The sequence below is a fragment of the Vipera ursinii genome (assembly GCF_947247035.1).
Source record: "Vipera ursinii genome assembly, chromosome: 1".
NCBI lineage: Eukaryota > Metazoa > Chordata > Lepidosauria > Squamata > Viperidae > Vipera > Vipera ursinii.
Genome location: NC_139512.1, coordinates 223556386 through 223621105, shown reverse-complemented (window position 1 = coordinate 223621105; position 64720 = coordinate 223556386). Strand labels below are relative to the sequence as shown.

Genomic DNA, 64720 nt, shown 5'->3' with positions numbered 1-64720 from the left:
AAAGTTATTACAAGAGTCAAACTTCTGCAAAAAGAAAGGCTTTTTTGAGGGATCCTATGAAAGATTTGCAAGAAACAACCAAGCTGTCCTCCTTTACTGAAATCTCTGTGTCCTTACTGCATTGAAAATTTCAGAAAAGAAGAAAATTGAGGGAAGATGGGTTTAAATGTAACACATGATATTTAAAACTATTTACTAACTTGAAATACCGGTACATTTTAAAGTAATTATCTGTATAATATTCAATTACTTTTGGACTTCTTGTTCCAGAGCTTGATAGGGTCACTGAGAATGACCTTTCTAGCAGATTTATAGCAGTAGGCAGGCTGATAAAGCAGTACATTATTCCAGTAATGTCACACGAAGCAAAAACTTTCTATCACATTTACCCCACAACTCTCTTTTAGCAAAGGCCCTTTTTGATATTAATTACATATTCATCTTAACAGTTTCTACCCATTTTATTGGCTGCTGTAGTTAGCCTCAAAGAAATTAGTGATACATAGACTCCTAACGCGGTAGTATTTGCTTGTTTACTAATCAGATCTTGAGATGCGTAAGGGACAGCATAAAATAGCAAAGCAACAATTTAACCATTGCGATTGCAGTTTGAGATTCTGAACAAATTACGACAATCTAAGCAAAAATCAATACTCTTAATTCAAAAGCAATCTAGGCGCACCCAAATAGTGTTAAGTATAAACAGCATCGTGCAGCTATTCTGTCTTTTCCTAAACATGTATTTTCCTATAAAGAAAAAAAAGACAAAGCAGTGAGAAAACTCAAAAAGATTTATACATTGAAAAAAAAGTGTTGTTTTGACCTTTTCTGTGAGTTGAAAAATCTCAGAAAAGCCTTGTTTGAAAGCATCCAAAATCTCTTATTCTTTTCCAATAAATAAGCTTACATACTGTGAATCACGGGCAGTCGGCTATTGTATGGACCTTGGAAGACTGGACAAAAAGAGGCTGCAAGGGAACAGCCAAGACAGCAAGGGGGGGGGGCAAAGACCCTCCCCTAGTTTCTCAGGTTGCAAAGGAGATGGGTGGAAAAGATTCTACTTTCAGACTTGCAAGATTCTGTCAATCTGGCTTTACATGACATTAAAGTAGAATCAGCTTATCTGCTTGTGATTTCCTATCTCGTTTATCCGTGAGGGCCGACACCTGCAGAACTACAACAGAAAATTTTGTTGCAAAAACCTCTTAATTATAAATATAATTAGAGTTGAGATATTCACCAACTTGAGTCTTCACGTGTGAAGACACGCTCACCTTTGAATCATGTTCCAAGTCATTGCCTTGGCAAAAGCGTGAGCGTGATTTGTCATTGCTTATTTAAGAGTAGTTTTAGAATTTCTTACCTAGGATAAACCTAGGATCTTGGGTGATCTCCCATCCAGATACTAAGCAGGATGGTTGCTGCTTGGGATGGTTTTTGTTTTTTTGTTTTGAATAGTATTACACAAGATCAGCAAGGTCCCCTCACATCAGTTAAGTACTATCACAAGTAGGCAGTGCCATGTCTATGATTAAACTATATAATGGTTTAATAAACCTCTATAGTTGCTGTTTTATTGCAGTTTTCAGAACAAGAGCTTATTCCAGAATACAGATGTGTGAATAAGTGACTGGTATGCTGTTGCATATACATATACACACGCATGCATAGATGAGTGCATTCTTTAGTTTACTCAGGTGATGCCAATTTTTGTTTTTAGATCTGAAGCAAAATATGAAACGTTGCTGCATGTTTAGAAATTAACAGGACAGGAGCCATGATTAACCTTACTGTAAGTTTTATTTCAATTGGTATACTCTCTAGACATAACTACTCCAATGTGTTCTTCCTAAACTTCATAAAATAATTTATTGGAAAAGGTCAGTACATAAGTTTCATACTGGAACCTTGGAGTATGTGTTGTGGTTGTAATGCTCTTTAAAAAAATTGGGTGAACTATTTTCAGAGAAATGGTTGCAACCACTTCACACAATTGTGAGTGTTCTTTTTAAAAGCTGCCTCTCATTGCAAAACATAAATAAATAGAGGCATGTGGCATATTCAGGATGAAGCATACAGGGAAAATTCACTTAAGAAAACAATGGCTATGTAAATATGTAATAGTGAAACAATGTTGGTAAACAATACTTCTTTGTTTTCTGTTTTCCGTGAATAATCATAAAACATATTTAAACAAAGACACTCAAAATGTTCTTCAATATCTTTATTTGCAGATACACACTATTGCTCAAAAACCTTGTTTTTCTTTTCTTTCCCCACCTTTTCTCTGTAGAGAATTCTGTTTAAAAAATAAACGGCAGACTCACAACAATAATTTGGCAACAAAGCAAATGATAGCGACAAACTAAAGGAAAAGAAATCAGGCTTTACTTCCCATTAGGAAGTAAACTATTGTCTCAGAAGATCTATGGGTTGACTTCCTTCAAAATGAAGAAGGCCCATAAAAACATACAGCAGATTCTATTATTTTTGTACTAGGATTAATTGACTGGTAAATGAAAACATCTTTGATTTTTTTTTAAATGTAAAAACTGTTTAGGCTCTCTGGCATTATCAAACAGGGCATCTTTTTGTAAATTAGAGTTCCTTCTGTCTCCAGCTGTACCTTGGATTCTCGCCAGGGTCAGCATTAGGTGGTATATAACCATTTCCTTGCACATTTCTTTTTATGAGTGTGCCTTTGAGTTTTAAAAAGGTGACAGACATTGTTCTACTAAGTCAGAAAAAAGACTAATAAACATTCCCTTTTCCTGAGTGGCCAATCAGATGCTTACAGGGATTTTTAAACATGATACTCTGCTTCATTAAACCCAGCTGCTCAACCAAACAGTCCTCAATATTTCCACTATTACAGTTCAGGAGATGATTATAAGCTTATTTAATATTCATTATATCTATTTATAAACTTTTTTTAAAAAATTCCATTTATATCCTGCCCTTCTCCGAAGACTCAGGGCGGCTTACAAGCTTAGCAGTAGCCTTCATTCTATGTATATGCCTGCTTATTAGGGCTTTCACACACACCTCCAAGCGGCATTATTACAAAGTCAGCTTAATTGCCCCCAACAATCTGGGTCCTCATTTTACCTACCTCAGAAGGATGGAAGGCTGAGTCAACCTTGAGCCTGGTGGGATGCGAACCTGCACTAATTGCAGGCAGCTGGTGTTACTTAAGGAGGCATTAGCCCACTGCTCCACCAAGGCTTTGCCCATCTCAAAATTGCAACTTTGAGGAGGAGCATTAGAAACCATCATCATCAGTAATACAATAATGTCATTTCACCCAAGGGCAATCTAACTCAATCTATACAACCAGAGGAATGTCGGGGGTGGGGTGAGGACTGCTTTGACAAGCTCATATCCAACCCGCACACCCCATGCCAGGGGAGCTTCCGAGTCTTTAAGAACTTACAAAATGCCAAGCAGAGTTGGAGCCAAATAAATCTCAGTGGATACGATATTCCAAAGGGAAATCGCTGTGGCCAAAATATCTTACTTTTTGTATCTCACTAATTGGCAGTGCTTAATAGATTGGATCTGGAACATCCCCAGTGTATCTGTCAAAGCTCGTCCTGAAGCGAGCGGAACAACAGCTTGGCAGGAACGAGAGACGACCCACAAAGGGTTGAATGTGTTTTTATTCGTCTTCACAGCAACCCGAAGCAGGAAAAAAGTCAGCATTGGTGGCTCCCTGCTTCCAACGCTGCTTTTATAACAGCCCACCAACATAACAATCACCACACCCAAGAAACCACCACGCCTGATAGCACCACACCCAGGGGCTAATTTCCGCCCACCTCCCTCTACAAATCTCCCATTCCTCCCCACCCATGCCTTTCCTTGGCTTGGCGCCCGGCATCTCCTGACACACCTTCCTCCTCGGCGCCCAGGTACGTCTGCTTCATTCCGCTTCCCCCCCTGAATACCCCCCTTCCCCCACCAGGCTCTGTGTCCCCCATGACCCCCCCCATCCACACCTCACCCACTCAATCCCACCCCAACCCAGCCGGAAGGTCCCTGCCATCCACCAGGCACTCGGTTGGCCCAAATGTCCTTCCCCATCATTCGTTGGTGTGGGGGCTCTCAAGGCGGCGTCCGCCTGCCAGCTGGTGGAAAGAGCTCCTAGGGTGGCGTCCGCTGGCTCCGCCACCTGCCAGCGGCCCCGGGCAATCACTCCAGTGCTGCATACAGCCGCACCAGTCGCTCCAGGCCTCCTGTCGGCCACCCTGTTCACCGGCCCTTGTGCAGTGTCGGATGGGAGCTCCGCCGGCAGCAGCGTGGTTGGTCGAGGTAGGCAGGCCGGCCGGTGGGCCCAGGGAACGTGCGGTGGCTGTGCTGGGCTGTCGGGCTTCTGGTGAGTAGTTCGGGAAGGGCGCGTGGGTGGGGGAGGGCCCCGCAGCCTTGGCGCGCCATTCCCCGCTGAATGTCGGGCCTGCAGGGCTCGACACTATCAATTGTAGTGAGCCAGGCAAAAACAATTAGTAAAAGTGGCCCCACATTTAACCAGGCTACATGCCATGCTGGGTTTTATAGTTAGCATCCACACTCGGATTGTACCCAGATGTCCACTGGAATCAGCATCCCTGAGCTGGTCCAGAGAATATCATGACTGCTGGTATTGAACGCTACTGAGAGATCAAGGAAATCAAAGAGGAAGAATCCAACATGCCATGCCACTCCCACTTGCCCAGATTTTTCCACTAGTCCAATCAGTGCTGTTTGGTCCCACATTCTGTCCTGAAGCTTATCTGAAAAGGGTCTGAAAATCCTCCAAGACTTTGCAATGCAACCAATATGAATCAGCATGGCGAAACACAAACATGGTGCCACTACGAGACTACATTTTTGATCTCTTGTTATTTTATGTAAAAGGGACACGTTAACACAATGAAGAAGAGTGAGGGGGGGGGGAAAGATACCCTGAGTCACTTCATCAGTGAGGTGGGCAGCATATAAATTTAATAAATGAAAATAATAATAAAAAAGCTTTGTTGCATTTTCTTTAGCAGGCTTGGTGTCACTGCCACTTTCTGTCTCCTGGATAACCCATCCCACCTTCACAAGTTAGGGCGAAAAAACCCATTCTCATTCATTATACACAAGAGTAGAAGGCTGCAGGTTTAATCTGTCTATCACAGCAGGGAGAAAATGGATTATCCATTGGTGTCCTCTCTCCAGATCCATTTTTGGAATTTCTGATAAACCCAAAATGTAGGGAGAAATGTTAGTTCTCGGTGATGCATTCTTTTTCCATGTTATTTCATTAAAATAAGAATTAAAAAGATAAACTCTGCTTGTCTTAGTTCCTTTCACCAAAACCTCCAATCCGTGAACAGCAAGCCAAATATTCTGACGGTATTCCTCTAACGTTCATTGCAGCTCTCAGAGTTGATTTTCAAACCAAAAAAACCCTAGCTCCTCAGGCTCTCCTCAGTTAAGGGATAATGGTGTGATATGCTTGCTTTCATCTTGATTTTAAATTGTATTTAACCAAGTATCTGTATTGCAAGGAATTAATTTCAAGCAGGAATAAACAGAAATGCGACGCCAACAGTCAGACAAGCCAAGACTGACCTAAAATGGGAAAGATCAAGAGGCTGGGAAGTTTTCTTGACAAAAAGTCTTCCAGGATGCAGAAGTGTGGGGAGGGGCTACCCAACTGCTGAGGCAGTCTTTACCAAATAAGCCCCTGAAGTTTTAGAAACCACTTGATCCGAGAAACAGTGCTTAAACCACTTACCTTTGCTGAAATTGACACACACATACTCTCATAACATTATATAAACTTGTGCTTTATGGAAAGCCATAAAAGCTTGTCTCTTTGGTTGGAGCGCTCTGCAATAGTGATTTCATGCCATTAGCTCAAAATTTTCACCCTTTTCTTCAAGGGCACAGCTTATGCTGCAGTGACCAGACTTGTCACTTTAAAATATATACATGCAAGGCACTCAGTTCAAGCAAATAGAGTAGTTTTTGTTAAGGCTGCCAAGCTGAGAATGCCTAAAGATTACAATTTATATAAAATAAGCCATGATGTATGTAGTTGGATGATTGGAATTGTCAGTTTTGGTTCTTGACCAAGTTTGGTATTCCTTTCCCTCTAAGATCAATCTAAACCAAAAGTATGTACGTATGCATGTGTGGATATATTTAATATAGCTGCCCATCTCACAGATGTCGGTATGGGTAGCACACACATACAAATAAACTACCCAAACAAAACCATGAAAAACAAAGTAGAAGTAACCCATCTCTTAAGCCTGGCAAACATTTGTAACTGGGTATAAGGAACAGGAGGGACACAGTGGCTCAGTGGGTTAGGATGCTGAGTGTGTCGATCAGAAGGTCGGCAGTTTGGCGGGTCGAATCCCGAGTGCCGCATAACAGAGTGAGTGCCTGTTACTCGTCCCAGCTTCTGCCAACCTAGCAGTTCGAAAGCATGTAAAAATGCAAGTAGAAAAATAGGGACCACTACGGTGGGAAGGTAACAGCGTTCCGTGCACCTTTGGCATCTAGTCATGCCAGCCACATGACCACGGAGACGTCCTCGGACAAGCGCTGGCTCTTCGGCTTTGAAACGGAGATGAGCACCGGCCCCTAGAGTCGGAAACGACTACCACGCATGTGCGGGGGAACCTTTACCTTTACCTATAAGGAACAGGATTAGAAAAAGGAAGTTGCCTGTCTTCATTCAGGCAACTCTAAATTGTACAACTGAAGCCCCACGTTTGAACAACATGGATCAAATCTTAATGTATGCTCATATTTCAACATCCTCAGTTGTGGGAGGAATTGGGGAGAACTCCCATTAATAATAAGGGCTCCTAGGACCGTTCAGACCATAGCCCTGTTGCATCAAATGCATTCATCTTCATCAGCAGAATTTATTGTCTGTTGCACCTGTGACCATGCACTTATGAAAAGAAGAAACAAAAGAGTTGATGTATCACCACCATCTAAGTTCCATAGATCCTGGGTTTTTGCAATGAGAGAACTTTGAAGGGTTTTGCAGAAAGCACTCTCAGATTTTGTCTTAACCAACTGGCAAGCTCATTGCACAACCATGTGATGATGTAGAAATGTAAGAAAGGATGCAACGTGAAAACTATCGCCCATGTTTTTCACTGGAATCCGAATTAGTAGCAACTGATATTCCAGCAAAAGATCCTCATCAGATGAAACTCAACATGGTGTGAATTTTTGCCTACGTAATGCAACCTCTCTCCTCACGCCACTTTAAACCTCCTTCAGAGCATCCTCACCTCAACCCTGAGGAAGGGCCACATATGGCTTCAAGCGAAAAGCTATTCTACTGTCATTTCACTTACCGTATTTTCTGGCATATAAGATGACTTTTTAACCCATGAAAATCATCTCAAAAGTTGGGGGGTCGTCTTATACGCCCAGTCGTCTTATACGCCGGAAAATAGTACATAAATCAATCGAGCGCCCCCGTTCTTGCAAAGCAACTTCAAGCCTCCTTAGTCCAGTCCCCCCTCCGTGACTTCCTTCCCACCCCCCCCAAGAGCCTCTCAGCCCCTTCCCCTTGCAAACGCCAGGAAAAGCCCCTTTCGGCTCCGGCTTGGCTGCAAGTCAGCGAGCCTGGGAAGGCATGCCCTCCCCTCTCACTGTGGAGGAAGCAGGACAGGCTGGCGTCTGGCGGGAGCCGACAGGGCAGTCCTGCGCACGCGCGCGCTCCCCGGCTCCTAAGGAGTCCTCGGGGAGCCATGGCAGGCGCCTCACGCTCTTCCCTCTTGAAGCAGCATTGGCGGAGCCGTCCGGCGGGAGCCGGCAGGGCAGTCCTGCACACGCGCGCACTCCCCGGCTGCTTCCTCCACAGTGAGAGGGGAGGACGTGCCTTCCCGGGCTCGCTGATTTTCTGGCGTATAAGACGAAAAATCTTGAAAATCATCTCAAAAGTTGGGGGGTCGTCTTTTTTTTTTTTAAATTCCATTTATATCCCGCCCTTCTCCGAAGACTCAGGGCGGCTTACAAGCTTAGCAGTAGCCTTCATTCTATGTATATGCCTGCTTATTAGGGCTTTCACACACACCCCAAGCGGCATTATTACAAAGTCAGCTTAATTGCCCCCAACAATCTGGGTCCTCATTTTACCTACCTCAGAAGGATGGAAGGCTGAGTCAACCTTGAGCCTGGTGGGATGCGAACCTGCACTAATTGCAGGCAGCTGGTGTTACTTAAGGAGGCATTAGCCCACTGCTCCACCAAGGCTTGTCTTATACGCCCAGTTGTCTTATACGCCGGAAAATACGGTATTCTGATAGATTTGGCTAGATTCTTTTCACTGTCTTTTGGGAAAGTTCATTAAAAACTTGGTCCTACCTCAAGTATGGGCTTATTTCTATTTTTTGAAAACTCTCCTGAGGAAATGTGAATTTTGTGCAAAATTATATAAAAGATATTATAACTTGCATGCAGATATATATAGTAAGTCTCCCAATGCTTTAAAAAAGACATCTGATGGGGATAATCTAAGTAAAGAGCAAATTACAACTTACCCTAAAGATAGTTTACCCTAACAGACTTACTCTTCTGATTTTATTTAAATTCTCAGTGTGCGGTTTTGGGGGAGAGGGCAGGGGCCATGGTTGTGTATATAAATGAGGGCACAAGTGCTTGGGAGAAGCTCCATTTATGATCTCTCCAGCCTTGATCCAACTTTAGATGAGCTAATGGAGATGATGAGAAGGAGAAAGAGTGACCATGTGGGTGATTATTGGTTCCTTCCAGAATCAAAAATAACATATATTTTTCTTAAGAGAAAGAAGAGCAACATTTATTCAATCTCTGGGAAACCATTCTTTCTTGAAATTTGATACAAGCATGCTGTTGGCTGCTATCCCATAGGGCTACTATAGCAATATATTAATATGAATTGCTAGGAAAATACTGGAAGTTAATTATACCTGATCATAAAAACTAGTGGTAGGCTTTCTCCATAGCTTATAGCTACATATATCAATACAAATATAGGTGTAGCATTCGAATCCATGTTTATAAGTAGGAGTATGTAATGTGTTAACATAAAGAACTCCACATTCTAGTTAGAAGATAAAATGATTTATTTGGGTAGAAACTTGGATTTAATGCATATGGTGGTACATAACATAAATCCTGTGTTTTATCTATGTATTGTCTTACACGGAAATGGTGATTTAAGAGTTTCTGAACACTGGAAGTTCTTGCAAATTTGCCTTTCGCTTCTCCTACCAATTCCATTCCCAGAGTAGCGTGGAGAGCATTCAGATTATCTTCCACTTCTGAGAAGCTAGCCAAGATGTTCATAGCAAAACTTCAACAGCGCTGCTTCAAATGAAGTCCCATTCTCTCTCAAAGCCCAGCCGCATCTATTTTGCTCAAAGCAGTTAAGACTTGAGGAGACATCAGTGAGAAGACTGGGAAAACACATAAACCTCTCGCTCAACACAATTCATTGGATTGCATCTAGAAAACAGTATCTTGGCTCAGCAGCCAGGATACCAACAGCTCACATTATTTAGGACACAGAGAGATGGGACAGAATATAACATAACATATTTTAAGAAAATAAATACTGCACTGAATGTATTTACAATATGGAATTACTGGCTTTCCTGCACAACTGATATACAGGACATTTTGCCCATGCGTAATGCTCACAATCAACATGATATATACATAAAAACCCTAAGAGTATCCTCTGAATATTTACAGGATATACCAACTGGGTATATTTAGAGTTGGACAAGTAAGAAGAAACTCATCAGTTTCTTCACTTCAGTAATAAGTGAACTCCAAACATCTCACTGAAACGAAAACATTAACGTGTTGCTGGATATCAGCCAGATAGCCCAATTCCAATTATTACTTTCACAGAAACCTATCTCCTTCTGGTATATCTTCCCTTACTAAGTGAATTGTCTTTCTCTTTTCTTCCTCCTCAGAAATTGAAGGTTTTAATGGAAGTTCCAGCAATGTTCTATTTGACCTGATTACACCCAGATTTTAACTTGAAACGTAACAGGAAATATATTGCACCCACACAAAAACCCCATTCACGTACTGCATGTTGCTGCAAAACGTTTAGAAAAAAACACCTCAGCCCTGCCTGCCCTGGATTGCAGTTAAAATTTGAAGAGGTCTATGAAGTGCTGAGGAGATACTGGTGTGAAGCACCCGGTGGGATCATTGGCTGTGCAGGGATGACCCGTGTCCTAAGAAAAGGAAAAACACTGTTATTCTTGCTATGGACTAGAAAATTGCTGGCCACCAAATGGGACTTTGTACAGGAAGCAGCACTGAGACAAAGGAACATCTGGGTCAACGTCTCTTGCTTCTATTTTTAAATCAGAACTGAGGCTGGATCAAAACACCTCTTATGCTCTGTCTAAGGCCCCACCAACAATTCTGGAGTTCAGGAATGCAGAGTTTGTAACTCAAGTCACAACTTACCCCCAAACGGACTTGCCAAAAGTTTTTCTTTCAGTATGAAACAAGAGGGAGAGATTATTAATGCACTGGTATTTATTCTTAGCCTGTCGGCTACAGTAAATATTTACTTGAAATATATTATTATTTTATATATAGTATATATATTATAAATATATATTATTTTGCATGTATTTAAGTAAAATCACATGGGTTCTTTGTTTAGTCTCACTCACTCTGAAAATCGCAGCTTCCAATGTACTGTTCAAAGGCCAAGCATAATTGTTGGCTGAAAAAAAGTTGATTTCATCTCTCCCAGAAACATTTTGGGATATAGAGGTAGTCCTCAACTTACAACCATTTGTTTAAAGACAGAAATTACAATGGCCTCAGAAAAAGTGACTCACAACCTGTCCTTGAAGTTAACAACCATCAACTACTCCTGTGGTCATGTGATCACAATTCAGGCATTTACCCCTAGTTGCAGCGTCCTGCGAGCAAAGCGTCCTTCCAGCAAACAAAGTCAATTGGGGAAGCCAGATTTATTTATTTACTTATTTATATCCCACCTTTATTGTTTTTATAAACAATTCACAGCGGTGAACATACCTAATGCTCCTTTTTCCTCCTATTTTCCTCACCACAAAAACCTGGGAGGTGAGTTGGACTGAGAGAGAGTGACTGGCCCAAAGTCACCCAGCTGGCTTTCATACCTAAAACCGGAGTTGAACTCACAGTCTCCTGCTTTCCAACCTGGTGCTTTAACCACTAGACCAGGGGTGTCAAACTCAATTTCATTGAGGGCCGCATCAGCATTGCGGTTGCCCTCAGGGGGCCGGGTGGGTGTGGCCTGGGTGGGCGTGGCCTACTGGGTGGGTGTGGCTAAAGTGCGTATGGCCTACTGGGTGGGCATGGCCAGTTGTACATTGTTCGCATCAAGGGTGCCTATGGGGGCCTGGGCAGGAGTGGGACAGATCTGAGAATCTCTCGCAGAAGGAGGGTCTCTGGGCCAGGACCAAGGCAGTGGGGGCCGTTCCCTCACTGTTTCCAGGATGGCCTTGCGGGCCGCATGAAACCACTTCACGGGCCGGATCTGGCCCCCGGGCCTTGTGTTTGACATGTCTGCACTAGACCAATCTCGGATTCGCTTAAGGATCATGTGAATTGCTTAACAATTCTACTAAAAATTATCATAAAATTAAATCCAGTCACCTGATGACCTGCTGAATGACTACATCACTTAGCAGCTGAAATTCCGATCCCAAGTCTTAAACAGAGGACTACCCCGTACTTTAGCTCTATTCAATCTGGTACTCTCAAACGACACTGTAGATTTTAAAATCTACAAATATGTCCACAATGACAAAAGATTCTGGAACGCTCAGTCTCAGCACCCTTGGGAGTGTTCCAGATAAGGAAACCAGCTGCAGATTAGGGAAAGTCATATCTGGGATTGTCTATATCCGTTAACAGCAAATCTTGGGTTCCAGACTAGGTTATTTCACAGCTACACCTGGAAATGCTAAAATCTGCTCTTGGTGCCAAAGCAGGTGCTTTACTATTCTTCCCAAAGGATTCCTGTATATTTTGTAGCACATTTTTTCCTTCGGGCAGATGAAGCCAAGAGTTAGGTGTATGTTTGCATACAATTTCTGGTGACTCCAGTTCTTTCGGAGAAGTTTCTAAGACTTGGTGCAGCTTTCCCTAACTTGGCACTCTTCCAGGACGCTGGGACTACAATTCAACAGACTCCTGGCCACGCTAGCTTGGAATTGTCAGGCTCAAAGCCATTGCCTCTAAGGGCCCCAAGTTGAAGAATAATGCCAGGGCATTTTCACTTGGCTTAAGAGCTTTCAAAAAGGCTCATCGTATAAAATGCATCTGTGATACTGGGCTCATATAACATGATCAATAATTAGATAATTTGCTTATGTTTTAGGTTTGTGGAACAAACCTAGCCATTTGTATGTAAAGTATGAATTATGCCTTAAACAAAATTTGGAAGCTTAATTACCTTAGTTACTTTGAAATGGAGTACTATGCTACATAGGAAAACCTTAGAATTTCTACTTGCAATGCTGTCTTCAAATGAAGCACTTAAAAATTAAAAAAAAATAGTCTCCCACTGAAAGATTGTTGCTTTCCATTTCCTTAACTACCGCAGAGCAATATATTTCCCACAGTGCTTAGATTTTCAAAGCCCTTTATTCATTCAGAACAAATGCTTATAGCTACCAGGTTATTTTTTTTAAAAAAAGTCATCTTGTGATGCATATCTCTGCACAGATCTGTTTTGATAAATGGCTGAGGCTCATGGCAGTTTTTAATTCTTGCCCTCCTTGTTTTTTTTTTTCATTTTTTACAACCCTGCTATTGTTTTACAATAGTCGACTCTAGCAAGTAATGCAACTTTGCAAGGAGAATAAAAACCAACAGGATATGTGTTTCTACAATTCCAATGAAAGAAAATTGTTCCTTAGGTTTCCAGTTAATTAAGTATTGGATCTCCTGCTCAAGCAAGGGGTTGGACCTGAAGACCTCTTTATTCTATCTTCTCAGTTGAAGGCATGGTGGCTTCATAGTCCAGATGTCATTTACACTCACAAAAAACAACAACAACAAAACAACAAAAACCCAGACGCCATTTGTTTTTCTTTGTTCCTTTTCCCCCCAAATTATTAGGAATAGGAAGTGTCCCATTTCTATCCATGAAAACTTAGCTCATTAGCTAAAAAGAGAAACAAAAACATTTACCAAAATATTCAGAGGGAAAAAAAAAGAATGGCTTTTGCCACCCAGGCTTGACACAATAATTGCTGAAAGGCTACATTTTATACATTGTAAAAATCAGTTGTTGATACAACTGTATGGTGCTTTTTTTTTTAGAAATAAAGGGAAAAAATTTTAATGGGGCAAACGAATGAAAAGAATCCTTTGAAAGCTCATCTCATAATGAAAGAATTGCCCTGTGTTTTGCACAGAAACCTTGTATCCTTCATCTCAAGAGGCTTCATGAACTGCTGTTGTGAAGATTTGTGGCAATGTGCCAACATAAAGTGTTTCTTATTGAATTATTGTTCTATAGAGTTAATCTCCACCTAGTACTGGAATCAAACTTACACATGAACAATAATGTAATCTTTCCATCTCTCTGTCATTAAAACAAAACCTTTTATATCAAGATCCTCAACTGTGGGGGCTGATGGATAAATCTGGAATTTTAACAGCATGCTGCTGGAAAACGCTGTGAAGAATGCACTTCCCCATTAAAAAAATAATAACAGCCTTGCTGGATCAGAACACAGGCCCACCTAGCTTTCTCTGAGATCAGGGGTTAGCAACCTTGGCTCTTTTATGACTCGTGGACTTCAACTCCCAGAATTCCTGAGCTGGCTCAGGAATTCTGGGAGTTGAAGTCCACGAGTCATAAAAGAGCCAAGGTTGCCTACTCCTGTCTTAGATTAATATTCTGCTCATCTAGTACAGGTGATCTTTGACTTATAGGCACAATTGAGCCCAAAATTTCTGCTGCTAAGCAAGTCAGTTGTTAAGTGAGTTTTGCCACATTTTACGACCTTTATTGACACAATTGTTAAATGAATCACTGCAGTTGCTAAGATTATAACATGGTGATTAAGTGAATCTGGTTTCCCCTTTGGCTTTGCCAAAGGTCACAAAAGATGATTTCATGACTCCGGGACACTGCAACTGTCAAAATACATGACATTTGCCAAGAGTCTGAATTCTGATCACATGACCATTCTGATCACATGACCATGAGGAAGCTGTAACTTCAAACGCTCACTAAATGAATGGTTGTAAGTTAAGAACTATCTGTATCTGTATAGTGACCAATTGGAAGTATTTGGAAAACTCCCAAGCTCAGACTGTAGGATAATAGTTCATTTCCCCCATCCACAAGCCGATAGTACTGATTTAGGAGTAGAAAATTCACCATCAGTACTCGTTGATAACTTCACTGGTTTCAGTCTGCTTTTAAAATGAAATAAAACGGCTCCAGGAAATTTCATAGCTTCATTACGTGTTTTATCAGAAGCATTTTTTCTTCTCTCAACCTGGGCATTTAATTCCAATAAATATTACCTCATCTAATACAATGAGAGGAGGAGAAAGCCTTTTGTTATACTATCCCTGCAATTTAAAGTTATACACCCCTAATCAGTTCTCCGCTTCCGTGCTCTGCGCTAAAATGGCCCAATTTTCATCTGGTAAAGGAGATACTCCAGCCACATAATCCCTTTGGTGGCCTTTCCATGCCGTTTCTAGTTTTGTAGTTTTCTTTTCAAAAGATGTATGCAATCCTCCACATGAAGCCTCACCTGAGACGTGTTTCAGACATTTCAACATCAGCAGTTTTATTTTCAATCCTCCTAACCATGCCCAGCGAGGTTTTTGCTTTGTTTACAACCATGGTTAGTGGGTTGACATATGCATCAAATTGTTCACTATGATTCCAAGATTCCATTCCTAATCCGTCAATCACTCCTAAGACAGTAAGTAACCAGTAAAGAATTTTTCTGAGCTGGCATGCATTATTTTACATGTTTGCACAGAATAGTTTTTGCCATTCTGAGGTTGCCCCAGAGATCCTTCTGGAATCCTTCATAATCTTGTCTTGATTTCCCCATCCTGAACAGCAAACATGGGGATGTTACTACTCAGCCCTAACCCTAAATCATCTGTGTAGTCACTGAAGCGTTAAGTCTCACACATCCCTGGTCAGCACCACCTTGCACATCTTGTCAATGGGAGGCTTTTCCATTTATTCCTACTCTGCTTATTTTAATCAGTTGCCAGTCCATAAAAGTGCCGGTCCTCTTATGGTACAACTGACTTTGCTTAGAAACCTTTGGATATGTCATTTGCTAAGAGCTTTTTTCAAGTCCAAAATAGAGAATATCTATTAGATCGCACAGGTCTACACACCTAATACCACCCAAAGCCCTAACTAACTAAAGTAACTAATCAGCCAACTATATCTATCTATCTATCTATCTATCTATCTATCTATCTATCTATCTATCTATCTATCTATCTATCATCTTTTTGTATCTGAAGACACATTGTTTTTTTACAAAGTTCATTCTTCTAATACAGAAGTATCCCTCTTAATAATTCTTTTAACATTTGTCCTAGAAGATACATTAAACTAACTGAAATGCCTTTCAATTTTTTTAAAAAAGTAGGTTTATATATTTTATTAAAATTTTTATAAAGAAAAAATCTTATACAAACTAATAAAATACTACAGTATTTTTTTCTAAGAAAAAAGAGAGAAAGAAGTTAAAGGCAAGGCTAAAAGAGCAAGAAAAGAAGTAAAAGAGAAATAGGAAAGAAAGAAAAGATACAAAGAAGTGGGTTCCAATATTCTTCACAGCAGCTCTAAGTAAAAACATGTTTTAATTCCCTTCTCTAAAGTTACATCAAGATTCTCTTCTTTCTATAATTTATCCTGCCTAATCATCAAAGCCATAAATCACAAGTTTATGCATATAGGGAAAAACTAGGGTCATACTGTGTTTGTTCTTCAGACTCTGAAAATAACCAATGTTAAAGTACTTATTGTTTGTGAAAAGATCAGCAATTTTGTATTTAACTTCTTTAAGAGCTGCTATTTAGTTTGTCAGTTTGACTGCTCACTTCAGTTCTTGTTACCTCAGTTAATAAAATGGTGGCTCTTGTTGGTGCAGCTTATTATAAAATACTCATTTTCCAAAGGGCAAACCGCTGAGATTGTTCTCACCAAGGCCTCCCATCCCTGCAGGATGTTTTCTAGGATCACAGGTGACTTTCATTTTCCCTCCCCCAGTGGAAATTTGCTCCTTTCTGTAAATCTCTGCACTTTAACCCCCACATCATTTTTATTTTCTAAGAAACATTCCTAAAACATTGCTGGACCTTCCCAGCAAGCCAGTTTCCAAGAAGCTAAAAAAATTGTTTTTTCAAGAACAGGTAAAACCTGGGTGATTGCAAGAGAAATATCTCTGGAATTGTAGTTCGATATTATTGAGTTTGTGTTATATTCTAAGCCATCAATTTTATTCCCTCTCTTCGCCATAGTTTCCTTGAAAGATACCTATATTATTATTATTATTATTATTATTATTATTATTATTATTATTATTATTATTATTATGTTGTTGTTGTTGTTGTTGTTGTTGTTGTTGTTGTTTCAGTCTTCAATTTCATGCACAGTCTGGGACTGGTAAAATGTAACAGTTCAATTCCTAACCAAGGATCTAAGAGCTGTTAAGATAACGTCTGAGTATATCAGGATATTCAGGTCTAATAAGTTCAAAATTTCCATGCATCTAGGCAGCCCTTTGGGTATTGCTCCAACAGGTCTTATTACTATTACCATTGATTTCTTTCCCCACAGTCACTCAGCTTCAGTTTGCAAATCATGACATTTTGTTATTCTGTGCCTAACTAGGCATTTCAACAATTCTCACTCCAATGAACTCTGTGGGGCCGTTTACAGTAATAAGAGAGCAGAAAGCTGATATTTTAAAAAAGCCGAAATCCCAGAAAGAAAAGGGAAACAGTCCATCTTGAAGCAAAGCAACACGGATGTTCCTAAAAGGTTGTCTGAAATGCTAGTGAGAGGTAGGGAGACCCTCTGTCCCAGATGTAGAGAACATGGCTTAAAAAGGCCTTATCTTTTGAGTAACTATATCATGTATCTAAATGGGCTTTACTGATGGGACTCAGAATGACCTTCCCCCACACAGATTATACAGATTTCCTCACTGATTGTATTATGGGCTTCACTTTTCTTGGCATGAATAACCCTGTTAGAATAGCAAACTATGAGAGAGAAATGTGTGTGTGCGCACACACACACATACATGCACACATCAGTCAGCATGCTGGATTAGTCACTCTCTCAACTTAGTCTACTTCACAGTGTTGCCATATAAAACGGGGAATACATGCCATTTAAAGTCCGTAGAGGCCAGGCACTTTACAAATGCAATAAAATATCAAATATGCTCCTTATGTGGCTTTCTGCATTTTGGTGCCCCCTTGTAACACACTGTGTCCAAGACTGAGTAGAACAGGGGTGTCAAACTCAATTTCATTGAGGGCCGCATCAGCATTGCGGTTGCCCTCAGGAGGCCAGGTGGGTATGGCCAGGGTGGGCGTGGCCTACTGGATGGGCGTGGATAGAGTGCGTATGGCCTACTGTATGGGCGTGGCCAGCTCTACATCGTTCGCATCAAGGGTATCTATGGGGGCCTGGGCAGGAATTGGACAGATCTGAGGGTCTCTGGCAGAAGGAGGGTCTCTGGGCCAGGGCCAAGGCAGTGGGGGCCGTTCCCTCACTGTTTCCAGGATGGCTTCGCGGGCCACATGAAACCACTTCACGGGCCGGATCTGGCCCCCGGGCCTTGTGTTCGACATGTCTGGGATAGAGGAATAATTGAGTAGTCAAAATCAAAAAGCCTTTGCTTAGTATGCTCTCAAATCTGTAAGGCAGGCTTGTCAAACTGCCGGCCCACGGGCCGGATGCGTCATGCTGAAACCGCGCCCACCCATTGCCGGCAAGGGGGAAAAAGTCGCGAGTTTGACATGCCTGCTCTAAGGCATTAGCTAAAACTCCCATAAATAATCTGAACTATCTCTTTAAGAGGAAAGCACATGAAGTGGATGTGAATCAAACATACCACTTCTACCATGCAGAAGCAGGCAAAATGTTACAATTTAAAGTGCTCTTTCCCCCATTGATAACTCCAGTCCGCACACATCTGGATTCTCAAGGGACACAATTCTACAATGCCAACAGTTATGAGAACAGCAAGTTCAGGGTAGTAACATTCCACTTATAAATGACAAGTCTTTACACTTCAGTTACAACAGCATGGACACAGAAGAAAGCCAAGTGGTAAGTACAATGAAAAGTACCTTGAATAACAAAGCAAGGTGGTAGTCCTTTTGAGGTCATGGAGGAAGAAACAGGAAGGAAGGCAGCGAAACAAAAGAGAGGAAGATTTTATTGGACAGAAACAATATTCCATTCATGGTTATAAAAATGTGCTGTGGGCACTATCAAACAAAGACCAAAGGGAAAACTTCACTTCTCTTGAAAAAAAAGAAGAAGCAGCAAATTAGCAATATATTTATTGGAAGGAAATGAGCTGAAACCAATGGATCCATTCTCCTAATCAATAAAGCAAAATGTTAGACATAAAACAATGGAGAGAGAAAGCTTTTGAGATGACAATTAGTCATTGCTATTGATCAGAGCTATTATTATCAATTCTTTATTCCCATTTTCAGTGTTTCATCCTTATAATCTTTTCTGTACAATAGCTCTTGCCCACTTCTGCTACTCAAGGCTGCACATGCAAAGAGAGTCACTGGAAAGGCAAGGAGCACTAGGGCACCCTTGTTATAAATCAGACTGAAAACATCCTTAGGATTTACTGATTCCCTACCTTTATTATATTTACAAAGAATGCAAGACAGCAAACACACCTAACCCTCCTTCCTCCTCCTAGTTTTTCCTAAAACAACAACTCTGTGAGGTAGGTTGGGCTGAGAAAGAGAGTAACTGGCCCCAAATCACCCAGCTGATTTATGTTGGGTATAACAAGAAGTGCAAACCAACGAAATACCAAGCATCTATATTCATTCCCCTCTAGAATCAGACAGCCACTGGGAATAGCAGCAGAGAAAGCTACTATTCACACATACCTTTTAGTAGGGTTTCCAGGAAAAAGTAGGGTGCTAGACGGGACTTCAGATCAAAGCATATTTTCATGAACATGCTTTAATAAACCTACTCACCCAATGTTAGGAAGTGAGAAAGATACTCAATCTTCCTCAGCCTTTGTAGCTGAAGAGGTGGACAGGGATCCTACACTTTTCCTATAAGCTTCAAATGGCCAGTAAGTGTATCAAGCTCACTTGAGGCCACGGGTAAAATTCATTCTACTTGTTCTTGATGGCCCAGATTTCAAACACAAATTATTTGCTAAGTGTCAAATTTATTTAATGGATCTTATTTGCAGAACCAGCTTTTGCATACTCGCATCTGTCTGAGAGTCAGGAGATGTTTGAAAGGAAAAAAAAAAGAAAAGTAAAACTCTTGTTTGCTAGCCTACTTAGCAACATCAAAGCTGCTTGCAACTCTGACTTGGGTATGTTCTTAACGAAATGTATACAGTATATTCCTAAAGGGAATATCCTTATTTCTCACAGCACAAAGCTGAACTCTTCAATCACGTACCTGAGTCTGTGAAATAGATATTAATATACGGCTAATAATTTTTCTTTACTCCAAAGTATTACATGTTTCTTACCTTCCAGAATAGAATACTGCAGTGACGACAAAACTGCAAGGTGTCTCCATATTGTTCCTTTATGGGATAGCATTTCTGAAGTGCAAAATACATCAGCTTCCAGTCAATATGACCTTTTTCTGACAAAATAAGATGCCTACAAAACTGAACATAAAAAGTGACATTTGAAGGCAATCATGTTTCATCCAGCAGCCAAGTCATATAACAATAATGGAACAGAACTATACATATCAGAAGAAATGTTTTAGAAAATGGTTTGTGAAATAAGTTAGGGGATTACTGACTCACTAAGGGTTTTTTTTTGTCCCTGCCCATAAATTAATTGTTAGCTTATGGCATGGCCAGCAATGCTAGGCAAATATTCTCAATTATTATAGACTCTTATTAAAGCTAAGCAAAACATGGGTTTAGATCAGTTTTTTTTCCAAACTTGGTAATTTTAAGATGTGTGAGTTTCAACCCCCAGCATTCTCCAGCCAGCATAAGTACAGGTTCTGTACCATTAAATTTATATTTAAATGGAAGTAAATTCTGTTGAAACCAGAAATTTCTTTCTGAACCGCTGTGTTTACAATGTACATAAGAGAGCAAAAAAGTACTGCTAATAGTTGTTACATACTTCCTTTTGGAACTGCAAGCAAGTTGGTTTCCTTTTTCTTTCTCCATTTTTTTTCCTGATTCTTTACACAGAAGCAAAGTTTCAGAACCTCACTAGACAAAAGTATATGCACAACAAAATTTTCTCTTACTTGTTTTTCAGCAAAATGGTATTGACACAGCTTTTTCCATAACTGCCTATCTTCACTGAGCATATATAATGTTGGAGTCACTTGTCCTAAAGTAATGATATCCCATCCATCTGAAAATCTATGTAAGATGTTGTTCAGCATATGTAAAGGAAGATCGCTAAGTGTAAGTCCGTTGTTGATGTGCTGAAAATCAAAAACATTACGCTTAGTTGTCTGTTAATTGAAACACCAAGCGTAAACAGGATTTAGAAAATCAAACATTTATATCAAAAGCAGAGCTTAATAAATAAGCATGATATTCTATAATCAAAACAAAATGTTCCAATAATTCTGAAAATTAGAAGTAGGCTAACTATATATATTGCTATAAAGTACACTACATTTCCAGGTTCTCAAATATTATTAAGTTGGTAGAAAGAATAGGATGTGTTTAAAAGAAACAGTGAGGAAAACAAAACATTGCCCATTTCTCCATATTTTAGCTATATTGGCATTTTTGTTTCTTCACAGATCATCTATTTCAGATTCAGATTTTTTTTTATTTCATGCTTTCTTGTCCTAAAGAGCAAAATGAGGCGAGACAATTCCTAATGACATTCTCACAAAAAAGATGCCCCACTGTGTCTCCCAGCATCTCCAAGTGATTCTTCCAGATTTAATAAGGGCATAAAAGCTGGATGTACCTTGGTCATCTGAAGATTACTGAGCTGCTGCTGCCACATAAGGATAGTTTCCAATCGGCAAATCCAAATATTGATGTTTCCTACCAGCACCGATTTTCCTACACTCCTGATTAACATGCAGAGGGTGGAACTCAGATCCTGAAGAAGATCTTTAATCAGGCGTGGGTTATACTGGTCTTCCAAAACTTGGAATGGGAATTGAAAGATATACACAGGTAGATGAGTAAACCTGCTTTTAAGTATAGGGTACACACTTTTCATTCTCCTAGTAGTTAAAATAGAACCTGCCCCCATAACATGCTCCAAACGAACAGGTAATTTTACCTATGTAAACTTTTGCTAGTATTAATCAGAATGAACTCTACAAAGAACATAAGTAACCCTACCGGCAGGCAATCTTTGGGGGCTGAGCGAACAAATCTGAAATTCTAAGAACATGATGCAGCTTTACCTTTCTGAACAATTTTATCCAAAATGTTGAAGTAGTTCTTTTGAGCTGCGCCACTCAAGGACGTCAACTGGGATTTGGCTATTAACTGCAGAAGCTAAAAGAAAACAGCCACCCTTAAATAGTACATAAAAGTCAAATGACATATATCACAAGAAGCTGCAGCAGGGCTAATCAAGCAGAGTGCAAGTGAATGACTCTTCTGATGCTGTCAAAAGCAGCCGGGCTTTGAGTCTGGAGCTTGCTCTTCTCTGCACGTGTGCAAATTCCCCTTTGAGTGTCACAGCAGGAGTGCAAGTCACTTGTGCATCCACCTGTCTGCCCTGCTCTTAACATCAGAAATTGCTTTAACAGTGACACACAATTCCCCTCCAATTTAATCCTGTCAACTTCAAATCAAAAGGCACTTCACGAGTGATAGTGTTGCCACAGGAAATGCCACAGGAAAAGGTAGTTTTCAAGTTCCTGCAGAGCAGATGGAGAAAAAAATGAACTCTTGCAAAGCCGTTTTCTTGAAAATATTTTTGAAGTCTAGAAAATGTTTTTGCTCTATTTCATCAAACATTTATGAGGGAAATGCAAATATTATTACTATGTTGGAGCCATTTTAAGCACATTCCAACCACAGCACTTCCTGCTGATTTCAATAGGAGGATTAAGAAAAATCAACAAAAGTCACCCAGAAAGGAGGCATGCTCAGATGCTCAATATGTCTGAATATTTAATTTAAAGATACTTAAGTGCATTTCAACATAATCCTAAGCATGTTTAATCAAGTAAATATACTGAATGGATCCAACTATGTGGCTCAGCCAAAGCACAAAACAGTAACTTTAGACAATGTGCTGGTTAATGCTGGTGGCCAAGGGGTTCTCTAGGGCAGGGCTTTTCAATCGGTGATACGCGTACCACCTGCGGTACTTTAGCAGGTGGCAGGTGGTATGTGGCCCCGCCCAGCCAAGTGTAGTGTGGGAGGGAAGAAGCCAGCACAGCGCAGGACTTACTGGGAGAGTGTCCTCTGGAGCTGCAGAGTGGCTGGGCGGAGGCAAAGGCCCCAGGCTAACTTCCGGCTCATCCAGAAGAGAAAGGAGGACGGGGGGGGGGGGGGCAGAGACAGGAGAGGCTATAAAAGGAGTCACTTTGGGTGGGAGAGGGAGAAAAAGAGGCAGCTTTGGAAGGAGGCGGAGTCAGCTCTAGCTGCACCGAAGGGAAGGAAGGAGGAGGGTGGGGGGAGAGGAGATCAAGCAGGCCGGCCATGAGCCGATCTACAACAAACAGGCAAGAAACGCAGTGGGGGAGGGGGTCGTCCTCCACGAGGAATGAAGAAAGGCAGCATTGGCTGGAGGTGGGGCACAGAGGGAGGGAGGGAGATGGAGAGTGGAAGGATTCTTAGGTGCTTTTGTGACTTTGAAGTTCTGGGATTTGTGCAATGTGGGCTTTGTGTTCTTAAGAAGTGTTTGGCAATTTCTACTTGGCTGATAGCTGATGTCTCATGTTGGCTTCTATTGCTCTGCTATTGTTAGCTGTAAGTTTTGCTGCAAGGGATTTTGAAGTATTTTTCTCCTGAATGGATTTTGCCTTTAGCATTCCTTTACTTATAAATGGAGCCATTTGGGGAGGCTGCCTTAGCCGGCAGCCAATACTTACTACATTTTTTTTTCTTCCTTAAGTGCCAGCTCCTTAATTTTCCTTTCTAGCCAGTAGCTAATTCTTAAAGGGGAATGCAACTTTTTAAGCTAGTTCCCTCAGCGGCTTGTCTTTTCTGTCTCTGGAGGCTTTTCCTTGTTCGATGAATATATGGAAGAGGGAAAATATGGGGGGAGGGGTTTCAAATTCTTCCTTCAGAAGGAGATAGGAATGAGAAAGAGGGAGGCAGGGAAGGAGGGAGGGAGGGAAGTAAGTCCCGCCACTTTTGGCCACCAGCAGCCCTGTCATTGATTTTGCTTGTCAAAAGGTTGCAAAAGGGGATCACATGACCCTGGGACACTGTGACCATCATAAATATGAATCAGTTGCCAAGCATCCAAATATAAATCACATGACCCTGGGCATGCTGCAATGATCATAAGTGTGAAAAATGGTCATAAGTCATTTCAGTGCAATTGCAACTTTGAACAGGTTTTTTTTTTGGTCACCTTGACACCTTGCTAGGTGGTACTCAAATACTGCCATATCCTAAAAGTGGTACAACTGGTGAAAAGGTTGAAAAGCCCTGCTCTAGGGTGTGAGAAGCTTCTGGGAATAAAGAAGCTTCTTTGTAACTACTCCGGTAATAATATCATCCATTGAGTTGGGATGCAAGTAGGTAGATAGTGAAATCAATGGAAGATTTAGAGCCAGGCCACCTAAATGTATTATACTAGTTAACGTGCAGATAGCCACATTTTACACTAGTTAAAACTTGTTCTGAATTACCTCAAGATCAACAGCATAAGGCACATTCATTAACTATAAGAATCAATCATGGAACTACACAGGCCAGAAACATTACTTACTTTAACTACGTAATTGAACCTCCGGATGTCCTGAATCGCACTTGAAAAATCCAAACGATTGAAAGCTTCTCCCAAAGTGCAATAGCCATGCCTCTTGAAACAAAAAAGAAAGAAAACAGATGTTATATATACAGAAGGACCTGTAACTAAAAAGGAACAATGAAGCGGGAATAAGAAGTACACAAAGGGTGATTCACATGCTCCAGTTTCCAAGCTGCCTAATCTCTTAACATCTTCGCCAAAGGAATATAAAGGAGGGAAGGCAAGAAGAAGTTTCTATATAAACCTAACAGAGCTCATTCTGCTTCTATATTCTTCTGTGGCAAGTCTTCAATGTCTAGAATGCTTTCTTTTATCTCTCAAGAAGGAAGGCACACATGTAATGTTGTACTTTAGACTAGTGGTCCCCAACCTTTGTGGCCCATTGCTTGCGCTAATTGAGCTGCACGAGAGTTGAGCTGTGCACATGCATGCATGCCAGTCCACCTCTAACATGGCTCGGTTCTGAATAGGCTGTGCCCGGGGGGTGGGGGGTGGAGTGGGGTGGGGGTGGGTTGGAGATCCCTGCTTTAGCCCAATTAAGATAACAAATATAAGGTACGGGAAGAAAAAAAATAAAAAATGATTGATACTGAGGCTCCTTCTCCTGAAGTCTCATTAGATCTTTTTTTATAGGTAATATGAATAAATTGATTGACGTGTTTTGGTAAACTGTTCCTATCCTGAAAAAGAATTATTATACAGTATATCCCTTTCTGCAGTTGTACGAGTAGATTCGTTAAATGAGGGACTACCAGGGCCTTTTGGAAACAGTCACTGTGCAGAACACTTACTTCACGGGTACTTTCTTTATGAACATATATCCAGTTTTCACGATAAAAACCTGAAAACAGAACCAAGCACAAATTCATTGAATAACCTCAAGTTTAGGATGGTTAACCTTCTCCCTTGCCGAAATTTCTTTTCTATGGCACTCACAGAATTCTGTGGCTGAATTTAGAGTGACTCCCACCAAAGCAGGATTGCAGCCATTTCGAGCAGGCCTCTGGTCTTGGTGAAAATGTGGTGCTAATGTAAATATCAGCTAAGATTTAATATTGATAAATCAAGTAATGTCACAATAGGTTTTAAGGCTGTTCTGTGAATGACTCCAACGAATTCATGTATCTGACCGTTTGCTGTCCTGTCAACCAGATTATTCAAGAATTATTCAATAAAGATGATTAGACGTACGTACAGGACAGTTCTTCCAACAGACTGCCCTCATTCAAATCTAGGGAAAGGGACTGAACAGTCTCTTTGGGGGAAAAAAAATCCCACAGTGTTTAGATGGAATCATCATCAGCATTACATACTTCTAGCTATTTCACAGGATACCAAATCTAAGAGTTATGGGGAAACAACGAAACAAAGAGGACGATATTTACAGTTTTGGCTTAGGATGAAATTTCAATCAGTGGAGCAGAGAAGGTAATATTGACTCAAATCACATCGTATCAAACTGGGAGGAGGAAGAAGTGTTAAGGTGAGCTTTTCGCTTTCTGTTTAGCTTGAATGCCCTCACTACCTTTTTCCTTTAAACAAAACTACATTGTTAGACTTTGGGAAAGAATGTGATTCAACAAAATAACCAGCAAAAACTGCCTCTCGCTAGTCATAACAGAAATGTAATTAACCTACAAGTTCTTCTCACATCTCCCCACTTCCCTTTAGCTAATCATCGTGTTACACTGAAGTGAGATTCTGTACAATTTAAAAGCTTTTGCAACCACATTTAAAAAAGAGAAAGGCCTACCATCTGTGGGCCAATTCAGACTCCCTTTTTAGAGTGGAATCACTCCAGCCGACACTTTGGATTTATATTCTAAGTAGAGTCAGTATATGATTTCTTGGACTGATCTGCATTGCTGCAATTTTATATGAATTTATAAATCTATATGAATTTTGCTAAGACCTACGGTTGCAAATAAATCTTTCACTGTAAAAATGCCAACGTTCTGGGATCATCTGGGAGTGAATTTGACAGGGAAACACACACTTTCACATCACAGTTTGGTATTTAGCCAATCTGCTTTTGATTCTACCTTAGAAACTTTCAAGCTAAGTACCAGGGCTGTGGATGCTTGAAAGTACTTTAGCCAGAGCACAAGCAGAGTGCTTTCGCACCAGGCCTCAGTGCATTAACATTACCATGTTGAACTCTTGAGAGCACAGCACTTTCTTTTCAGGCCTGGGAGAGTGGGTAGCCTGAAAGAGTCAGCCAATTTTAATAAAAGAATGGGAGGTTATGGTCTGAGGTGCTTCTCCTGAATCTTTCGCACGGCATGGCTTATTAGGAGCCTCCAAAGGGAAAATTCTTAAAAGCATACGCTTACATATGCACACACACGGTTGTTTTAATAAAAGTTTAATAAAGGAGCCTTAAAAAGTTGTTTTAATGCTCTTTTATTAAACTTTTATTAAAACAACTGTACGTGTATATATGTAAATGTATGTTTTAAGAAGTTGTTTTAATGCCCTGTAGAGAGCATAATAGCCTTGAAGGGCAACTGTGTGAGTCAGATAAATCCTTTGTTCCTTTTTTTTTCTTTCTTTTTTTTCCAGAAGAAACACTTTGGTGCAAATCCTAAACATATGCAGCTTTTTATGCACATATACACACAGAGAGGAATCCTTACCTAGCCTATGCTTCTCACGTACACAAGTATTTTGCAGGCACGTTTATGACGGCTCTGCTGAGGCAGAAAAGTTATTGTCAAATTGCAAAGAACATTAAAAACTGAAAAGCAATTCTTGCTTACACTGAGATTTTGCAGTGTTCCTAAAGTGATCTTTTTTCCTTTTCTTGCTTGCAAATTCACACTCGGTACTGCATATTTCTTCATCGCTGTTCAAGAGGCTGAAAGCAAACCACAGAGGCAATGCATGAAATGTGTTCGACATAGGGAAGAGCCAAGCAGGCTGTGCTCAAGCAATATTTAAACAGGCACCAGGGTGAAGAACTTGGATGAGGTCACTCGCAACACCGTGATGCCTCTGAGGAAGAAAGGAGCTCTCTTCTACTTACAAAAACATTCCTGGTCTCCAGGTAAGGATGTATACACTTCACACAGAGAATGGCTTAGATTCTGTTCTGCCACCTCGGCTTAAAATATGCCACATGGCAATGCTCAGACAGGCAAGCCTTGCTAATTGGAGGATATGGATACATGAATTATTATTGGTATAAAGTAATTATAATTCACATAATTCACCTGTGTATATAAAGCACCTGAAGGCAGGACAAGAAACAACGGATGGAAACTAATCAAGGAGAGAAGCAACCTAGAACTAAGGAGAAAGTTCCTGACAGGTAGAACAATTAACCAGTGGGACAACCTGCCTGCAGAAGTGGTGAATGCTCCCACACTGGAAGTTTTTAAGAAAAGACTGGACAGCCATTTGTCCGAAATGGTGTAGGGTTTCCTGCCTGAGCAGGGGGTTTGGCTGGATGACCTTCAAGGTTCCTTCCAACTTTATTATTATTATTATTAATTCTTTACAAGCAAAGTAAGCTCTCTTAACTATAGCTCAGGCACTACAAAAAAAAGACAGTTCCAATAAAGGTTATCCTCAAGGGTAATACAATATTTTATTTTTGTTTTAAAACTAGTATTTTGTGCTATTCAAGATACTTTTAAACTTCCTTTAAATATGAGTTTAATGTAAAAAGTACCAAGCGATCTATGTGAATTCTATAATTACACTTTCAATTTTCACAAAGAATTTTTTTAAAAAAGTAGTTTTGTAAAAAAAAAAAAGACCCAGCAAGCTCTATTTTTCCAGAACCCAATCCAATATGGTTTGCTTTGCTTACTTCACAAATACTGGAACTATAAACATGAACAATGCAACGACGTGAAAAGAAAGGTGTTACTTTGCTATTTTTATTCTTTGATGGGAAAATTGTGTACAGGAGTTTTCTCCATTCACTGAGCTCAGTATCAAATGAAAAGTATTTATCACTGTCAGTTCAGATTTAAGAAACTCATACCTTATAAGCTGTATCCAGTAAGCACCAAAGAGAAAAAGAACAGAGGATACAGGGAGGAAAAAAAACTTCCGCCCACTTCTCTAGGGATAAAACAGTAACTAATAAAGTAATAACAGTGCATCACAAATTCAACATTGCAATGCAATCAATGTTTTTGAAGAGAAAAAATAATTCTCTTTGGATTTTTTTTTAAACAAAATCCAAATTCAGCCAGCCATATGTGGCATAGAAATTATCTGCTCCATATAAATCTAATCAGAAGTAGAGTCTTCCAATAACAAATTTTAATGAAAAACATCTCAGTAGAAAAATAGCACTATGAATCACAAGGCCGGAGTAAGAAATGAAACCTGATATTGCTACCTTGCACTCAGCTGGGACTTTAGGTTCACTTCCATTTACACAAAGAAAAATCTACCAAAATACCACAGAAAACAGCAGGACCTATTAGCCAGAAAGAAGACTAGTTCAATTATGAAAGTTTTCCCTATTACCAAAGAACTTGATTCAAATGAACTAAGGTAAAGTATTGAGAATGTCCCATTCAATCCCAATCTATGTATTGCTGCAGGCCCACAAAGAAATAAATTTGGAGAGGGAGAAAGGTCATGGCCCTCCAAACGTTGCTTGAACAAAACGCTTCTTACTCTTTGTCAGCAGTCTGGCTAGCTGAGCACTATGGAACCAGAATTGTAGCACACTGGCTCTTGAGAGGATGATGCCATAAGAGCCATGTTCCGCAGTGGTTAAAACGCTGTGTTGCAGGCTAATTCTGCCAACTGCCACCAGTTCGATTCTCACCGGCTCAATGTTGACTCAACCTTCCATCCTTCTGAGTTCGGTAAAATGAGGACCCAGATCATTGGGGGCAATATGCCGACTCACAAAAACGCTTAGAGGATGAAGCGGCATATAAGTCAAATTGCTATTGCTATCTCCACCTATCAGAGAAGTCCATTACTATACCATTAATTGGAGTAATGAAGCATTGAATTCTGGTGCTATATTTCTTGTTTTCCTTCTCATCTACAAAACGGTGGGCCTCTTGAAAATGACTCTGCCTTTTTCTCACAACAGGAAGAGTTGAAGAGGTGGAAGGAAGGATGCTGGGATAGTTGGTGAGTTAGGGGCAGAAAAGTCACGCTTCACTCGACATCTGGTCCCCACCTCGCTTTGCCCACCTTCCTTGAACCAACTGCAATATGCTCAGTTTAGGCAATACATAAAGTGTAAACCAACCACCTCACAGTTTCAAACACATTATGTGAATCCACAAAATGAAAAATTCAGATGTGGGGAGAAAGGAAAGGAATGGTGAAAGGATTAGCACTTTGAAGAGAACTCCTGGGGCTTTCAGGCTAGGTTCCTGCTCCTAAGCATCCCCTTAGTGCTAAATGAGCCAGTGGAGAGCTAATAAACCTGTGCTCCTGCACATTTTTGCTATGGAGTATATGTGCAACAAGTGGAAGCAGTATATAATTCTTGAATGATCTTTCAAAAGCTAGGCAGCATCAGGATTGGTTAAATTTCAATGAACACCCTACAAAAGTACAGAACTTAATTAATGCTTGCTCTGTTTTTGCTTAATACCATATTTGTCTTGGGTTCTGAACTCCCCATGCAGCTTCAGATCGTCTCTTGGAAGCTGTGCTCGTTTCATTTGCCATAAGACTGTAATAAAGGAATTGGGTTTAAAATTGTATATAACTGAGAGCGAGAAATAGTAAAAACCCAATCAGATATATACTGAAAAAGCACTAATGGATTGAATACCAACTTTCTGTTATTGTCTTTTATTTTAGGCCCCAAATACTAAAAAGACAATAATTACAATATGTGGGGCTGTCAAATTTTTGATCTAACAAGATCATTATGCCGCAAAAGCTGTAGAACCATTACTTTAGAAAAATTTTATGTGCTATACTGTGCAGTACTACATAACAAGTTAAAACATAGGTTAAAATGTTAGACACAATATTTAACCTCTAGTTGAAATATACCGTAGTTATTAATCAAAGACGCATAAGCACTTGTTATCACAACCTGATTTCGGGGTGAAACTCTATTGTTGCTTAACACTTAAAGGAAGCAGGCATACAATCATATTCTTATATATCAGAGCAATTTTGTTTAAAACAGCTATTAAAAGTACAACCTTGCTTGTTATATTTATTACCAGGTGAAAGCAAATGTGCAGACATGCTGCAGTAGAAACAGAGTTAATATACAAGCAAACTACGTTGAAAGTGGTTGCAGTGAACTCATGAAATGAAATAGCCGAATGCAGCACAGAATAAATAGTTCAAGAAGACTCAAAACATTTGCTGCAATTAGCTGGAATTCATCAGCTACAAATGGCAAGTGTTGTGACTATTACTCATACACAAACTATGTGATCCAGCTGTGAAGAACAAAGACAATTTTTTGATATAACAGGCATGGAATTTCTCCCAAAATATAGGATTTGGAGAGTTAAGAGGCTCCCTACCTTGTACACATCTGGAGAGCATTAGGTTAAACAGAATGTTTTAAATCTGCTTCAGGTCATATTTGAAGCAGCATTTTTAGCATAATATGTTGAGAAACGAACATTATTTTGCCCATACATACATAAAAGCTCACTGTTAAGCAATCCAAGCAGGACCATTGTAACTAACCACTTTCCTATATTGTTTCAACTTGCGTTTTAAAACAAGCCACATATTAAAGCATGCTTATCTAAGGAACAAAGATTTCTTAATTTGTTCAACTAAACAAGTGGACTGAGTGCACATGCTGGTAAATTAACAAGTTAAATTATAAACTTCTAGACTTTCATACTATACTGATCTCCAGATTCTTTACTAGGGTTACAAATATCTAGATGGCCCAAAGGTGTTTTTTCAGGAGGCAATGGGTTCTTGGATTAGAAGCGAAAAGTCTTCAAAGAAAAACAAGAAGTCCAGTTGCCTCTTGAAAAAGCACCTTTGGGACAACCATGACCTGCATGACTAAGAATCTCCATAGAAATATCTAGATAACTGCTAGATGGCAGCAAAGGAAGCTTTCCCTTATATTGCTTTGCCATCACCTATCAGTCATTTGGGTTGGGTTTTTTTTCAGCGTAGCCCTGTGGTTTTTGGCTTTGTCTTTCACCTAAAAGCACAGCTCACCATTGCCTTCCTGCTACTATCAGTGATTTTCAATCAATTATGGCCAATTTGGAGATACGTTACAATTCAGTTTTCCCCACCCAGGATTCTTCTGGTAGACTGCAATTCTAACCAGTAGCTATGTTGGCTTGGAATTTTGGGAATACAGAGAATGCTCAATGGGAAAAAGTTGGCAAAATTAAGCAAGGCAGAAAAAGAGTCCCATGGAAGAATATATCATCTTGTTATTACCATTAGAAAGGTTGGTGACTACATCCAAGGACTTTTATCTTGTATGAAGAAATATACAAAATCACCGACTCTTCTTTCCTGCCGAAGTGCTCTCACTGCTTTTTTGCTACTATTGGAAAATTAGACCTTGTGTCTTCAAACTGCTATTTCTTGAATAACTTTGTGGTGAAAATACCATTTCTTCCCAAGTCTGCAATTTCGTAATTTTTTTCAGCTCAAACCTAGTTTTAGCAACATGGGTCCAACAGCCCACCTTGTATTTTAAATACTGAAGTCCCCATGGCAACACTGCATCAGATAATTACAATTACATTACAAATGAACGCCATGATATTTTAAATAAATACAAGCAGCTTTCAGCTCTCCTTCTTACCCAAAATGGATGTTTCCTCACCATGGAGAGTACACGATTTGTGCAATTACTCTCATAATTGATTTAAATGTTTAGAAACAGCAGGAAAGTATTAGTTTTAAACATTTACAAGATCACACTTGGTTTACATCCAATTATATAAAATTTAAACTGCATGTTTCAAAGCAGCGATAAGATCTTTTGCAATTAATTGTTGCTGGCTGCAGAACATTCTAGTGAAACCTGCAAATGTTTTATCCCAAGATGGGTGGACTTTCTTAAGTCTACAATCCAGAAACCAGCAGCCTGGGTTTACCAACATCATTCAAAACCCACCATCTTCTTTATTTTCCCCCATATATTTTATTGATTTTTTAAAAACACAAATCACTTAATGGTTGGTAAACAGTGTGTTTCCTGGGTTTACATTTGTAAAAAAAATCATTAAAATCATTTTTTATCCTCAAATTTATTTTGTAGTCTTAAGGGATGAGGTGTTTTTTCCATTTCTTCTCTCTTTCTCTGTTGTTGTGGAAGTTTTTGTTGTTGTTGTAGAGTTAACTTAGAAATAGATTTAAATTTTCAAATTTATTTTGGATTTCTTTGTGATATGAACTCAGTGTTATTTGAATTAGTTGCAGTATACTATATATCTCCTCCTGAGAGGTATTTATATTTTCTTGGTGTGTTCTATCTACACGTCTCTGATCCATGATGGCCAAAAGTTGAAGTTTTCCTTATCTGCAAATAGCTTTAGAGTTCCAGTTAAATAGATATTAAAAAGAGTTCAAAAAAGATTTTTTTTCTAAAGTTTATAATTCTCTCTTTGTCTGCAGCCCAATTGTTGTTGTTTTTTGTCACAGCTGTTCTTTGTTATTAAAGCTTTGAAGGTCACAAAGACAGATTAGCTTTTCCCAGATTTTGGCAAGTTCTCTATGGAAATCATAACTGTCATAATCTTCATTCACCACTAGGTGTCAGCATCTATTTAGTTTTCAATATGAACAATTTTAAACTTGTCCAAAGTTAAATTTTAGCTCTGAAGTTTATAAATATATTTCACTACCATACATTTTGATCCTCCATGGAAATTTTAATTTGCCGCTTCCGTTAGTATAAGGGTGGGGTGGAAGTCCCCCTCCTTCACTTTTAGAGGTATTTTGTTTCTTGGAGATCTTTTCCAGGAAATTAAGTGTAGAATAGAAAAGGGAAAATCAGATTCCTCAACCAGTTTCAAGCATGCTGTTTACTGTTGTGCAGTTAGTTCTTTTGGACTTCGGTTGCAAGTAGCTTGGGCTGATTGGTGAAATACAGCCTTTCTCCTGTCAGGTTAGAAGGCTTTCCCCAAGATGAATGGAACAACCACCATCATTCCAGAGTCGCTGGGGCACCCTTCTTTCTTCACCACCTCTCCGGGACAGCTTGGGCCCACTGGGGTCTCCAAGCAGGACAAAACTTAGCTGCACGGGTGCAGCAGTCTGCAAGCCCGCGACAAGTCGCTACCGCGCAAGACCGGAAGTCTCACCATCTTCTTTAATTATATCAAATATTATATATCATTTTAATTATCAGCTTAACAAACGTCAGGGTTTGTCCTAGCTGTCCCTTTTTCCTCCTGCCTGGCCTTGAGAAAAGTCTATAAAGCCTATTTCCTGGGTATCCTAGTAGAGGTTCATGACATTACACTAAAAAAATATACAACATATACAGGCCTGTCATTTAGGCAGGCTGTAGTAACCAAAGAATGGAAGGTAACACAACTGCAGCAGCAGCAGCAGCAGTGTTTGGTGGTTTAATTCAGGTACTATATCCACGGAGAATATCACTGTGTCAGGTATCTGAGCAAAGAACTCTTCAATGTGCCCTCAGCAAGGAACACCCAAATCCTACTCAGCAAAATGCTGCTTCTCCTCAGCAACAGTGCTGTCTCTGCACTATTGGCAATAAGATTGCTTCAATAAAGACTCCAGGCAGGGTCAAAGTCGTCCATTTTTCTAGCCTGTTTTACAGAGATGCAGTGCAGCATGTTTCCAGGAGTGGGGTATCCCTCCCAGATGGCTTGCTTGCAATTATACTCAGGCCTGGATGTCTTGTGAAAAAACAAAGTTCTTTCCTCCAAGGTTGACTCAGCCTTCCATCCTTCCAAGGTAGGTAAAATGAGGACCCAGATTGTTGGGGGCAATAAGCTGACTTTGTAATAATGCCGCTTGGGGGGGGGGGCGAAAGCCCTAATAAGCAGGCATATACATAGAATGAAGGCTATTGCTAAGCACATTGATTTGTGCTTTAGATTGTAAGCCACCCTGAGTCTTCAGAGAAGGGTGGGATATAAATGGGATTTTAAAAAATGGCATCTATTCCCCCATTAGATGTGGGCTTCATTACTGGAGTGATACATCCACCTACTGAAAGCACACACACAAACTCAAAAAAACTAAATTCCAGAAGAGCAAAATTATGCAGTTGCATTGCCAAATAACATGAGCGACCATCCATATCTGAATGGAACTGGAGGCTCAAGGTAGCTTCCTCTGTGGACTAAATAAGTTGGATGGTACAGCATTTTATATATGTATATGTGTATATATGTATATGTGTATATATACACACACAGTGGCTTTATATACACAGTTATTCTATTTGCCTTATGGATAACCCCATCTTCATTTTTTTATGCTGTCTCCCAGAAAACTTACATAGCATGGTTGATGTCATCAAGCGGATTGCCTTCATCCTCAAAGTCAGAGCTGCAAGGCTCACTTCTCTTCCAACCGTCTTCTGTTTTAATCCATCTCCATCCGGGAGATCGCCAGTCCTGACCCAGAAAAGGCATGGTTTCCTTAAGGAAAACAAGCAGTCAAGCTAATTAACCATTTTGCTCTTAGGCGAGCTTCAGAATTTTTCAAGGAAATTAGTATAACAAGAGACAGCCAAGCATGGAAGCTGAAACTGTTAGTAATAATCAGCTGATCTTGACAGGACCCATCTCCTTTTGCTTATGATGAACTTTCAAAGGCAAGTCAAGGGGGAGGCAACCACAGAATAAAAGCATGCTGGGGGAATACATCACATTTTCCAGCCCAGGCTCTTGCAAACACAAGGTAAGGATTAACGAACTGAGACTGAATTAAGGGGGGGGGGGAAATTCCCATTAATATATATTGTGGGCAGGTCGTTGAAAATATGGGGAAACAATATTCCGTTATGGAATCAAACTCTCACTGCAGATGATGACCTCGGTCGTCACTTTCAAGATAAAGGAGGTCAAAGACCCCGATCCCCTTACAGGAAAACTGGAAAGCAAAGGGCAACCCTCCAAAATCTGTAGACGAGCAAGCAACGAGGAGGAAGCGGGCTTCAGAAAACACCTTTTTCAAAGGCGAAGGGAGGAAAAAAGAAAGGGCAGCGCTGTACGAATCTTTTTCGTCGGCGTTGCATTTGGCTTCCTAAACCACGTCACCGATCTGCTTCTGGGGTAAGCCATCACGGGGCCCGACTGGGCCAAGAGGCGCCACTTGGCCATTACAAAAGGCGTGCTTTTTTTTATTCGTTCGACTACAACAGCGGGGACGCGTGGAAGGAGACACGCCATACATTCGGGACAAGGGGCTGCGCTGACGAATTGGGAGTCGCCCGGCGACCTCCGCCTTGCGCGACCCCCCCGCGCAACTTCTCCTTGGCTGGGCTAGACGAGGGCAGGAGCGCGGAGCAGCGGGAAAGAGAAGGGAAACGCAGCCGCCAGCTTGAGGAGTCCTCCCCCGCTTCCCACCACGCTCTCCTCCAACGTAGGGCGACGGAGAACAAAAAGGCTTCCCTTGCCGCCCCGAGCGAGGAGGCAAGAGTCCACCATACCGGCCGCCTCTTCGGCCGAGGCGGCCCCTTCCTCCGCCGAAAGCGTCCTCTAGCCCCTCCCCCCCCGAGCCCCTTCCCTCACAGCAGCGGCGAAATCTTCCCGCCATGCTCACCCCAGCCAAGAGCGCGCAGCCCGAGAAGACTCCCAGGGCTGCTGTTATTGTTATTGAAGGAAGCGACACGGAACTTCCATTATTCCCCCCCCCCCACCACCACCACCCCTTTGCTTTCCTCTGATTGGGCCCGTCGGCGCCGCGCTTGTTGCCATCCGGGATCCCGCCCGGCCATTGGCTAAACCGGCCCTAGTGCTTTTCCCCCCAAGGCTTTCGGCCTCACGTGACGAGAAAGCGGCGGAGCACGTGCCAATGTTTTGGTGAAAAGGAGGGAGGAGAAGAGGGCGGGGTCAGGGTGGGCTCAAACTCTCCTCCCCTCCCCCTCCCCCGAGGGGCGGGGTTTCAGGCCTTAAGGCGCTGGGAGGAGTTGGGGTAGTAGATTATTGACCTATTGAACGTATCTGCTGAGTTGGTTGAGCTGCGTAGGGTTTGAAAGCAGAAAGTCAGCCCTCGGTAGGCAGTTTCGCACGGGCAGGCTTTCTCTCGAAAGTAGAGGAGGTTGAAAGCTCTTTGCTGTGCTTTGGAGAAGTTGGGCAGCCCGTAGCTTTGAGCTTGACAAAAAATAACCTTGGCGGGTTTTATGCGGATGTGGAGTTTTGACCATTTTGAACGTGGCTTTTTGCAAATGGGCGGTGTGTCGTGTGGAAATGTCTTGGTTCCAGTACGTTTTTAAGATGGTACAGAAGTAGGAACAAAGTACTTGTTTGCATGGTTAAGCGCCGGATAGATTTATCCCAGCTTTTTCTTGGCAAAGTGCTGTGAAAAAGCTGCATTCCGAGATGAGTGTGTCATAAATATAATTTATATCCAGCCCGTTCAAGCTGCTAGGGCGCTCTCAAAAGCAGCTAAAAAGAAAGCAAACAAATCTTACAAACAGTTAAAATTATTGCTGACCTTGACGCAAGCTTAAAAGGCCGGGTGGAAGAGAAGAATCTTAATTTTCTCAGGAAAATAAAAATATTGTGGTTGTCTGCAGTTCCCAAAAGGATGTATGCAGAGAAGAAAATACCTTTTTTTCTGTGAGTCTGACTGCTTGAAAAGTGCGTTTGTATTTGCTTAGCCATTTCAAGTTACCCACCTTACTAAGGATGGCTATATCATTTTGTGCTTCAAATATCCTTAATTCTTTGGGCAAGAAACAGGAACACCACAGCTTCTTACAAAATTTGTCAATTTAGTGAACCAGAAAGTTGGTGATTGTAGTTTTATCTGCTCTAGTAGGCATAACTTTGGGGAGTCTATCACACTCCGTTTCATTAATTTTATGCCAGTAATTATATATTCTAATTTTGGATAGAGCATGAATTGTTTGAATTTCCAGTTCTGCTCTAACTGCTGCAGCAGATGTTCTTGGATCTATGCCCAAAATACATTTCAGGTGCTGGGATTGCATTTGTTCTAGCATTGTAATCGAATATATACCCCAAACTTATGCTCCATACAAAAGCATAGGAGTAACCTTAGCTTTATTTACTCTTTAATGCAGGGGTGTCAAACTGCCAGCCCACTGGTGGACGTGTCATCTGGAAGCTACTCCCACCCCATTGCCGGCAATGGCAAAACTCCCGATACGTGTGATGTCCTGAGTTTGACATGTCTGCTTTAATGGAACAAGGGACCCTGGATAACTATGATTCTTTAAGCAGTAGATTCAAACGAACCTTTGCTCTAAGTGTGCTTCATTGATGATGGCAAGCCCAAGATCCAGTCTTGGAAAACATTATGCCTAAGTATACAAAGGTGTTAACCTGTTCAATTGGTTCACCATCTAATTGCCATCTATGTGTCTCATGATGTTTTCCAAACACGATTTTTTATTTAGATTTACTGATGGTTAGGCAATAGGAGTTAAACCATCTTAATAGCCTGCACAATCCTATTTGTGAATACGATAATAGGATCATATCATAGGCATAGAGCAAGCTATTACAGTATGTATTTAGGATCATCAGCATATTACTATGGGATCCTTCATTAACCCTGGCAGGTCATTAATGTGTAGTTTAATAATGGGGCCAGGATACACCCTTGTCTTACCTCTTTATTTGTGTGAATCCTGTTAGTCAGGACCCCATTAACCCCATACTGCTAAGCTTGTAAGCCGCCCTGAGTCTTCGGAGAAGGGCGGGATATAAATGTAATAAAATAAAATAAAATAAAATAAAATAAAATAAAAAATAAATACCCCACCTTCAAACAGATACTTGTGTAAAGGGCTTTAATCAAAGCTAGCAATCTAAGCTCTATTTCAAGATATGTCAGTTTACTCCATAGTACTTCTCTCTTTACATTATCAAATGTGGCTGTAAGATCTATAAACGCAGCAAACGGGTCTCCTCTTATAGGCATATTTGACAATTAGATGGTTCAGGACAAAGCAGTTATCAATGGTAGGTTGTTTTTGTCTAAAACCTGCTTGTTCTTCTGCGAGGATGTAATTTTCCTCTACCCAGATTTCAATTCCATTCAAAAGGAACCTAGCATATATTTTTGCTACAAGGTCAATAAGACTAATGGGCCTATAATTACTAGGATCCTTTTTATTCCCATTGTTATATATGGGGATAACTATTGCCATCTTCCACCCATCTGGTATATGGCAGGTATTATTTATATGTGTAAAAAGACCTGCCAGTAGTGGACCCCACCAGTCGGGGAATTTCTTAACTCTGCTGGCAAAAAATCTTCACCTGGGGCTTTATTACTCTCTAGGCTTTTAATGATGGATTGTATCTCTTTTACCAAGGTTGGGGGACAAAGGGGCAGAGTTCTAGTATTTACTAAGTCACTGCTTAAAAATGGTTTCTCTACAGGTTCCATAGAAGCAAACAGACATTGATAATAATTCTCCCAGTCCTCAGCTGGTATTGGTATATCAAATGCAAATCTCTGTTTTTTTTTTTAGGACTCCTGCTACTGAGTGCCAGAATATTACTGAGTTGTGACTTTTGGCAGCCAACTCGAGTTCTGACCAGACTGAAATGGCAAAACTTTTTTTCTTTAATTTTATAATTTTTTTATATTCCCTTCTTGTGTGCAACATCTCAGCTTTTGTATGAGCAGTAGGATTCCTCTGGGCGAGCCACGTGACTGCCTTCAATTTCTTTTTCAGACGCTGGCATTCAGGATCAAACAAACGGGGTCTACCCACTCGGGCTCTTTTAGTAGCAGGTTTAGTTGTTAGGTGTTTCTTTAGGGAGTTACAGAGATTAGAGTTAAAGGCCGACAGCCAGTCAGTAGTAGATGACTGGATTGTTCTGGCCCAGTTGGTAGCATTCTCTGCTTTAAGGCAGTCTGGTATTGCCTTACTGTCAGCTTTGGACCAAGTTATCCTTTTGTTTTGGGTCACCTCTACCCTTTTGGTGAACCATCTGTCAGCCATGTTAAATGGTCTCAAATCTGAGCGGCCTCACAATATCACACTTACAGGCTGGTGATCGCTATTGTCGCCGTAAGCCTATACTTAAATTCCCACTTTTTACAGAACATATTAACAGATGATGAGTACTCATTATCACGCCTTAGTCTCTCCCTTCAATTTCGATTTTAGCTTTGGAAGAATGCTCCGATTACATATGGATCAATATATATCTTTTTTTTTAAAAGATGTATACTGGAAAGTCTGTGTTTGAGCTGAAATTAGAAAGCAGGATTGCTTTTATGAAATAATTGGGAATTTAATGAGCTTATTTTCCTATCCTAAAATTTCTACTATAATATAGCAATGAAATATGTATAGACATCTTTATTATTCATCCTTTTTACCATTAATTCCCTAGTGAATCAGGATGGCTAAGGAATAGGCCAGACCTAATGGTAGCCGGTACATGTCTTTCCAAGCATTGATTTTATGCATAGACAATAATGTATTGTTTGGGAGACCGATAGCACAGGGAAAAGGGTGACAATACCTTCACCCATTGCATCTCTCTATATGTCTTTATTCTCTTCAATCATTTTCTCATTTCATGGCTCACTACCCAAGTTGCGAAAAGAAGTCAGTTTTCTCATTCCATTCCCTACGTGGGTTTGGATGGGCCTCTTCCATCCTGAACAGTGCAAGAGAGAAGTGTCCTTGCTCTCTATTTTTCTTTTTCTTTCTCAATAAGAAACTGGGAATAGAAGATTGCAGCTGACCCATGGTCCCAACATTGCAGAATTGGATCATTTCCTTTCCTCCCTGCTGGCAGGGAAAGCAACCACCAATCGCTATCCTCAACGTGAAGTGAGGGAAGAATAGGCAATTTAGAACAGCTGGTTTAGCAACATGTCACATTGCTTAAGAGGTTGCTAATGCAGAAAGATATGCCTTGCTAAGTTGGAGGCAAGGCCTTCTATGTTCCTTCTCTGACAACCCCTCCTCTGTGCCTCTTGCCTGTCAGTATTTCTAGGTCTATGGTAGAGATTGACTGAAAGATGAGTCCCATAGAAATGGAGTAAGTCTATGGTGTAAAATGGCAGCTAACAGTGAGTTCCATCCTTGACTAAGGTTTGAAAGGAAATGTCAGCGATAGTGGTGAATGAGGAAAGATTCCAGTTCTGGTCTCACAGCAGACAGCAGCACCTAGTGCCATTCAAGCTGGGAGGGAGTAATTTCTCCCCACCAAAATAAAAATATCGACCACCACATGAAAGAAACCCTTTCTGGCAGAAGTAGTGAAAAATCTGTAGTGCACCCAATGGGGTGAGCTGGTAAACCCAGTTTTTCCTTCTCAGTGTCATTTTTTTTTCTGTGTAGCATATCATTAGTACTCACTCAAGGAAGTGCTAGTTCTGATGTTTAATCATTAGTCTAGCACTCTTTCCAAATTTGCAGGTGAAAGTCATTGTTTTTAACTTCTGGAGACTGTAGTGAATTCTTTTGCAGAAATAGGAAATCTGGGTGGCAACAGTTTATGGTTATAAATCTCTAAGGTGAGAGGATGGATGAAAAGCAGGGCAAAAGTGGACTCTAGTCATTCATATATCCATCAATGGAGAACTTACTTGGCACCATATTTCTGCTGCTTGGCTGAAGTCACTTTACAAAAATATTCCAAGTGCTTTGGAATAGCAACAGAACCAAACATAGGGCTGGCAAAGTCTCATTTATAAAATGGGAAGGAAGGCTTCTAACCCACCTGAGTTTTCTGTTTGCATCTAATCATAAAACTAAGCACCCCAGTTTTGCCAAATGGAAGTGCTAATTTAATGAATCACAAAGGAAGGTCATAAGGCCAGCAGTTAGGAGGTGTTATGATACATTCTACCAGGAGAGAGAAGTAGAAAGAGAGGGGGGAAAAGAAAACTATTGGGTGAAGCAAAGTTACATAATGATGAGTGTTCCCAAGGTCATAACTATGAGATTTATATTATTTTGGATGCTGGTAATTCTTAGCACTAAACAGCTGGAACTATAGTATAATTACACCATCACATTTTAGAACATAAATACATAAATAGAAATTGGCATGGAATCCTTGAGTGTGGAAGGGGTTGATTTAATCAGGGACACTTTTTTTCCAAGACAGCTGAGTGGGGAGGATTTTTTTTCCTAACAGGAAGATAAGTTAATGCTGTTTATTATATGCAGCATTTCCATTCTAGATATTCAGTAAAACCAAATCTAATGAAGATTGTTATTTATGGAATGACACATGTCATCTGTCCTCAACTATCCATAATGGTACACGTGATTGATTATATTATTTTATGAAGGCAAATATATGTGTCCCAGGATAATGTTGCATGAGTCCGAAAGCTCGGAAAATAAACCTCTGGTCCCAGTGACCGACCCAGATTGGATCTTGCAATATTATTTTATCCCCATTTTTTAAATAAATATTTTATTAGTTTTCTATTTTTACAAACAAATGCTTAGTAGGCAACATGTTGACTGGATCGATTAATAATTTCATGGTACATATAAGCTTCTGCAAACTAAATCCAATATTACACCATCCAATACCTGCTCTCTTCTTCCGGTAATAAACATTTTTCCACATTAAGCAAATACAATTCTTATTGTTAATAATAGATATACAGTTGAATATCAGCATTTATTACAGTTTTCTAATAATATCAATGATATCAGTTTAAAATATCTTTTCTAACCAAAACATATCTTAATTGCATTTGCACTCAATATCCATTTATTCAGTCAGGATCCTATTTTCGCTTGTTTTTCAGTTTTAGTTTCCCATCCATATTCAAAATATCCCAATCATTTATAGTTTCAAAACAAGTTATAGTTGGGTAACCAAAGCTTCCCTTATTCAAACTTGTTAGCATTTTCTTATTTCCCTTTTCATGCCAAAATATGATATTTAGATTACCAGTCTTATCTATCTAGTTATAATAATATTTCTATTTCTAGCAATCTATTCTTAATCATATACAAACATCTAATTGATAATATAATATCCCCTCTAATAGGTCAAAGCTTCTGTTTTCTTCAGTCTTATTCTGGCTTTCTTCCTTTGCCAACTAACTTTCCAAGTCAGCGCATTTGGATCACCAAATAATTCTTCCTCTATTTTTGTGCATATCGTTTGGAGCAAAAGAAACAATTTAGTTAAAGTATTTTTGGAAGAGCTAGCCCATATCACACCTCTCCTCCGTGCGCTGCACTGGCTTCCGGTTGCCTTCCGAGTGAAGTTCAAGGTGCTAACAATGACATACAAAGCCCTACATGGCATGGGTCCGGACTACCTACGGGAGCACCTTCTGCCAATGTCAACACCCCACCGCCCTGTGCGCTCCCACAGAGAGGGCCTCCTCAGGGTGCCACCGCTCAAGAAATGTCGGCTGGTGGCCCCCAGGGGGAGGGCATTCTCAGTGGGTGCGCCAGCCCTCTGGAACTGCTTACCAACTGAAATCCGGATGGCCCCCAACCTCCGCACCTTCCGGCACGACTTAAAAACTTACCTGTTCCAGCAGTCCGGCCTGGCCTGATAGCTCTAATTGGGGTCCCAGTTTGTTTTGACTATTGTTTTTCAGTATTGTTTCATTATGTTTACCTACCTTACTCTGTACACCGCCCCGAGTCCCTCGGGAGAAGGGCGGTTTATAAAAACAAACAAACAAACAAATAAATAAATAAATAAATAAATAAACAGCCTCCCTCCTTCTCCAATTCCCCACAGTTCTGGTAACAGCTCTATCTTCCATTCCATCAGCTTTCCTTCATTATCCTCCAGTATGCTCTGAAATCTTGGTTGATAAAATGTCTTTTCCATTTCCAATGTTATCGTTATGTCTTCTAATTCTTCATTTGTCTGAGTCTGGTCGTTAACTTCTTCCTTTAGATCCTCAATATTTATGTCAACATTCTATAGTTTTCCTTCTATTTTCTGGGTTGCTAGTTCCTTCTCTGTGGTTATTTTCTGGGTTTGTAGATTTAAATTAGAAAATTGTTCTTTTATCTCCTTTGTGTTATTTTTAATCTCATCACAAGCTAAGGGAATTGTTTCTTGTATTAATTTCAACATGGAGAGAATTTCTTTCTGTGATTCATCAGTATTTTCTTGGTGGTATGTCTAACTGAAGCTTCTGGAGACAGATGTTAAGGATGATTTTTTACCATTTAGAGCTAAATATGGAACATCCATTTTATTTTTTGTAAATGGCCTTTATAGAAATCTGTTTGAAAACTTAGGAAGTTTCACTTAATTATTATTGGAACTCCAGATTATCCAACCAATTTATCAATCCTTTCTAAGCAAAAATAAGTAAAATTAAAAATTTTCTGTCCAATGAGAAATATATCCTTTGTCATGGTTCTGATAGATGAAACCAGTAAAAGAAGAATTCTTCCTTAAAGAACATTTTATTAGGAAACAAAGTATCTGCACTTACATAGTTGAACCCAAAACTGAAATTTCCTTTGCCAGATACAAAGTAACAAGTTGCAACTCCCACCCCAAAGAAGCTGTCAGAAATCACATTCTCCAATTAACACAAAACACAGGCTGTCCTTCGCAGCTCCTCAGCCCACTAAAACTTTATCAAGTAATGACCTTGAGTTCCCACACAGCTGCAGTTGTTATGGTGAACTAAACCCTCAAGCATTTACTCCATCCCCCGCTTCTACATCTAATTTTAAAACAGTAAAAAAGGCACTCTAAAAGTAAAGGTAAAATGGCTGCTGATTCTTAGTTGTCAGTGCATTGATATCCATTGTCACAGCGTTGACATCCTTTCTGTCCAGGGAGAAAAGTTGTTTATCAATCAAGATATATAATCCAAAATGTTCCATCATATCAGGCAATAGTATTTATTTCTTCTACAGGAAAACAGTTCCACAATACAGTTTGGAAAGTCAGCATTTGTATTTGTAATTCAGACAGGCCAATTTTAGAATACTTTTATCATCTCTGCCACATAGATAAGCCGCCCCCAAGCCTTTTCTTTTTCAGCTGCAATCTTCAAAAGTGAAAGCTTCCAAGGCCAGCCAGAGTCTTATGTAAAACTGGGCTTCGAGCCAGGTTTCTTTTAGGCATAATAAGTTGTGCTGTAAATTCAGCACTAAATGTCATTGACAACATTTTCCAGTTTGTTTGTTTTTTCAAATCCAAAAATTATACTGCAGACTTCTCAAATCTCTCTTTTTTTAAAAAAAAAAAGGTCTTAAAAGCAGTTTTAGTCCCCAAATTTCCAATATATATATATAATTTATATATATAAAAATTCCAACTTAGTCTTGTAGTTTTCTCCATTTCCTCCAAGTAATTAAATCACCGCTTTTCTTTTCCTGAGGGAATGGGGCAGAAATTCCCTTTCCCTCATCAGGGAAAGTGCTTTGGGCAGTTTTTCAGGAAGAGGTCTTAAAATCATAGAGGATCAGGTCTCACTCAGTTTCATCCACGTTGCTGTAATGTTGCTTGTTGGTGCTTATTGTCCTCCGTTGTCAGCAGCTTAGGACTGGCTATGCCAATGTAGCCAGTCTTTCCCCCGCCAGTTTGGAGGGCTTCCTTGGATCAAATGGGAGGGCTTCCGCCCCCCAAGATCAACGAGGGTCCCCTCCTTGCTTGTCTCCATGGGGTGACTTTTGACCCCAGCGGGATCCCCCAGCGGGGTGAAATCGAATGCAAAAGATGCAGCCCCATTTTCCTGCATCTGTTCTGACACGACGTCAAAACCAGAAGCCATTTTATTCTCTTTTTTTATGGGAGCATTTTGTGTTATCTTGGTCAAGGCTATTTTAAGTAGTGTAGTAATAGACATTCTTTCTCTCACTCTCTCTCACACACACTGTCTCTCTCTCACACAAACACACATGCACATGGATGGAGGCCTACCTAAAGTAATATTCAGTGTTTGAAATGATTAAGTGGTTCCAAGTTCATTAAAAGCAAGGCCGGTTGTTTAATAAACTAGAATTACATTAGTATGGCTTTCCTCACATATTCCCATAAATACACATGCCCATTGTGCAGTTTCCTTTCAATCTAAGCAATCTAAGCAAGTGTAGAAAAAGAGTAAGGCCTGGTAAGTTAATAAATAAAATATAGCTGGAGAGGGGAAAAAAATGCTCAACAGTTGGGCATTTAACTGTTGTCCTCTGCTTGCCCTTCCTCATCATGTCTTTGATCAGCAGAGGCTCTCACACATAGTGTTTTTAGTAAGATAGAGATGGAATTGATTAAACCTAGATGCATATAAACAAGGGATAAGAATAATTATATGGAATTACATACAGTGAGAAGGCAGGATTATTATTTCAGCTCTGGCAAATCCAAGAAACCAAGAATGACATAAGGAATTACTTCTGAGTATATAGTTTATTGTATAGACAGAAATCTTGCCAGACTTAAACATTTATTTGTATAACTCCTAGATTTACCCTGTGAAGTTCTAGAAGTTCACCTTTGCTCTTTTTCTACATGCTAAAGATTCTGAACATCTTTTTTCTTTCTTTTTTCTTTTTTTGCTCACTTGGAAAGAGTCCCTCCTGTGACTCTGCCCCACATTCCAGCACCTCCCTTAGATCATGCTGACCTTATTCCTGACTACTGTTTGTTGAACAGAACGAAATAAATTTCAAATTGTTGTCTACTAGTGCCACAAAACTGTGCTTAAGCAGAACAGTTGTGTATAAGCACAAAAGCGGCAATCAAGTGAAGGAGAAGCTTGGCCCTCCAGTAAGGATGAATTCACTGTAAGCAATCTTGAGTCCTCTGATTCCATCCCTTTGTGCTCATTGAGCAGGATTCCTTAGCCTAGGAAAACAGTGTGAGTTCACATCGTCTGAAAACCATGCCAAACTATGCAATTGGGCTTTCATGAAAGAAAGGGAAGACTGAAGACAACTCCATGAAAAGTGGAATCAGTGCTTGCAGCTAAGAACAAGGAGGCAATGAGTAGATCGGCTCCCTTGAGCCTCTATGGAGAGACTGAGAGCATGTGAGATCGCCCATGTTGTGCTCCTCACAATGCAAGCAGAGGTCTGGGGGGGAGGGGACTGGGAGATGAGAGAATTTGCTATTTTTGCTTCAGCTGGAGTTAAAGGACACTGAATTTGCACTCCCTTTGCTAACCACCTTCAGAAATTGAAGAGATTAATTGGAGTAACTTTCCTGCTGGATTTACAAAAGAATTTTGTTAAAATTTTAAAGAAAATTTAGACAAGGGATACTGATTATTTGAAAAGGATTAAAGAGCAATATTGTTTTATATAAAAGGAAGGAACATAACATTTGCTTATTTGACCAAGATTAAAATGGGATAACTTATTTTGGGGAGTTCTTTCTCAACATGTTGACATCTGGACTGGAAAAAACATTGTGTGCTGGATTTGCTTACAGTAAAGAGTTGAGATATGGAATGATGAGTTTTATATTTGTTAATAAATGTGAATATTTTAGGGCTATTTGGACATTGCTACCTAAATTGGAAAAGCCAGAGTTTATTGAACTTGCCTATATTTATAAGTTGAGGAGGAGTTTTATATCTATTAACTAGAGGATGAGGAGTTTTATATCTATTAACTAAGAGAGGTATAATGATAGTGAAATTGTGCAATGAGGGCAGGAAATTGTTTTCTTGGGATTTTGGTTTTCTTTATTTTTTTCTTTCTCTTTGCTTTCTTGCACCTTTTCTCTTGTCTTTCTATTTTTCTTTTTTTAAAATATATTGTATTACAGCAGTTAAAGCTGATATATATATATATATATATATACATATATACACATATACATATATATATATACATATACATATACATATACATACATACATACATACATACATACATACATACATACATACATACATATATATATATATATATATATATATATATATATATGAATTTGCAGCTGACAAAGATGAATTTGTGCAGCATCCTTCTGTGCTGTGAAAGAAAGAAAGCCTTTGAGGGTTGTTTTATAAAGAACAGTTTCATAAAGAACATCTAGGCTAATATACAGATGCCATGAAAAGTGCACATTCAGAGATATACTGTTTCTGTAAAGGTCAAGTGCATAGCAGAAGTCTTGGCTTTGCTATGAATTTTGTTACCTGGACTTGGGGTTTTCTTGCACTTTGACACTTCAGCTGTTTTTGAATAGCCCTTGTGAGACTCTTCGGATTTGATGAATTAGATCCCACATCTTGCTCTCTCAGCTTTTTTGACCCCTAATGTCCCATGAGATTGCAATTAACTTCATGCAAGTGTTTTATGGCCAGCTTAAGCCATAAAAACAGGACACCAAGAATGGCATAATACTGTGTTGCAAAAGGCTGGGGAAAGTTAACAGTAGGACATTTCAGTGGGCTCTGTGTCACTTCTTCTCCCTTCCAATCCAAAAACATTCCTAGTCTTAACTAGGGAATGTTGCTTCTACAAATACAGGTGTCCAGTAGGAGTTAGAGTTAGGAAGCATAGACTCAGGACACCTTTCCCTAACTGGGTCCACTCCAGATATATGGAAGACTTTGGCTCCCAGAATTTTCAATGATTGCCAATGCTGGCTGGGGAATTCTGGGAACTGAGTTCTGTACATCTGGAGAGAAGGGCAGGTTGGGAGGGGTTGATTAAAATCTCACACACATTGCATTCACACACACTGCACACAGTCATATAAGATGACCAATTACTACTCTGACTGGCAATAATTATCAGAGTGCAATCATTCCCATCTTCTGCTTCCTAGTCCTTAAAATGGTGATAGATAAAGATTGAACTTGAAATCTTCTCTATATAGAATATGGGGTCTGTCCTTTTTAAAAAAATCCCATTTATATCTCGCCCTTCTCCGAAGACTCAGGGTGGCTTACAATCTAAGCACAAATCAATGTGCTTAGCAATAGCCTTCATTCTATGTATATGCCTGCTTATTAGGGCTTTCGGGGGCCCCCAAGCGGCATTTTTACAAAGTCAGTTTATTGCCCCCAACAATCTGGGTCCTCATTTTACCTACCTCGGAAGGATGGAAGGCTGAGTCAACCTTGAGCCTGGTGGGATGCGAACCTGCACTAATTGAACTCCTTGAAGTTCATCTAATCTTAGGCATTGAAGAACATGAATAGGAAGAAGAACCAGTGGTGTATAATAGTTAAAATGTTAAGACTGTCACTGGAGAGACCTGTGTTAGTGATTTCCAGAAGAAACTCTGACAATGCCAAAATGATGCATCACACAAATGTCACCAATTATTATTTGTATCCTGATGTCTGATGCAAGAGTGTAAGTTGTGACATTTGCATGCTAGTGTCATCATCATTCACATATCCTCATTTGCCTCCCTTGTCTTCTGTGGATACCCATGCCCAGGTTCATGTTTCCACTTGATCATTCTCTTTGTCTACATTCCCACACATTGGACCTGGGGATCTTGTGAAGATATGGAGCCTGCGAAATGATAGTATTGTTTGTAAGATATTTATTGCATTCTCTCATGATATGTTACAGTATGACTAATTGTTTTAAATGGTTTCTGAATTAGTTTTTGCATTTTGTGTCCTAAGTGTGTGAACTGTCCAGAGTCACACATGTGAAATGTGCAGCTATATAAATTGAACAAACAAACAAATGTTTTATTTTCAGAGTAAGTAGTATGAGTTCACCGTTGAAAAGGAAAAATGGACCATGTTAGGACAACTCAAAGTCTTAAAAAATGAAATGAAGAAAGAGACGGCTATTTACCTTGCTCTCCTAATAATGAGAAAACAAGTACTTTTGAAGCTACATAGATTCTGAAATTCTTGTGTGTGATTGTGTATGTTATACACACAGCAATGCATACAGATTTTTTGCTGCATTTCCTAAATGATGTTTGAATGCTAGAATGAAAGGGTTTTTTTTTTCATTTTCTTCTGTTAACATTTTTGTATCATTAATATGTTCTCTCTTTGTCATCTGGTCAAATTCAATAGGTGAAAAGAGTAATTGGATTGATGACAACTGAGCATGTAATTTTCTGTTGAAAACTTGGTCCTTCATGCCACAATGTGTTGGTATTACTAAATAGCAAGATCAAATTGTCAACTACAGAGACTCAGTTCAACCACCTAAAGAAAAAGAAATGACTTTAAAAGGAGTGGAATGTACATGCGAGCTGGCAGAGTTAAGTGAAAACTGAACTGCATTAGCAAAGGTTTACGATGTCTCCTCACGTAGGAAACAATTATTACAAACCATTCTTCCAGCTTTTGACTAACTCAAAAATTGTAAGCAAGCTTCTGTTTATCAAAAGATTCAGTTCATTCCTCCCCTACCATCACAACACTTGTCATGGAGCAGCCTGCAACGGCAATAATATTATAAATAGTTTCTGTTGAAATACTGTACACTAAAATAGTCAAAGATATTAGTTCTGGATGTGGAAAGGAAGTTTCAATAGTTTGTATGTGCTGGAATGTGTCAATTCCAGGAGTGAGCTGAAAGATTCTCATTTCTGTAGCACACGAAGTGGTGGCCTCTTACTGTGTTAGGACTACAGTATTTTGGAACTACGAAGACCATTCTGGCTGGGAATTGTGTGAGTTGCAGTGCACATCCGGAAGATTTGTGGGAAATTTGCATGGGAAATCTCAATATCAATTTAAAATTTGTATAAAGTCCTTAAGTGTTTATTTCATACTGAAGGGCTTTAACCCAGCATATTCTCAGGAAAGGAGTAGCTCCAGACTGTGCTACTCTTACATAGTTTGAGCAGCTGCAGAGAGCTGGGAAAGGAGAGAAGGAATCTTCATAAACAAAAGCTGCAGTAATGTCTAAGAAATCCAGATCCCACTGGGATCTCCAAGTGTTACCATTTAGTAAAGGAAATGGGAGAGAACAACACCTTGTTGCTTATGAAGACTGAAAAGACTAGATGTTGGTTGAAGACATCTCAGGTTGAAGCTGTTTTTGGTTTTTTTATGGATTTAGATGAACACTCTTCAAATGGTTTTTTAGATACGCATATTATTCTCACATCAAACATCTAATTAACAATAGAGTAGTTTTGGAATGTGCAGTCACGGTAAGGATGGAAAGGAGAAGGGGACCTAAGGCAGAGGCAAGATTTTGAGAAATGTGTGGATTGCATTCAAAAACGTGGTAGGACCAGAACAAGGAAGTGAGTTAGGTGAGGAGAAATATATTAATTTATTAAATCAAATATTAGATTTGGTTTTAGTTAAAATGTTTTGTCTGTTTAATCTCCCTGTATTACATTATTTTTCATTTGACACATTGAAAATTAATGTTGGGTCGCAATGTCTAGCAACTTTGCACCCAAAGCATTAAAAATACCCCACATCTGTTTTTGGAGTTACCAACTCTTCACTGTTGGCCAAGTTTGCTACCTTTTAAATCACTATGATTTTTATAGCTACTCTCAGAATATTTCTTTCGGCACAGCTCTTTCCATATGAGATCCAGTCTCCGTCAGAACTTTCCTTTTGGTGAAAGGAAAGGGCAGGAACAGACCCTCTAACCCTTGCCTAAAGCAGAATCCTCAGACCATTCCAGGCAAATGGCACCCAACCTTCGCTTGGAAATCTCCAGTGAGAATCTATGACATGGATGCACATATGATGGTTTTACTGAAAGTTTGAAATGTAGGAATCGTATCTTATATATAAAATATAAGATGTGACATTTTCTTGGGCTTGGCACTAGAGGGCAACAACATCCATGGGAAATGAAGGTTCATTCCCTTGCCTTTTGTGAAGTATGCAAAGGAGAGAATTTCAGTCCTTAGGGTGCATTTTTGCAAGAATGTGAAATCAAATTAAAAGACCAGGCTCTAGCCCACCTTTCAGTATGTGTCTTACTATAGTTCCTTATCCAATAAATTTGTCATGGCTCCGACAGATAAAACTCATGGGCTTTCTCCCCAGTTCTCCAGCCTGCCAAAACTCTTATCAACTCTGGGCCCAATGACCTTGGTTTCCCACAGCTGAGTTATTATTGTTATGACTAGCTGGACCCTCATCCACATTTCCCCTCCCAACATCAACTAACTCTAAAAGCAATATAGAAAAATGGCTGCATTTCCATCTGTTGTCAAAGCAAGAACATCTGATGTTAGCAGTGCTGACAAAATTAGCTAAACTGACATGCTATTTATATTTTTTCTCTTGGATCTTAACTGGTCTCACTCACACATACTTGATGTTGTGGGCTGGAATGTTATCTTAGATAGTCCTCAAGTTACTTTATGGTGCTTGCCCATTACAGCTGTGAATCCCGATGGTCGTAAAACACATCAGTCATTTGATCAGCCCAACTTATGATCTTTATCAGCAGTTGATAAATGAACACTGGCTGTTAAAAGAATCCATGATTTGCTATGGACTGGTTCTTCTGAAAACAAGAAGTAAATGCCAGTATTCTGCAAAATTGTTGTGAAATGCGACCATGTTGTAAAATGTGGGACGCTTCAAATAGCTATGAATGTAGTCTGGTTGCTGAGTGCCAAAATGCAATCATGTGACTATGAGAGGGGCATCAAATTTGGATTGTAAGTGCTCCCATATAGGTGCCTTCAATTGGTCGCTAAGCAACCACTTGTAAAATGAAGACTCCTGTGTAATATTAACTGATTTCAGTAGAAGAGAATATTTGCAGCTCAGGATTGAACTGAAGGGTCCTTGATGCTCTCTGAGCTCGGCTGTTTTCTTGCAGATGTTTCATTATCAAATTAGGTAGCGTCATCAGTGCTAGAAGGGAATGGGGTTTGCTCTCTTTTTATGTACTAGTGGCTTGCCCTGTCAGCATTGGCGGGAATGATCTTGGTGGTTTGTTGATTGGGCTGTTATGTACTGTCAGCTTGTTTGTCTGAGTTGGTAGTTTCTTGATTGGGGTATTCTTTACTTTTTGGTTGTTGGATTAATGTTAATCTTGGTTTTAAATTCTGCTTATCTGAGGTGTTGATTGCTGGTGAAAAGAGGTGAAAGGCATCCCTTCTACTCGTGGTTGGGAACAAACCTTCATGTTCTAGCATGTTTAAATAATAATGATAACTGTGAAAGGAGACTGATGTAGGATGTGAACTATCAGATAGCTGTCACATTCAATTGTATTAAACATTGTCTTCATTGTCTTGCTTTCAGATACGGGGTCTTGCTCATTAGAAATAAATCTCTCAAATGAGGACATGCTTAACCTCAGGTAAACCCTGCTTAAGAGTCCATGTGGGATTCAAGTAAGTAAAAATGGACCACCTCTGCAGGCAACATCTCTGTGTATTTGATGCCCAAGCCTGGATCCAGGCTAATGGCTGGTTTTGCAAATCACTTTGAGACCTTATTTGTTTTAATTTGGGTTTGTTGGATAAATGGCAAATTAGCCCCCCTATAATCACTTCACAAACATTCACCTTTAACATTCTTGGTTTTGAGAGCAACAGGACCTCATCTGAGTAAACCCGCTTGAGAGCAGCATCACAAAAAAAGCAGAATAATTATTGCTTCTTGTATATTTAAACTGTCCCCTTCCTAGTCTTTGACAGCCACATTTGATTGAACATCTGTGTTTGAGGATTTCTGCTGTGTTCATGCCATTCAAAAACACTGTCTAATAATTATTAGAATATGGATTCCTGGGGTGATTAAAAATGGGGGTGGTGGTGTTTGCCCAGCGTGTCTCTCTTTTTCCATTTTTTTTAAAAAATGGATTGGCAAGATTCTGATTATGTCTTTTGTGTCAGGCCTGTGGAGTTACTACCACCAAATTGCTAATGCAGATTCCTCACACCCTGCTTTCATTTTTCCCCTCCTGTCTCTGAGAGATAATAGCAGCTGTGCTCCGTTGCTCCCTCAGATATGCCCGTAGTGCTAATCCCTGCTTGCTTTTCCTCATGATTAAGAAGTACAGTAGTCCTCTAGTCACGACCACAACTAAGCCCAACATTTATGTTGCTAAGTGAAACATTTATTAAGGGAGTTTGCCCTATTTTATGACTTTTCTTGCCACAGTCGTTGAGGGAATCATTGCATTTATTAAGTTAGTAACATGGTTGTTAAGTGAATCCAGCTTCCTCAATGACTTTTCTTGTTAAAAGGTTGCAAAAGGTGTTCACATGACCCTGGGTCACTGAAACCATCATAAACACGAGCCAACTGCCAAGCATCTGAGTTTTGATCACGTGACCATGGGGATGTTGCAAGAGTGGTAAGTCATAAGTCATTTTTTTCAGTGCTTGTTGTAATTTCAAACAGTCACTAAACGAATGGTTGTAAGTCAAGGACTACCTGTGTACAGAACTAAAAAATATGCATACATATAGTATGTGCGTACTCAAATATATCTAGAGCTGTCTGTGGATGTATAAATTGCAGATGATGACATTTTGGAGCTTTGGCTTACCGTCCCCAATCATAGAAATTTCAAGAGGTTTTTGCAGAGGAGTTTTTAATGAGACTTGGTGCGTGTGTCTGTTTCTCAGACACAAACTGAAATGATGCCTCATTTTTAATGAGCTTTGCAGAACACAATAGTCATACCTAATAAACTGGATAAATGTAATTGTATGCAAATTTTAACCCTAAATCTTTTGCCACAATACTACGGCAGTAGCTTCCATTGAATACAAAGCAGTGTTCAGGTTGAGCTGCTAATTATGACATTTCAGAATGTTCCCAAGCTTTTAAAAACCATCTTCCAACACACTGCCTGCTAGCAGTTTGATTAAACTAGTAAAAAGAGCTGATTCAAAGTCAGTTCATTTCAACCTGCCCAGAATCTCCCATTCTGTTAGAAACCTCCTGTTTGGCACAGTCTCCCCCTTCTCGACTCATCCCTGCCAATGGAAGTTGTTGATTCCTAATTTTCTGTCATCCACCATGAGAAAGAAAGGTCAGAATCAAAATTAGTATTCCCTTCCTTATTACTAGATTTCCTGGTTCTTTGCTTTATCCAGAATAGTGATGAGAACATTATAAGCACCTCAGGAGCAAGTAAGAAGCTCCCTTTGGATAAAATATACTGTATATACTACTAAAATTCTCATTCCCATAAACTTTAACTAGGCAAAATGGTATATCAGACAGCAACAATTTTTGAACTGAGATACCTCAAATGGACTAACTTACAGAATGGGTCCAATATCTGGAACTCATGACTCCTGTAGAAATGAAATTTGGCAAATTTTAGAAAACATTTTATGATGTAAAAATGATCATAAAACAGTTTATGATGTAACACAAACACAACACATTTCCTGTGCTGATGTTTGATTGTGGTATACAATTCATCATGGGCTGTTTTCAAGGCAGATGCATCTCTTAACATATCCTAACTTTTCCAGTGAAGGCAATCCATTAGAAGCTCTATCACTGTTAATGGCATTGTGGAATCTAGTAAGGACATACTGTATTTCTAAAAGAAAGACCCAACATTGTCTAATATTTTATAAAATAAGTTTTCTGTCTGTACTTACACTCAAAAAGAATAAAGTGCCCTAATGTTTGCAAGGATGATATCCCAGGATCAGCCATGAAGAGATTTCTGTAACCATAGAGCAGCTGCTGGGTTGCAAACCCGGTCTGTTAAGGGATCTGAAGGGGCTTAAATATCATCTTTCCCTGGAGAAAGAAAAGATGAGTCAATGCTTTGCTAAATTAATTCATGAGTACTAGATGTTAAATTTGTCTGGTTGCTAGCACTAATACTGATTTTATTATCTTTTTAAGAATACAGCCTTCATTCTGATGTGATCAGGTGATAACTCTTTCAGAAAGATGCTGGAATTGGTTCAAGAGCAGCTGCTTAAAGATGCTAAAATGTCAAGGCATTCCTCAAGAGTTTTCTGGAGAAAATCATGCAGCTATGTTGGCGGTACTGGAAAAAAAAAGGTGATGTGTGAATAGAACAAGATCAGTATTAAAAGTAATGAAGGCACAAATTGGTGGCTGCATTCACATATTACATACGGCTGTGATTTGTTGAAAATAGCTAGGATTTACAAACCACAATAGCCAAGCTCAGCCAAGAACAAAACAAACCTCTCTATGGCTTATTATTGTATGAATTCAGCCAATATAGGTTTTATACTTGTACAGGGGCATACAAGAAGTTAGGCTCACCTAATGATTGACTGAGGGAATAGCCAATCAAAGGAGAGCAACATTGGGTGTCTCCTTTCAGGGGCTATTTCAGTGGAAGAAGGGAATTGGGAGAGAGCGTTTTGAGAAGGATAGATGGAAGAACAGGTCTAAGACGTGTTTGGAATCTAACCCTGGTAATAATTTCCTCTGTCAGGAAAAGAAACTTAAGAATAGACCTCCAAATAAGGAGGGTATATAGCTGCTCATAATAAGGAAAGATGCAGATGGAAGCAACTTTATCAACAGATTTTAAGCAGAGAAACCACTGGACTTTTGAGAGAAGTATATAGCGCATGGTTGTGTGTAAAAGATACAGTAGACCCTTAAAAAAATTGCTTAAGCCCAGACTCACTCAGTGAATACATGAACATTATTAAACTGCGTTAATTTGAGTGTAATTATTTCATAATCAATAATGGGGCAGTTTTCTGAAGCTTGGTACCAATAGAGCATTATGATTTAGAATACAGGAACTAATTAATCTGTTTTATCAGGAATCAACAACACAGCACATTCAGGTGCCAAGACACCTGCCAAGATCAAGAGATTTGTGTAGTAGACATAGGAAGAAGGAGGGAAAAATTGCTGCAATCTCATAATAGCTTGGTAGTCCTGCTGAAATTTAGCCAATTTGGTATAGTGGTTAAGGTACTGGGCTAGAAATTGAGAGAATGTGAATTCTAGTCCTGCCTTCAGCACAAATCCAGCCAGGTGACCTTGGGCCAGTCCCTAGGAAGTCACTCTTAGCTCCAAGAAAAACACAGCGGCAAACCAGCTCTGAAAACCCCTGCCAAGAAAATTACAGGGACTTGTCCAGGCCGTTGTCAACAGTCAACCCTGACTTAGAGCAAGGGTAGGCAACCTCGGCTCTTTTATGACTCATGGACTTCAACTCCCAGAATTCCTGAGTCAGCTATGCTGACTCAGGAATTCTGGGAGTTGAAGTCCATGAGTCATAAAAGAGCCGAGGTTGCCTACCCCTGACTTAGAGGCATCTGAAAAAAAATGTCTCACTGAAAGTTCCTCTCAGATCCTGCAAAAATCTCTTCAAATTTCCATGATGAGGGAGAGTGTGCCCAGCACCAAAATAGCACCAAGCCCAATTTATGCATCCATACAGAGCTCTAGATATAAAATTATGTATTTGTATTTGGGCACCCAAACATATATGTATACATATTTTATAGTTATGTATAAAGACTTCGTTTTTCACTTCAAATGTGGCACATGCCACCAAACTAATCCCATGAGTAAACTGGACAGTGGCGTTCGCCTTCAAGAATCCATGCCATTCCTTCTCCTTCACTTCACATCATAATGTGTTTGTTGAGCAGGTTCCATGTTGGTTCACCTTTGGGAACACAAGGTAACTTTCAGCAGTAAATTAACTCTTATTCTGAGATTCTGTCAGATGAAGAACACTTTTATGATGATAGTGGGGTGCCAAACGTGATGTTGAATTAAAACAGAATTGTGATGATAATAGAAAACAAAAGTCTGTTGTGATGTGATGTCTGCCCTATGATTATATTGTCCCTGAAATCCTGCATACCGGGCACTACACCAAATTGGCTGAGGAATATGACATTTATATTCAGGAGTGCCTCTCAGCGGAGGGGGAGGAGAAAAGCATCACGCTTAGATCTGCATCAGATGGGAGAAAGGCATCTCTTAGTGCAGGGGTAGGCAACCTTGGCTCTTTTATGACTCGTGGACTTCAACTCCCAGAATTCCTGAGCCAGCATGGCTCAGATTGGAAACCTCTCTCTTTCCCCTCGCATAGCTGACTCAGGATTTGCTGTATGCTGTTTCATAAGAGTTTTGGCCAAGTCATACCCAATGGTAAATAGAAAGCCTAGAGAGACGCCCAAAGATGATATTTTAGTTCACTGCTTTATTCCATGCAAATTGCCATCAAATACTTAATATAAAATGAATCTTTTGCACATGATATAGAATACAATTCTTTTTAGTAAATCTATGGGAATCTAAATTACCCAAGGCCTCTCATAATCGCAATCTATTTCAGATTGTCCTAATGAAATGCTTTTGTGTAACCTTTCTCTATAATGGGTAATTTCATTCAACTGGAAACATTAAATGACTGGATCAGCATTGGACCTAGTACAGAGGAGACAAGGGTAAATGTGATTTATTATAAGTTGTACTATTATGAAAATGAACCTCAAAAAGTGTCTATATCCAGCATATTGAACTGGAATTTTGGAAATTTATTCACAATACGCCTCGTGCAAATGGAGGACAGAGAGTGGATGACCCAAGTATGGGGTCAAACTGTCTCCTTTTCCTCTTGGTCTTGCCCTGCTAAATATGTGGGATGATTTTCAATTTGCATGGAATAAGGCAGTGAACTAAAATATCCTTGGGCGTCTCTCTAGGCTTTCTATTTACCATTGGGTATGACTTGGCCAAAACTCTTACAAAACAGCGTACAGCAAATCCTGAGTGCCAATTGGACCTAGCCAGTCCTCAACCTTTATTGCCAATGTATCCAACAGGTACTCTGCTTCCTCATGACCTTGAAGTACCTAGCCTCTGGGGGGGCCTTCACTCTGGCACGATGTCATGCCCTCCCCTCAACTGTCTTTGAAGGCCAATATAGGAAAATTCCCTGTCATAAGAGACAATGTCTTTGTGACTTTGGACATGCAAAAACAACAGGGCATGTGTTCCTTTAATGCCTGTACTATAGAGACAGTCATATTCACCTCATCTCACCAATGCTGCATAAATATCCATGATGAACAGGACAATTACCTCCCTGCTACTTGGAGACAGTGATCCTGCTACAACATACAATGTTGCCAGGTTTTGTGCAGCAGTAATTAAAATCCATGAGATATGTGCAACCAGCCTTTAATAAGTATTTAACTTGTCAATTAAGAGTGTTTTGTATTGTGACAGACTCACTTAGCCATATACTAAGTTTTATATTTCTCTGTATTTAATTAAAGTTTTACCCCTATTTATAGGGTTTTTTATTTTTGTATGTGTGTATGCATTACTTTTTAAAATGTTTTTTAACCTTATATGTTTCATATTTTTAAGTTTTTAAAAGTTCTAATTTTTTGTATTCCTCTCATCTTATGCTGGTTTACAACTGAAATAAAGAGTTGTTTAGATTTAAACTGGTCTTACAAAATGGCACCTGAATACTACAAAATATTTCCAGAACATATTTCCTTCACTATTCCTGGTTGGTGGGTTCCCTCCCCCCAAGGAAATTGGCATCTAATAGTTCATGCTACTGAGGTGGAAAGCTATAATTCTTATAGCAATAGCAATAGCACTTAAACTTATATACCGCTCCATAGTATTTTACAGCACTCTCTGAGCCAAGAGTCAGCATATTGCCCCCAACAATCTGGGTCCCCGTTTTACCAACTTCAGAAGGATGGAAGGCTTAGTCAACTTTGTGCCCCATCAGGATCAAACTCCTGGCTGTGGGCAGAGTTAGCCTGCAACACAATTCCTCATCTATCCAAAACAGCAAAATTGTTTAACTTGTGCAGTGATGTCACCATGCACGAAGATGTAGAAAGTCCACAATGCATGAGTGGAAGATTGTCCTTTGCTTGTTGGCTGGATACATCTACCTTAAGTAATGTTAAGAAGCAATCATAAAGCTTTTCTTTCTAGGATCTAGGTGGAGCAAAATATCAGTATACATTCTTTTACTTGAATGATAATCAGGGCCAGTATCTTTGGATGTATTATGAAGCCTACCAAAATAACTGTTCTAAAAAACATTTTAGTAACAGGTTTGGTATAAGAAGATAGTATAAGTTACCAGCTTGTTTCTCTCATCAGGTGCTCTATGAGAAATTGATGCTATTTGGATTCAAATTATTAAAGCTGCCCTAGGTGTATCTGCAGGCATTGACCTTATTTATGTTTACATATCTTTCACCTGAATGCTTCTCCCCCACCCTTATTGATACTTCAACAATATCCCTGTAGTCGTTGATTTCTCATCATCAGAAAAACAGGCTGCAGATTGTGGGAGAGTCAGCTGAAGAAAACATTCCAATCTGTGACAGAATGGAAGAGAACGTCAAAAATGAAATGGAGACATGAATTAAATGTTGACCAGGAGACTAAACAGAAGTGTGACTTTTCATGAATTTGGTGACTTGACACAGATAGACAGGCTGTGTTCTGCCTCAATGTGAAATTATAAATTTTGTTTAGTAAAAAATAAAAATGGTACGATTCAGTGACAGCTGCAAAAAAAACAAACAATTCCTGTTCCAATTTTCAGCTAATAATATCTAATATAAACAATTTGCTGCCAGCATGTTGAACTATTTCTGAATAGTTGTTGATGTTTGGAAACATTTTCTCTCTAGCTGAATGCTAAAAAGGGAAGAGAGAGGCAAATTTTATTTCTCTGTGAAGTGCATTTCTTTGGTTTCACTGAAACTAAGCAGCTTGGACTAAAGTTAACACTTTAGTCGAACGTAGTATTAAAACCTAAGAACATAGTGAGCCTTCACAAGTTTCTAGAGGAACTGTTCATACCAATATCTCGGCCATGTTAGATTATTCTTATAATTTCACAACTTGTGTTCAGAAGTAGGCAGAGTAAGATGTCACAGGTGTGGCGTAGGTGATCCCTTCTACTATGTCCCACTTCTGGAGGAAGAATTTTCACCAATTATACCCCACCTTCCAAATATTTAAATTGATAGGTCTGCAGGGGAACTAAAGTTCCCATGGCCTGTACCACAGAAAATATATCATGAGGTATGCAAATTGGCATTGGAATAAATAAAATAGTGCTTTCCCCAGATTAATAAAATCTGTGTAAAACATAGCTGTATGAAACTTATGCACAACTTATTTGGTCTATTGATAGCTTGGTTTGATGAAATTCAAATTCATATTCATGCAAATATGAGAAGCTGCCTGCTGCTGAAAACAAAGTTATTAAATAATATCCTTCCAATTCAATAATTTCCATCTCAGTTTTTTTCATTACGGAAGTTTTGAGAACTCATAGCTCAGAAGGCTTATATTTGCTATAATCGAAAGCCACGATGATTCATTTGAGATTTAGACAGCAGGTAGAAGAATTACAAATTTAACTTTTCATTTAATGGACTACTTCCCCTTTTCATCATCTTGAATGTCATTAAAATTATGTACTAAGGAGCACATGTACATCAAACATGACTCACAATTTTTAATTAGAAATGTTGGCAGAAATAATAGGGAACATGTCTTCTGCTACTATTCATTTCACAAATTATATTGAGTTGCTGCCAAAATTTGTCATCCTGGTTGATTCAAGACTCCTATCAAAAGCATCCTCTTTAGTTGATCACATTTCCAAGGTTCCTCCTATTTAAATAACTTCTAATCTGCACTTCCCTAAACTCTAATTAGAAATGGATCCAGTATAAATTTGAACCATCAATTCCAGCTCAATGTTGTAATGAGTCAGTGGGGTGTAACCCAGCACTAATTATGGGATTTTTCTATGACAGACTTATCCAGCCAAATGCTCTCCAGATGGCCTACCGTTCACAGAATTCCCATCACGTATGAAGAGTATTGGCAAAGTATCTCCAGTAACTGAACAAGACCAAACGTTGTTAGACAATTGTGAAATATTCTTTAAAAACCTAATCAAATATCATCACCACCACCCCTTTCTCTCTCTCTCGCCCACACAAGATTTAGTTCCTTTTGGAAGTAGGACTCTCTGTTAGGTCAGAGAGAGTTTGGGTTACTCTTAGCTTTACTTGGAGCACATGATTCAGGAAAAAGTCAGATATCACCAAAACCCCAAGAAGGCTTCCTTTCAGACCCAGTGGAGAAAAGGAGATCTGGAGTTATAGCCTTCCAATAAAGCTTAATATGAGGTCCTTGGTGCTGTGTGAACTTGGCTATGTTCTTGCAGATGTTTCATTACCAAACTAGGTAAATTCATTAGCACTGATGATGTTACCTAGTTTGGTAATGAAACATCTGCAAGAACACAACCAAGCTCACACAGCACCAAGGACCTCACAGTTTAATCCTAAGCTACAAATATTCTTTTCCAAAGCTTAATATTTAAGATTTAGAGCCAGTGGAGGATAGGAAAGAAAACCTCTGACTTCTGTATGAGATTTTCATTGCATTTTTTCCCTTGCTATGCAACAAAGGATAGGGAAATTTCACACCATTTCTTCCCACTCCTAATTAGCTTGTCAACCCACATCTGTCCATATACACAGATGCCCATGTAGATGAGCTTGTGTGATGGAATTCCATCACAAGGCCTGGCAAATTTGGAAGTGAATCAGTCCTTTAGAAAGTAATTGGTTTAACTTCTCTTCAAAATATGCCATGGACCAGAATGTCGAGAAGAGAAGAGAAGAGAAGAGAGAGAAGAGAAGAGAAGAGAAGAGAAGAGAAGAGAAGAGAAGAGAAGAGAAGAGAAGAGAAGATGGATATGAGGATGCCTTCTTTATTTCTACAGAAGAGACATAGTGACTGATAGGTGAGATTACTGAATCTGAAGCCAGGTAGACATCATAAAGAGAAATTACCTGGGCATATACTCTGGAAGATATCTACTCTCGGAATCTTCCTTGAGATTTATAGTTGTGTCTGTGCTTAGGCCTCTTTAAATTGTATCATTTGTGTAATTCCATGCTCCTTGAATTATAACTTGAGTAGGAGAAAGTATTTTCCCTGAAGGAAGCATTTAAACCAGAGACCAAGACATGGTTACATTAAAATATAAATTTATTTATTTATTTAGAGGCATGGTATATGTGGTCAGGAAGTAAAAACCTAAAGAAGGATGGAGTTATAAGACCTCTTTAAAATTTTTAGTTTTCTTTAAAATTACAATTATTAATTGTAATTTCTCATTATAATTTGTGTGATTTATATGTTTATAAGCTTTAGTGATTGTATAAATCCATATTAAGTGAACAGTAAAGGGATGGAAGCATGAGATCACACTTCCTCTGTACTTACTTATGTCCCTTAATCTAAAACTTGGAATTTAGAACCATAGCTAAATTGTTATTTTAGTCTAACACCTATCAAGAATAATCTTGTCTATCAGTACCTAGTGTTAACAATTCCCAAGCAGGCAAATGGCCTACAATTGTGCAGTTAATACATTCACTTACATAGTTGGTGTCTTGTTACTGTAGGGCTAGAGCCAGGGGACGATTCCAGACACCTAATTACTTTTATCTGAATTTACAATGTTGCTTAATTAGAAGATGCAGATGAGTTAGAGTCCCAATTGATCTATTCCTATTCCTCTTATGGTAGTTATAGGCACACTTACATAGAAAAGGCAGGTGGAATTGATATATGGACTAGGTAATTCTACTCAACAATGTCCCAACATCTACTATGCTGCAGGGAATGTAAGATATTCTGTTCAGACAGAATTAGATGGCCACAGGTTTCCCAACCAGGAATAAATCTAGGAAGATGTGTGTATAGGCTACAAAGTATTTGATATGGACTACTCTATTGGGCATTTTACAAAGCAGGATATAATGAAAGCTCTGAGTTTATAATATGGTAAGTGAAAAGTAAAACTGTACATGTTGTAAAAGACTGTTTTGGTCATATTCTGAATATATAAATGATGGGTATGGGAAATGTCCAAATAACCTTGACTTTGTTTGAATGATTGATGCAGGAAGTATCAACAGCATCAACAGATTTGTCAAAGGAAATTATGAAAATATATTAAGATTGATGCAGGTATCAAACAAGCAGTCAAATCCCATCAAGCAGTGTATACAGCATGGAAAGTGACAACAGTGAAATATACTTGTGGAAAAGTTTTTCAAGAAGTACTGCTTCAAATACGTTTAGAAAAACTCAGGGTTTTAAAATTGCATGCATACATTTTACATCATACACTTGCATCTGGCTGAAGAGTAATATATTTCAGTTGAGGTAATGCAGTAATTATCAAAAAGTGTTAGGTACAGTTGTTATGTATGCAGGCACCTGCATAGCAACAGCCACCAGGGGGCGTTGGCCTGAACGGTTTTGGCGGGAAACCCAGTTTTGGCGGGAAACCTAGGGCCAACCCCATTGGCTGTCCGCTTACCTGGCCAGGTATTTAAGGAGGCCAGGTAACCCTCATCCCTCAGTTCGCTACCCCCCTCCAATAAAGAGCTGAACTCACACTCCGGCTGGTGACTCTTCCTTGCGTCGGACCCACTACACAATAACAGTAGTTATCAAGGAAAGGATTTTAAATATCCTTTGAAATTCTGTACTTTCATCTTCCAGAATATATTTCACCTTCAGTAGGAAAAAGCTACCCTGTTTCTCTTAGCACATCCCTTATGTGTTTTAAACTTAGATGTAAATAAAATTCAGTACTTTCTGGGCAAAATGATAGGTTTATTACCTTCTTGTCTGATCTGTTATTTATGCATTCTCTGTTTACCAACTGACTAGATTTTGAAGCTCTGGATTAAAAGTTTGTTTACTATAGTTTATTGTCATGCTATACACTAAAGAAGACAAGTCAGTGCACTGATCTGTCATTCATTTGATGTGGGAAAAGGCTGTTTTAGCTGGCCCATTGTGTATTAACAGTTCACTTAAAAGGGACCCTCTTAGTAAACCAAGTTAATGTTCTGGGTGTAAGCCATGAAATCTCTTAGGAAGTGGTGATAAAAATTAGAAAATCCTCAAAAACTCTGGAATTCCTTGACATTTCTCGAAGAGTGCCAGGACAGGAATAGAATCAACTTTGGCAGAATCCATCCAGATACCTTCAAAAGAAACTCTGGTTCCCCTGAGTAATCCAACACAAGCAGATCAAAGGTTTTTTCCCCCCAAAGCTTAGGATATAAATTGTGCTGACAAAACTGTTTGAGTATTACAGTGGACTGTATAGACATGACCTTGGAGAACACTAGTTGGCAGCAGTTCCAAAAGCATGTTTTAAGCCTTGGGAAATGAAGACAACCTTAGAAAGAAACTCAGACTGCCTTTTCTCTGGGATATTAAGAGGGAAGAAAGGGAAAACAGAGTCAGCTTTCAAGATTATGTGATTATAATCTCTATTAATAGTGTAGAGTTCCAGCATTCATGTGGTGCCAAATTCAGATTGTATTTATTACAGTCTTAAGGCCAAATAGCAATAGCAATAGCCCTTAGACTTCTAAACCACTCCATAGTGCTTTACAGCCCTCTCTAAGCAGTTTACAGAGTTATCAGATTGCCCCCAACAATCTGGGTCCCCATTTTACTGATCTCAGAAGACTGGAAGGCTGAGTCAACCTTGAGCCATTTAAGATCGAACTCCAGGCTG

At 39.6% G+C, this 64720-nt stretch overlaps 1 protein-coding gene across 6 annotated transcripts; it reads right to left on the bottom strand.

Annotated features, from left to right (window-relative positions):
- Window positions 1–9086: 9086 nt before the first annotated feature.
- FBXO25 (F-box protein 25) lies at window positions 9087–35957 on the bottom strand. Of its 6 annotated transcripts, none has more exons than XR_014490798.1 (13): window positions 35884–35957; window positions 34615–34757; window positions 29774–29854; window positions 26952–27049; window positions 24984–25033; window positions 24151–24243; window positions 21659–21752; window positions 21208–21392; window positions 20525–20707; window positions 19776–19919; window positions 18376–18402; window positions 10085–10235; window positions 9087–9437 (listed from the first exon to the last, which is right to left on the bottom strand). XR_014490798.1 is itself a non-coding variant. In XM_083349206.1 (13 exons), the coding sequence occupies exons 2-12, from the start codon at window positions 34749–34751 to the stop codon at window positions 10146–10148; spliced, it is 1182 nt and encodes a 393-aa protein (XP_083205332.1). In that variant the 5' UTR covers window positions 34752–34757; window positions 35884–35957; the 3' UTR covers window positions 9087–9437; window positions 10119–10145. The 6 variants fall into 6 exon arrangements, 1 of the variants encoding a protein (XP_083205332.1); XM_083349206.1 differs by having other exon boundaries at window positions 10119–10235; XR_014490799.1 differs by lacking the exon at window positions 18376–18402.
- Between the last annotated feature and the right edge of the window lie 28763 nt (window positions 35958–64720).

Coding starts and splice junctions, on each gene's coding strand:
- FBXO25 (XM_083349206.1), bottom strand. CDS start 34,751: ATGCCTTTTCTGGGTCAGGACTGGCGATCTCCCGGATGGAGATGGATT. Junction 24,244..24,983: donor ATAAAGAAAGTACCCGTGAA/GTAAGTGTTCTG, acceptor TTTTGTTTCAAG/AGGCATGGCTATTGCACTTT. Junction 19,920..20,524: donor ACCATTTTGCTGAAAAACAA/GTAAGAGAAAAT, acceptor TTTTATGTTCAG/TTTTGTAGGCATCTTATTTT.